At 34.6% G+C, this 70,987-nt stretch overlaps 6 protein-coding genes, 2 long non-coding RNA genes and 2 pseudogenes across 14 annotated transcripts; 4 read left to right on the plus strand and 6 right to left on the minus strand.

Annotated features, from left to right (window-relative positions):
- Positions 1–3,613: 3,613 nt before the first annotated feature.
- LOC125197930 (uncharacterized) lies at positions 3,614–8,135 on the minus strand. Its single transcript, XR_007172296.2, has 4 exons — positions 7,711–8,135; positions 7,057–7,139; positions 4,590–5,717; positions 3,614–4,512 (listed from the first exon to the last, which is right to left on the minus strand). It is a non-coding gene; the product is annotated as an uncharacterized LOC125197930 (long non-coding RNA).
- Positions 8,136–8,534: 399 nt separating this feature from the next.
- Positions 8,535–22,960, plus strand: LOC125198103 (uncharacterized). 5 transcript variants are annotated; one of them, XR_016134441.1, is made up of 29 exons: positions 8,535–8,823; positions 8,899–8,993; positions 9,372–9,471; positions 9,801–9,905; positions 10,044–10,206; positions 10,740–10,860; positions 10,931–10,993; positions 11,079–11,159; positions 11,241–11,335; positions 11,446–11,596; positions 12,047–12,133; positions 12,610–12,729; positions 12,802–12,930; positions 13,007–13,104; positions 13,480–13,603; positions 14,327–14,434; positions 15,363–15,504; positions 16,344–16,454; positions 18,009–18,072; positions 18,165–18,240; positions 18,985–19,170; positions 19,307–19,417; positions 20,303–20,467; positions 20,569–20,727; positions 20,912–21,145; positions 21,571–21,738; positions 21,833–21,917; positions 22,066–22,175; positions 22,314–22,332. XR_016134441.1 is itself a non-coding variant. In XM_089062417.1 (28 exons), the coding sequence occupies exons 1-28, from the start codon at positions 8,655–8,657 to the stop codon at positions 22,849–22,851; spliced, it is 3,873 nt and encodes a 1,290-aa protein (XP_088918543.1). In that variant the 5' UTR covers positions 8,537–8,654; the 3' UTR covers positions 22,852–22,960. The 5 variants fall into 5 exon arrangements, 3 of the variants coding, with proteins under 3 accessions (XP_088918543.1, XP_088918544.1, XP_088918545.1); XR_016134440.1 differs by having other exon boundaries at positions 21,833–22,175; positions 22,314–22,352; XM_089062417.1 differs by lacking the exon at positions 21,833–21,917 and having other exon boundaries at positions 8,537–8,823; positions 22,314–22,960.
- A 559-nt stretch (positions 22,961–23,519) lies between these two features.
- Positions 23,520–24,723, minus strand: LOC125198104 (syntaxin-121 pseudogene; annotated as a pseudogene).
- Positions 24,724–26,357: 1,634 nt separating this feature from the next.
- On the plus strand, positions 26,358–28,589 carry LOC125198758 (protein FAR1-RELATED SEQUENCE 5-like; annotated as a pseudogene).
- A 508-nt stretch (positions 28,590–29,097) lies between these two features.
- LOC125198759 (uncharacterized) lies at positions 29,098–30,639 on the minus strand. Its single transcript, XR_007172468.2, has 3 exons — positions 30,295–30,639; positions 29,673–29,756; positions 29,098–29,315 (listed from the first exon to the last, which is right to left on the minus strand). It is a non-coding gene; the product is annotated as an uncharacterized LOC125198759 (long non-coding RNA).
- A 1,261-nt stretch (positions 30,640–31,900) lies between these two features.
- Positions 31,901–33,839, minus strand: CP33 (chloroplast RNA-binding protein 33). The gene is made up of 4 exons (XM_048119634.2): positions 33,409–33,839; positions 33,141–33,242; positions 32,371–32,679; positions 31,901–32,284 (listed from the first exon to the last, which is right to left on the minus strand). Exons 1-4 carry the CDS (start codon positions 33,799–33,801, stop codon positions 32,165–32,167), a joined length of 924 nt encoding a protein of 307 aa, XP_047975591.1. The 5' UTR covers positions 33,802–33,839; the 3' UTR covers positions 31,901–32,164.
- A 2,952-nt stretch (positions 33,840–36,791) lies between these two features.
- On the minus strand, positions 36,792–39,560 carry LOC125218500 (putative HVA22-like protein g). The gene is made up of 7 exons (XM_048120180.2): positions 39,356–39,560; positions 39,055–39,105; positions 38,849–38,947; positions 38,481–38,537; positions 38,323–38,386; positions 38,047–38,238; positions 36,792–37,969 (listed from the first exon to the last, which is right to left on the minus strand). Exons 2-7 carry the CDS (start codon positions 39,084–39,086, stop codon positions 37,709–37,711), a joined length of 705 nt encoding a protein of 234 aa, XP_047976137.1. The 5' UTR covers positions 39,087–39,105; positions 39,356–39,560; the 3' UTR covers positions 36,792–37,708.
- An 8,014-nt stretch (positions 39,561–47,574) lies between these two features.
- Positions 47,575–50,424, plus strand: LOC125218042 (ADP-ribosylation factor-like protein 2). 3 transcript variants are annotated; one of them, XM_089065891.1, is made up of 6 exons: positions 47,575–47,809; positions 48,221–48,356; positions 48,463–48,573; positions 48,662–48,824; positions 49,367–49,447; positions 49,965–50,091. In XM_089065891.1, the coding sequence occupies exons 2-6, from the start codon at positions 48,292–48,294 to the stop codon at positions 50,007–50,009; spliced, it is 465 nt and encodes a 154-aa protein (XP_088922017.1). In that variant the 5' UTR covers positions 47,575–47,809; positions 48,221–48,291; the 3' UTR covers positions 50,010–50,091. The 3 variants fall into 3 exon arrangements, with proteins under 3 accessions (XP_088922017.1, XP_047975594.1, XP_047975595.1); XM_048119637.2 differs by having other exon boundaries at positions 47,588–47,809; positions 49,984–50,424; XM_048119638.2 differs by lacking the exon at positions 47,575–47,809 and having other exon boundaries at positions 48,225–48,354; positions 49,984–50,424.
- A 1,534-nt stretch (positions 50,425–51,958) lies between these two features.
- LOC125224319 (transcription repressor OFP8-like) lies at positions 51,959–52,664 on the plus strand. Its single transcript, XM_048127703.2, has one exon. The coding sequence runs from the start codon at positions 52,035–52,037 to the stop codon at positions 52,491–52,493; it is 459 nt and encodes a 152-aa protein (XP_047983660.1). The 5' UTR covers positions 51,959–52,034; the 3' UTR covers positions 52,494–52,664.
- Positions 52,665–67,745: 15,081 nt separating this feature from the next.
- LOC125219916 (transcription repressor OFP13-like) lies at positions 67,746–68,749 on the minus strand. The gene has a single exon (XM_048122007.2). It carries the CDS (start codon positions 68,627–68,629, stop codon positions 67,949–67,951), a length of 681 nt encoding a protein of 226 aa, XP_047977964.1. The 5' UTR covers positions 68,630–68,749; the 3' UTR covers positions 67,746–67,948.
- Positions 68,750–70,987: the final 2,238 nt, after the last annotated feature.

Raw genomic sequence — 70,987 nt, forward strand, 5'->3', positions numbered from 1 at the left:
GTTCACCGATTTTGTAGTCATAGAACATTAGCACAAAAATGTATAAATCGTGATACCAATAGTTAATTTTCAAAACTACGTAGATAGATTTGATCGGGTATATTTATGTGCATTGATTACCCATAATAAATTAGATAAAATAAGTAAATAAGCATCACTTAATTTTCTTTTTCGCAACATCTATCATCTATTATAATCTAAAGTATCAGTTGAGTGAAAAGTCCTTGATGCCTTTTTTAAAGGGAAAATAGAAAGATGGAGTGTCTTTTATTTCTCTACTTTATTTTGAGTTTTATTTCTCTACTTTATTTTGAGTCTTCCAAAATACTCTTAGATATGAAAATACTTAATTAATAAATTTTGTCTTCATAAAAATACTATTGTAGTACAAGATAATAGTTTGGAGTTTTCTTAATAATTTTGTTTTAAGAATATTCTCATGTATTGATATTCTTTTGGTTTTAATTTTTTTTAAAAAACATGATAAATTATCTCCTTTTAACAATTTCTAATAATATGTAAATGTTTGATCCCATAAACTATAATATAAAGTTTTATCCTTGGGAGAATCATTGAATAATATTCACATCACGTTCCTTTAAATTTTAGATGTTAATGGAATTGAGAATATTAAGAAAATATTGCAAATGAAAACATAAAAATCTACTTTGATATTTGAATAATAGTAATAATGAATACATTTTATTATGAACTTATATAATTTATTTGTCAACAAATCTTGACAACCTTAACATATTGTAAATTTATGTTTGCATAGTAGTACTATAATTTATCCCTTTCATTATTTTGATTAGTAAAATAATATTTTTACTCTCTTCAGTATTAAATATGTGTGTAGTCTTTAGGCACGCATTAAGTTTTGCTAAGATTTACAAATAGAAAAAGTCAACGATTCTTATATGGTTATTGAGAGGTTCAAATAACATTCATTTAAATACAAATTTCCTTGATGTTTTTTTTTTTTAAATATCACATGCTATATTATACGACTGTGTTGTTTTAATTTCAAATTGGTTTAAATTTTTTGTTTAAATTGTTACTCCCTTCCTTTAAGATAAGCGAAACATTTTGTTAGGCACAATGAATTGATATTTAAAGAATTAAAGTAAAAAGAGTAAAGTATGAGAGAGGAAAAGGTGGAGAAGTAAAGAGAGAAAAAGTAGGAGAAGTAAGGAGAAATGATTTTTTTGCTGACTCACTTATAGTAGGACATCCCGAAAAGGAATATGATTCGCTTATCTTGGGACGGAGGGAGTATATATACTATTTCTTAATTTTATTTTTGTGAAATGATATTATATCTCTTTTCAACTAATTAATTGGCAATGTAAATTTAGTAAAAAAAAATTGTTTGGGTCCCACGAGTGGCCATTAGAATAACTATATTAATATGCATATATAATTACTTTATCAGGGTGTGTTATATTGCCAACTCACCCTTAAATTGCTAACTACAACTAAATGGTAGATATTATATTTTTAAATTAAAGGTGAAGATCAATCAATCCTTAAGTATTAATATCATGCACAACAAATATCAATATGTGTATTAATGTCAATTAACTACAAAATTAGTTATAACTAACTTTTAAAAGAAATCCCAAAACTTTATATTCATAAAACATATATCAAATTAAAGATAATTTTATAAGGATTCCAATGATATCCATAATATGTTCCGACATCAAAATTTGAAAAAAAATTTGAAATTTTTTAATTTTTTCGTACAGTAGAAATGTCAACATACTATATAAAATATGTCAATATAATACATGTAGAATGTCAATATAAGCAATGGGTTAACATTCTTAAAGCATTGTGTTGACATTCTCAAAGCATTGTATTGATATTTTCGAAACACTACATTGACATTTTCATCCAAAACCCTAATTTCGAGTTTTCTTTTTATCTTTTTCGATTTAATTAATAAAAATAAAAATTACACGTGACAAATTGTAGACCACACGTTTTCTAAAATTCTATGGCCTTAAATTAGTTGTAGTTAGCAATTAAATGATGAGCTAGCAATTGATCACTCCCCTACCTTATCATATATAAATAATATATGTGTCTTAATTAAAATTTATTAATGTTGTTTTATCATCATATAATATATTAAAAATAATTTTTTTATAATATTTAAGAATTTAACTTAGGTGGTACCTGGTAATATTTGTTAAAACATGCATATGTATATTGAATTTCCAAAACTCTTCGAACAATGGATTTTGTGAAAGTGTGTTTGTTTTGTTTGAAAAATATATATTTGTTGTTCTAATCCACGTATGTGTATGTATTGCTTTAGTTCTCGAACATATTGAATTTTACATTTGTAATGTTCTTATAAAGATATTATACATTTTTTATTATTTTCATTATTTCTCATTTATGTTGATTTATTGATAATGCGTAACCGGTACGTGAAAATTATTTGCCCCGTGCTATAATATTATACATTTTTTTTTATTATTTTCATTATTTCTCATTTATGTTGATTTATTGATAATGTGTAACCGGCATGTGAAAATTATTTGCCCCGTGCATAGCACGGGGGATAACACTAGTTTTATACTCCCTCCGTTTCATAGTAATAGAGTCATTTTGCCGTTTTGGTACATTCCATAGTAATAGAGTCATTTCTCTTTTTAGTAAAAGTCAACACATTTTTCCACACCTACTTTACTCAGAGTCTATCTGCCTGCAATGAGAGCCCATCTCAAAGCCTATTTCAGAGCTCATCTCATTTCCACATCATCACTATTTTTTATATATTCCACTTTTTATTGTTGGTGTAAATTAAAGACAACGTTACATAAGACAAAAAAAAATCATTAATAACAAAATAAAACATAAATAAAGCATCCTATATTAAAAAAAACAAAAAGAAAAACAAGATAAAAATAGATAAAATGTGAATTGTCATATCACCGTGGAGAGAAGTAAAATTGAAATTGAGATTGAAAATGGATGAATGTGAATTGGTGGGGAATGAGGTATAGATAGTGGAATAAAAATTGAATTAAATTAAAAAAAAGAAAAGGAATATCGGCTTCGGGGCAGAGCCAAATGGGATGGGAGATAGACCCCATCCCCACAATGGAGGCCTATGAGAGCCGAAGGGGGACCAGATCGCTCGGCCTTGCGATCGGCCCCCATTACTAGTGCTCTAATATCAAAAATAGTCTAAAATAAGAGTGTATTAATTAAGGACGGACCAGAATGAAAACTGGTGCAAATGAATGAGGTGACAAGGGAGTATAAAAAATTAAACTCAACAAAATATTATAAAGGAATATTTTTTATATAAAATAATTCATCCTTTGGGATGTAGTATATAAGATTATTTTTATTTTAAAACACATTCTAAAAGAGGAAATAAGAGAAGAGAAAAAAGCATTATATATAAAATGGTCAAATTTATCATCGAGGCTAAAAGAAGTAAAATGGAAAATAAATAGTTTTAATTCTTAAAAGGCAAAATGTACATTAAATCAATTAAAACATTAGACTAGAGACTTCTGATGCAATTTTTTTTCATGAAGTATTGCAACTATGCATCCTTGATATTAAATTTGCAATCCACTCTTATTTTTATTAGGTATAAGTATAACAAAAGCAAACACTATTGGCGACATACCTCTTTTTTGTAGTTCATCTAAATAATAAGGGCTCGTTTGGTAGATCATAAAATCCCATACAGCCAAGCAAAAGGGGGATTTTTCTCAAGCTATCTTCTCTTCTCCACAGTTTGGTAGAGGTCGATTTTATCGGCGGACCCGGAACAACATACCCGGATCTCGGGGAGTTTCATACTAGATTCGCCGATCGTTGCATTTCCTTATCTCACAAATCTTGAGGTATTATATTTTCTCAACTTCTCCGACTTCGATTTGTGCTGCTGCATACCCAATTTGCCCTCCTAATTTTCGTTGTCCACAACACAGCGGCAGTACAGTCGGTAGCAGTTAATTGAGTTCACCGACAATCCCAGGTACGTTGTGCCACTCTACGCTGACTGAATCATTGTTCGAACCCATTAGGAAGAATGCCCCTTTTTTTGGGTTTTGTTACTTCTGTTGTGTAAATTGTTGTCTGGGTATCGTGCATGAGTTTGAAAAGGAGATATGGGTGTTGGTTTGAATTTGGTATTCATAGGCTTTGTTTGGCGGAGTCAAATCGCAATTCATGATTGAGTCTGCATACTATGTTGTTGTAGGATGCTTAACGAGAGGCTGCGTAATAGAAAGGAGACGGAGGCCGTCGTAATAACGGTGGAGGAGGCTGTCCGTAGGCAGCAACATGATTTGTTTGCCTTATTGAACATGGTCCGCGTGATGATTTCTCCAAAAACAGGGGCTGGGGTTGTCGGGAAGCAGTCGGGTACAACCTCAATGACAAAGTCCCTGCCCACTTCTTGCTCCTCACGTCGAGTCCAAGACCGCCGAGTTCGGTCACACTTAGCCTTATCAGCTTGTCCACCACTCCCACAACCTGCGAAAATAAAGTCTTAGATGCAGAGACATTTTACGACCGAGAAAGGAAGATTAATGAAATGGATACATCGATACCACTGGGACTTCCGTCGTAATTGAGCTTACAGTGCCCCTTAGAAGCCATCGGAAAGAATGCAACAGGAGTATGAGTCTCGTCGGCTGTGAGTGATGCGATAATGGGAGGGAGCACGTGCTTATATGGAGGAACTCGTCTGGAGATGGCGCGAACGGCAGAATTTCTGCGCGCCAAGAACCAGAGGAGCAAGGACGGCCGAGGGGTTAAATGTCTTTTAATTTTGTAAAGTAGGGACAAGGATGTCTCCACAATCGTTTATACAAATATTCAGCATAATCTAATATGTGTACCACACATTGTAATAACCAATAATGGAGTTTTACCAAATGCCCTACTAATTGGGATTACTTATGTAAATCTATAGGATTAACATTAATCTAAGAATTTGAGAAAATCCCGTAAACGCTACCAAACGAGCCCTAAAGGGATATTGGTTTATGGTTTAGAAACCATAAACTTGTGCGCGAATTATGATATATCTCAGGAGCTTTGAAAATTGTATTAAAATTCACAAACTTTAAGATTGATGCTCATTTCTCACAGCCGACCGCTCTATCAAACATATCTTAATCTATTTATATAGAATTATTCAACGTCGAATTCAAGAATTATAGTTTTGAATTTAGACTAGGCCACATAATTTTCACACGGCTAGTCACACAAAATAAAAATCTATCTAAAAATTCCTATTTGGATTAGGTTGAAAAAATTGCACACCTTCAAAAATTTATAATTTTCAAAATTATTTTCAAAATTCATATAAAATAATAGTAGAATTGTAACACCCCTTACCTAATTATTTTAATAATCAATAAATATTGTCAATTTTGGTATTAATCTTGAATTGACAGAAAAATCTTTTTTTTTTAATATATAGATACTTTATTTTCCTTTATTTGGCAAGTAGGAAAACTGATATATAATATCTAGAACTAGAGCATAAACCTGTTTCCAAGATTCTGAATATATATTTTTAAAACCTAGATAACGAAGTAAATAAAATGTCCATTCTACATTAGACATTCTATACATGCCACATCTAACATATCAAACATAATTTTTCAAACGCAAAGGCGGGCTAAAGCCTGAGCAGCTGTACAACAAAAGAGCTTGTGTGATCCTCTAATCTGCATGGGGAAATAAGAAAGGAGTGAGCTTCAACAAGCCCTGTAGTATATACAACATTAGAGCAAAATTTCCGGAGTTAAATAAACTTTATGCAACCCACGTATTTATAAAATTTATTACCATGAATTTCTCTCTCCATAATCAACATCCTTATGTCCATATACATATGTTTACTTAAAAAGAAATAATCAACAGTACATCTGACCTTTATATCATCCTCTCTTGATTTTGAGACTTACCGAAATCATAATCATACATCACTTCATTAAAATATCTAGAAATATGCAGTTATAGTATACATGTCATCACTCACACAGTTTCAAAACATATATACTTACCAGATATATACATATTTATTCTTTACCAACACCAACAACCATTTAAATTCCACATTCATATAGTCGCCATTGCTCTCGATGAATTTACCACAAAATCGATATTCACATATCCATTCATAAAATATGTAAGACAGGATACAAAATAAAAATAAGCTAACCACACCAATTATTGAATTAAACCCAAAGAATACATTACGATCTTATTCAAATATCAATGCATATTCGGATGACAGATCACTAATATTTTCACATATCCAAACAAATATAACCCCTTAAGTACTTGGTGACCGACTGGGATACGCGGACCAAAACAGAAACAGAATCCAAAATCAGAAGAATCCAGAATCAGAAGCAGAAGCGGATTTTGTCCTCGAGAGGACTCCACACAGACCACCCATTTAGGGTGCAGACAGATACGAGATAATAAGATACAGAGATCAGATCATATATCATAGATAGAGAGATATCAGATACATAGATAGATATCAGAGACAGAGATCAGAGATATCAGAGACATATACTCATTCTCATCTCAATATTTATTCCAAATAATTTCTAACATAACATTTCAGCAACTTTTTCAGACCATATCGTATCAAATGAACAAATTAGATTCCAACTCTCTCCATACCATCACACATCCAAAATTCACATAATTCATGACATAAACAACATATACAGATCACTCACAGAGTGTATAACTGATTAGCATACAATATTATGTATGCAATCACATAGACTCAATTCAAGAATTAACACCTGCTATAGAATATATTACTTTATAACGTAAACTCATCCCCTTCCTCTTTTCATATTTCATTACAAATCATTCAACAGCTCATCACATTCTAATAATTTACTTCATAATCTCTTATTCCATAATTAATCATAATTCATCGAGTTCACAAGTCACATATTCGCATATAATCACACAAGGACATTCAATTATCACATAAGAGCATAAAAAGAACTAAGCCTTTTTAAGTGCTGAGTATACTACCTCAAAATCCCAGACACCTTTGACATACGAATCACATTATCCATGCTCCTTCTCCATGTCATTTCCTGGCAGACCAGGGCAGTCTACTTGCAAAAATCATTATAAATTCATTTGAACTCGGATGAAGTTGAATTTTGGTCACATGGCAGAAGACACATAAAGCTATGGTCATTTAAAATTTGGTAAGAAAATAAGGTCGTTTACTTGGTTAAACCGGAGCTGGAATACGCTGCCAGAACAAGACATACTAGCTGTCTCCTTATTTTCTTTCACTACAACATGCTTTGTATGTAAAAATCATCAACTTTCACATTTAGGGATAGGCTGTCCTAAATTATCTTCCACCAAAAATAACTTTATCTCACAATCCAAATTTAGATTATGCAAGTAAGTAAATTCCCAAGCTAAATTAAATTAGCAAAGCAAGCTCCCAAGGTCCTATTGAAGAACTCTTTGTTATCCCTACGTTCAAACACCAAGTCCAACAATTTCACAATCACTTCTCAAAGTAGGCTGTGGAAACTATCAAGCCATCAAACTTGGATTTACACCTAGTTTTACTTAAATTCAAATTGGGGAAAAATATGAACTTAAACCCTCGCTTTCAATCGAGGATGAAATTGGACAAATAAAAGGTGAAAGGAGGCTGCTTACTTGAATTATTGGAGAATTCGCGATTGAATTAACGAAAAGATGAGGAATCGAGGTGTAGAAGCAACCATGAAGCTCACGGCTTCTGATTTCTCCATGGAGGCCGAGCTCTCCCTCTCTAAAAATGGACGTTCTACCTTCAATATATAACTATTTTTGGATGTTGGGTGGATGTGGATTTAAAGCACAAGTTCTAAAATTAAGAGGAAGTAATGGAAGTAAGGAGTTGAGGGTAGTAGCGTGTTTTACATGCTTCCCGGAGGAGCCGTCTGGCGCTATCATGGTGTTGGCGCCATGGCTGAACAGAGAGAGAGCATGAGGGGAATGGAGCAGAGAGAGGGACGAAGAGATGGATGAGGGAAAGAGAAGGTTTCCGTTTTGATACCTATTCCAACTTTATCTTTTTCTTTCTTTTTTCATTCTCTAATTCCCCTTTCTTTATTTTTCTTTAATTCCCCAAAAAACACGTTTCACTCCCCCCACCATATCATTATCCTTTTGTTCTTTTTTTTTTTGTTTTATTTCTTTATCTCATTTTCTTCTTTTTAATTTCTTCTTAATTTCTATTGTTCTATTTATGATGTTTCTAAATATAACAAAAAGGATACAACACTCCACTATATCATAAACTCTAAATCTTAACTCTAAATTTTAAATTTCCAAAAGTTAGGGATATTACAAGAATTTTGATCCAAAATTTAGTTTTAAATATCAATATCTTAATAATAAAATATAATTATAATAAGAGTAATTTTTAAGAGCAATATCACAACCATAAAAATTAAAGGAAAACAATCGTTGAAAGCGAAGCCCATTAAATAAAAAAATAATTATGAGCCCAGAGAGTTGCATTCGTACGTAGAGATCTCTCCTTTCACATCTGTGTATGCACAACGAGTCAACTCAGCCAGTGAGCCCGTCCTAGTGTATCTGCCGGGTCGAATCCGATGGGGATGGCGGATCCGGAGAACACGAAGCTCGGTAGGATGCTGTTGGACGAGATCAGCCCGGCTGTGATGGTGCTCCGTACGCCGCTTGTAGAAGAGTCCTGCCGAACAAATGATTTATCCCTCATTCAAATGTTGGCTCCCTTCAGCACTTTCAGTAACATCGACGGTACAATCTGTCGTGCTGGATTATGCATACTTTGGTTGTTCATAGGCGTTTTGGTTTATTCAATTCAATTTTCAGTGCCAGTCAGGACGGCTAGTGATCAACCGTACAGATTGAGGAAATTCAAATTGAGACTCTTTTATAATTCGGATATTCGGCAGCGGAGTACTGAGGTACGTGCAATATGAGTATTTCAGCTCTGCATTTGCTTAGGACGTTTATGAAAAGTGCAACTTGGAAGCTGACCGTCTGAACTGAATCCTGCTTCGTCTCTGTGATTATTTACATGTATACTTGAATGTTCTCATAGCTATATATACAATTCTTAATATGGAATATAGATTAGAACAATTGATGCTAGAAGGTATGTGTAGCAACTAGCAAGGCTTCAGATTTATCAGCAATTGCACTCTGGAAGCCAAGTAGGGAATTTAAGTCTGATTTCACTACTACCTTTGCTTCATAGTCTTACATTATAGCCGAGTTGTTGGGCTAATTTTAATGTTTCATAGTCCTACTTTTTCCTCTAAGTCTCACCTTTCTCAATCCAGGCTGCAAAGGAGAGGTTAAAACAAGTAATCACTAGTGCGGAAGATAAAGAGATATCCGAAATCTGTTCACATCAAGAAGAAGTTGAGTCTGTTATAATGAGTAAGCTGTAAAATCCCTAAATTTTAATGCTGAGGTCCTCTTTGCTTCTGTTGAGAAAAAAAGATATGCAATTGTTTCTAAGCATTGTGAATAACATGGTTTATGCCATAACTATATCCATGGGTTTCATATAATCACTTTGTTTGGTGTAGTTCCCTTTAGTTTTAGTCTATCTTTTGCTTTGATTGATATTCCTCGTCCCTTTGTAGACTTTTCACTTTTCACTTGATAAAATTGTCTTCTTTCTTATTTTACAGAAAACGACTTAGCATTTTGTATGGTAATATTAGCTAGGACTTTTAAGTAGTGACATTAGGTTATTTATGCAGCCTCTCCTCAGGAGTTGGTGCCATCATGGTTTCAGAATTTTAACAAAGAGCTGCTAGATGCTGCTGCCTTCTCAGAACATGAAGCTTTTGATCACCCCGTGGCTTGTAAGTCTGTCTTGTCTTGTACTTGGACTGAGTGTTTCTCAGTTGGCTATTATCTCATCTTTTTCTTCAATATGCTGTAACGAGAGTTGTCCTGGAGGTATTAAGTGATGGTTATGCGTTTCAAATTGATAAAAATAGGCCTTGTTGCTGTCTCTTCAAAGGATAAAGATCCTATAGGAAAATTTGTTGACTTGTTCAACACAAATCAGTTGCCTCATCTTCTCAACGATGGTGCCATGGATCCTAATATTCTGAAGTATTACTTGCTGGTACACGATAATCAAGAAGGCATGCTGGAAAAGTATGTGGTGATCTTCCTACTCTTAAGCTAGACTTATATTTTACATTTTTGGACTAAAATCCTGGTTCTAAATGTGATTTACATATTGCATTATTAATCACGTATTAAAACTAATGAACTTATAGGGATATTGAAAGGGGAAAATTCTACTGCTATTGTAAAATTCTTTTCTTGTAATCTCTACTTATGGGACAATCACTCCAACTGCAATGGGATGAACTTATCTTTGATGGGGCGTTGAAGATGTTTTAGATTCTTCCTTAATAACCTACTTCAAAAATCATATATTCTGCCTTAATCATCTACTGCAAGAACATGCACTGATGGTTGTGTGTAGAATACATGAATTAGTAGATAGAGATTATATAGCACAAATATTTACAGACATAAATGCTGTCTGGTAGAGATGGCGGGTCAAGCGAAAGCAACAAGGAATGGCATTGTTATGGTCTTAACTTTTCTTTGCTTTTAACAGAACCTGGCAAGTTTCAAATGCGGATTTGAGATACTCTATGTTCGTTCTCTTTGTGCAGAGCTACCGGAATTCTGGCAGAAATGAGGAGTACATTTGGTGCAAATGATTGTTGTCTCTTGTGTATAAACTCTTCCATCAATGGCAAAGAAGAACATAAACAGAATCCATGGGCATCTCATGTAAGGCAGAGTTTGATGACTGCGAGTTTACCTGGCCTTCAACTCATGTATTTACATCTCTATGTTTCAGAAAAGTAGTGCTTCAAATGAAAAACAATTTGGTTGCTTCCTCAGCAAGGATGATATAGAAGAGGTATTTATTTGCTGTCATAATAGATCTCTCTACAAGAGGATATTATCTTTAACATGACTGTGATCAATCTTCTTGTATCTCACAGTTGAAAAAGACCATGCATGATTTCTCATCTAAACATATAATCCCTCTTATGGAGCTGAAACTCCGTGTTCTTAACCAGCAGGTATCTCCATCGTTGTCCGCTTCATATGTTGTTGTTAGTATGCCCTAGCTCTACCATAATCTAGTATGTTGTTTAAGTCAGGTTTCAGCGACAAGGAAGGGCTTTAGAAACCAAATAAAAAACTTATGGTGGAGAAAAGGAAAAGACGATGTACCTGAGAATCCCAGTGTGCCTATGTATGTTACAGAGTTGTATCCATATATAATACTGCTGCTAATGGAATACCACCTTTCTCCTTCCCTTTACCATACTTTCTTTAACTTGGCTAGCTTAAGCGTTTTTGTAGGTACACCTTTAACTCGACTGAATCTCAGATAAGAGTGTTGGGTGACTATGCTTTTATGTTGCGAGACTATGAACTTGCAATCTCGAATTATCGACTTATTTCTACAGATTACAAACTTGATAAAGCTTTGAAGCATTATGCTGGTGTTCAGGTATTTCAGTTTTCATTTTGAATTGCTGCACCTTTTTCTTTTGGTTAGTTGCTGCTCTTTGCCTATAGCTAGATTTGGAAAGAATATCACTTGTATCACTTCTTAATTTACAAGTATGACCTTGTTACATTCTGTCTGTGTGTGTGATTACAAGCATTCAGGTGAACTAAGATGTAGTCATTTCTTTCAAACCAACAAGTGTTACTAAGTATGATTGATAAAAAGTGAAGAGAGTTAAGACTGACTTACCAGAGGCACTTGTACTTGTTTTGCTGCCATATTTTTTGTTATCGGTGTGCTCATTTATGGGTTAAATATATTGTTTTATCGTGCCACTATGAGGTGTATGCCTCCTAAAATTTTACAGCCCTAACCTATCTAAATTGCTGCATATTATACTTCAATATTCTCTATTTTTGTTACATTCCATGGAGTGTTTTGATTGGACAGGAGTTGATGGGGCTGGCTTATTTTATGTTGGATCAGTCAAGCCAAGATGCTGAGTACTGCATGGAAAATGCATTTACCACATATGTGGTAATGATAAACTTGCCAAGTTTTTCTCCCCCCACCTTTCCATCCCTTTCTATGGTTAGCGTAGCGCATCTGAAATTTGTAATTACAAGGATTTTCCCAGTAAAGCATTCATTGTATGGAGTCCATGAAAAATGACGTTATATGATCACACCAGAATATGGGATTCCTAGAATCTTATGGTGTAATGTAATAAAAATAATCATTAATAGGACATCAGCTACTGATAGATTAGGGTTTAGGGAAAATGGTTGTTATCTATGGAATTCTCTTTGGAAAATGGTGTAGTTTTGACTTCTTCAACAATCTGAAATTTGAATGAGTGAATGGATTTAGGTGCTCGATCTCTTAATGGAGTTAGGTCCTTGATATATTTCTATTGGACATCAGAGTGCAATATAAAAGATCAGTGCCCCACAGGAATTTCTTTTGTTTGTTCAGCTTTCATTTCTTCATTTAATACGAACCATTAACTTCAGAAAATTGGTTCATCGTGTGGGCGGAATATCACCCGCTGTGGAATTTGGTGGGCTGAGATGTTAAAGGCTAGAGATCAGTACAAAGATGCTGCTAGTGTCTATTTCCGAATCTCTGGTGAGGTAATGCCCATAATTATGCACACTGAACTGATGGAAAATTTCCTATAACTCTCTATAACCTGTCACTCTTAGGAACCCTTGAGATCTGCGGTCATGCTTGAGCAAGCTGCATATTGCTTCTTGATGTCTACACCAGCCATGTTAAAGAAATATTTTTTTCACCTTGTTCTGTCTGGTGACCTATACAAGGAATCTGATCAGGTAATGATTCTTCTCAGTTGACTATCCCTTCTAATGATACTATGATGTTGGAAGTTTTTACCTTGCTTTTTCATAGATAAAACATGCAGTGAGAACATACAGAGGTGCCCTTTTTGTCTTCAAAGGCACAGCATGGAGCCACATCAGGGATCATATCCATTTCCATATTGGAAAGTAAACCCCTGATAGCTCTAATCTATATATATATATATATATATATATATAGGGATGTGATCATATCATAACCCATAATTATGGTGATAACCTAATAACCCTCATTTTATGGACGAAAAATATCATTTTATGGAACAGAATATCATTTTATAGAATAAAAGTACCATTTTATGCATGCTGAAAAAATATCATTTTATCGTGTATAAATATCATTTTTAATAAAAATGATACTTTTGACCCATAAAATGATAGGGTTATTAGGTTATCACATAAATATGAGTTATGATATGATCGCACCCCTATATATATATACATATATATTTGTCTGTCTTTGATCATGTGAATTGTTTGTCAATATATTGAGAAATGTTTCAGGTGGTATGCAATTCTTGGTATGTTTGATGAGGGTATCAAACACATGCTAGAGGTCTTGGCATGTGGTCATCAAGCCAAGCTCACTCAAGAGTTGTTCCTGAGGGAATTTTTTCAAATTATTCAGGTCTGAGGCCAAGGGGCTTTTGTTATTCTCAAACCTTGGAATTCTTTATTTTTTTGTTATTTGTAGCTCCCCCTCATCATTCAAAATAAATAAATAAACGAGATTAAGCTCCCAAATTCAAACAAATAGGGAACAAATCGTCCATCGTAAAAAAACATTGAATAATGGTGTAGTTTACCATTGACTTCTCTGTAAACATATGGCAATCTTACAATTTGCCTTTCTATTATTGGTATTTTCTATATATCTCACTCTTGAGCGAGGGTGAAATTGCTACTCTAGTCTATGAATTTTTCCTTTTTTACATTTATTCTAATAAATTGATAGGTGGAGTTTAATTTGGTTCAATGAAGTTTTTCGTTGTGTCACTCTGTCATATGACAAGTAGGGTTTGTCAACCCTTTTGGTTCCTGCCAAATGTAACATCAATCTGTGTTGCTCTTAAGCTGTCGTATCTTTTTAATTTCTTTCACCAAGATACAACTTAATTAGTTTGAATTCCTATTAGAGTGTAGTAGATATAAATCTAATAGGTTTTAATTCCTCTCAGAGTGTAGATAGAGACTTAGTTAGCTTGGATTCCAATTAAAGTTCTTTTCACCCTCCTATTTAAATGTTATTTTTCTATGACTCTCTAGAGATTTTTACTCACCTTGTTATTATCGTGTTATATTCATATTTACTTAAATGTCTCTAATATCTATGGTTTACTTGATTATGTAGGAAACAGGGAAAACATTTGAGGTGTTGAGGCTCCAGTTGCCTGTGATAAACTATTCTTCAATCAAAGTTGTGTTTGAAGATCATCGCACTTATGAATCTCCCTCAGCTGTGAGTTAGTTATACTTAATACTTTCCCTTAACTCAAAGCCTTCGGTTGGCTCATATTTCTTTAGTAACATTTTGACCATCCATGTGATGATATCACTGGCTGGCACTTGAAGTTTATCTGAAGTAAAGCAAATTGTTTTGTATCAAATCTTGTTTCATCTATTCTCACAACAACATAATGATAGTTTGCGATTTGTGATAGTTTAATTCCACATTTTTTTATTATTATTTTCTCCCTCAAAATTTTTGGATCCATATCTGGTGTTATTTTGCCTGGATATCTGTATTAGCAACATATACCTCTGGAGTTGGTGTAGCAGATTTTTTTTCACTCCTTAGTGGATAAAATTATTACTCATATTCGAAGTTTAGGTTTGTTTTACATAGCTCAGTTGTATTCTTTCTGTACATGTGTATGAACTGCCTTTAAATTTAAAATATGCTTATTTTGTAAAGTTGGGCTTGACTAGTTGCTGGACTTTTGTTCAGAAACTAGAGGTGTGGAGTATATTCTCTGTTCAAAGTTTCCAGGCTTCCAGCTTTGGATTTGGAACACCAGAAGAACGCAGACTGTGATATTTATGTAGCTAACAGACATGGTAGAGCTTGGATTTTGTGTATGCACTCTGGTCTTAGTTCGATCTTTATTGGATCACTAATACCATATGCTTCAATGGTTTGGAGATCAGTGCTTTTATAATGGTGTCAATTGAAATCGTTTTCTTCCATTTGTTTTTTGAAAGTTGGTTGGCTATGTTATCTCTCACTTATGTCAACTAGGATTTGGTAATTTACTTGTCAATGCAGAACTTAAGAGTATATTTTATCCGTCTTGAATTGTACATAATTATCTAATTTTATTTTTGTCCTTCCAATATCCAAAAATAGATGTCTGTTTGCACTTCCATTGATACTTGAAATATTTCAGGCCAATGTTGAGGAAAGCTTGTGGCAGGCGTTGGAGGAGGACATGACACCATCAGTTGCAGGGGTGAAGAGTAACTGGCTCGAGTTACAATCAAAGATTTTACCAAAGAAGTGCAAAGAATCAAATGTCTGCATTACTGGAGGTATGAAGGTGATATTATATTCAAGTGTTAAAAAGTAATCTGATAAATGTGTGGGTATTTTTGCGGGCCATTGCCCCTAAAGTACCAGGGCCATGTGTTGAGAAATTCATATGGTTTACATGATTTACAGATTATTTGTTCTTCTGGTTTCATAGATACATATTAGCAGAAAAACATGATGATTGAACAACTGAGGCTTAAACATTGACCAACACTTCCTCTTTGTACTTGGAAAATGAGATAGTTCCACTTAGAAGCCCTGAAGCTTTAGTTCTTCTGGAAGGATTAAAATAAATATGTTTGGAACTTTGCGATAGGCTTGAATTTGCATGATATGCTCTTGCATGAAGCTTTGTCTCCTAAGATTCCAAGTGTGCAGAGTGTAGACAGTTTCAAGATGATACTTTTTTAAGTGATGTTACCTTTATTTTCTAGCATGATATCTTCTCATTCAATGTTTAGAACATGTTAATTATTAAGAGTCTGTTTGCCATATTTTAAAGGAGTAGGTCCCACTCCCCTCCGAAAGAAAGGGAAATTATTTCTTTATTGAGCCGTTATGTAAAGTGCAATCCATTCCTCTGTTCAGCTATCTTTTCTGAGCATTCTCTTAGGTTCTTGAAGAGAGGTACTTGCTTATTTTGCGTCAAAACTTTCCTCGTCTGCTCCACAGGAAATTATCACACAAAAATGATTCTTCAGTCTCTACTATAGCAACATCCTTTCACTAGAACATGACAAGCAGTTAATTTTTTTTTGTTACTTCTCATAAGCTACCAATTTCAGCCTTTTGTGCTTGCTTAGTGCTTACAAATGTTATGCTCTTCGTGATACTGCAGAGGAAATCAAGGTGGAAGTTAGTTTTAGGAACCCCCTTCAGATCCCTATATCAGTTACAAATGTTTCCCTGATATGCAAGCATTCAGCAGAATGTGATCAAAGTGAATCAGGTATGTTCCTGGCTGGTTTATGCTCATCATTAACCAGAATGTGTCTTTGTCGTAGGAATATCCAGTTGTCTTCGTTGGATAACTTCTTAGAGGGTTATTTACTTTATTCATGCTTGAGATTTAGCAAATTTACATAAAAAAGATGGTAAGATACATTAAACCCTAAAAATCTTTCTTCTTTTTCTGTGTTACTGATATGGAGTAAAGGCGGTTGATCACAAGATATCGAGGTATCGAGAACACGGAGAAAATGGAAAAAAGGAACTGAAATTTAATGCAAAGAAAACAATCCTCCGAGGACGCCTGAGACAATCCTCCAAAGAGGCTTAATAATCCTCTATCAACCTCCAACTATCCTTTTAAAGGAGTTGGCATGAGAATCGCAATTCCACTAAATAAGCTAAGCAAATCAATTTAAATCCTATTGCATAATAAAGATATTGAAGAAAAATAATAAAGTAAAGATACTAATAAACCAAACAAATTTCATATCATGAGATAATCTCCTCATCCCATAATAATCTCTCGGTCTGATCTCCTCATCCACTTGATCCTCTAGCTGACTTTGATGTTCTATCAGTAACCAACGGGGCGCTTTGCAACTAAAAATCTCAAGTTGTTACATTTACACCAAGGGGGTGTTCACTTTGAACTAATTCCATTTCTAAGATTTTGGAAGAAGTAATTATTCCAAGAATTGAGCCATAATTGGCCGCATATAATTATGTTCCCCCTTGTTTAGTATACTAGAATTTGGGCCAAGAATTGATCCAAATATTATATAAAATAAAGACTGACTTATTAGAATTATGGATTGACAAATTTATCTCTCCTAGTGGAAATGTGGAAAGGTGAAAATGTGAAAAAGTGGGGCAAATGTGTAAAACCAAGTCCATTTCTTGGTGCACTTTTCAATGCACAACCAAATCTTACCTATTTTGCAAGATTTCAATTCTTCCTCAATTGGCATGAATAGTGCGGACCTCACCTCAATTGTAAGCCCCCAACAATTAATTAGTGGAAGGTGAACACAAGAATTGGCCCAATTAGACCAAGAATTACCCAATTCTTTCAAAGTGAACACGCCCTAATCTGCTTGATATTTCACATATACATGCATAATAAAATGGCAAGTTACACTAAACACCAACATTTTTTTTTTTTTTTTTTTGTGTTAATAGAACCAATTGAAGGGCTATCTGCAAGCTGCAACTACAAATCTCAAAAGTGTTATATTTACGAAAATCATGCTTTAAATTTAACTTACTCCATTTACATAAAAAAGTGCATAAAAGGTGGCAAGTTACATTAAACCCCACAGGCCACAACTTTCCTTTTCTTGTTTCATTGCTAATAAGCACCAATTCAGAGGCTATTTGCGAATACAAATTTCAAGGTGTTATATTTGGAGGGTATTGGTAATATTGGATGACTGTCATTTAGTATTTAACATAAAAAAAAAATCAACTTTATATTTTAAAATCTTTGCTTGATAGTTTATTTTAAATATACTAATCCAGCATGGAGTTCATTACAATATTTTGCGGATTGCAGGTGAGAATGGATCTATAGATGAAGATAAGAATGACAAGGAGTTGAGAACTGTCTCAGTTACTGGGTATATCCACGATTCTTTCTGGGTTTAGTTCATCTTATGTTTCCTTTCTGGCTTGATCAGTCCTGCAGTGATTCCACACTATCTGAATGCAGGGAGACTAGCGCAGATGCATCATTATTTGATTTATCGGAAGTCAATATTTCAATGCGAGGTGGAGAAACTGTATTGGTGAGCATTAAATCCTTGTATCTAATCAACTGGCTACCAGCGATAGTACCCTGGGGGCACATCATATGATACATGAAGGGGTTGCTTGTCTTGAGGCCCTTAATGTTCAGGAAGCTGACCTGGAGATTGATGCTGTATATCGCACCCCCTCATGTTACTTTGTCTAAGATCTCTCATTGACCAATGGAAATTTGTTTTCCCATGCTGAAGGCTGGAAGCAAATGCATGCAAAATTTTGTAGTACCAAATTGGGAAGAAGGATAACACCCTGGGCGTTGTTGTTCAAAAAGCAATAAATTACATACTTCTAGATACCAGAAACTCCTCTCTTCTTCTTGCCGTCCACTATGTCACATAAAATGTTAAACGTTTTTCTTTTTTATAGTACTTTGTAAGATTTGATTTTGTCTTGGTCACGTTCTCAGTGTTTTTTGCTCAAAATGCCCTGACTTTATTTAGTTTATTTTATGTCTTGAAGCATGCTCATAAATTGTCAATCTAGCAATTTTTTCTACTACCCTACAGTGTCAGTTTGGGATTCTGTGATACAGATCGAAATCGTTTTTACTCCATATCAATCTGTTAGGAGACCTTTCTTTCTTTCTCGAGCAGCTTGTCAGTATCTACTTCCACTGCCTCAACACCTAAAACTATTTGATGATTTACAACCACAAATGTTGTTTGTGATAAACACCTTGCTAGCCTTATCATTTGCTTTCTCTCTTTCTTTTTCTTACTGTTCAGGTTCAGCTAACAGTCACTCCAAAAGTAGAGGGCACTTTAAAATTAGTTGGCGTGAGGTGGAAACTCTCTGCTTCAGTAATTGGAGTCTGTAACTTTCAGTCAGATATTGTCAAAAAGAAAGTTGCTAAAGGGAAAAGAAAGCCAAAAAAGTCAGTGAAAGATAGCCTTGAGTTCTTGGTGATAAAGGTACCCCCCCCCCCACCTTCTTGACTTCGAGTTTGTTGCCTTTCTTGAAGGAATCTAGGTATGATGTACTTCACCAGGATTAGTATTCTGTTTATAAAGATGTAATGCTTCTGCTACAATGTGCTAAATATTTCAGAGTCTGCCAAGGCTTGAGGGTATCATTCACAGCTTACCTCAGACAGTTTATGCTGGAGATCTTCGATGTCTTACCATGGAGTTGAGCAATCCATCAAAAATTCCTGTGAAGGTAAAAGTTTTATCTTATTGTTTTTCAAAGTTATTCTGGACCTTTTTAATTTTTCCCTTTATTATGGTATTATTGGCAATGTGCAGCAAGTAAAATGTGACAATGCTACTTTCTTATGAAAGATGCATACTATGCTTCGTTTTATAATCCTAAAATATGAATAAATTCTTCATATTTGTGAATAGGAGAACCGGAGTCTATCAGTCATTAAATAACTTCTCCTAATGATTGGTTAATTCCCAAGACATGGAACCTCTTTGGATATAAAATGGACATGAGGGTCTTGGTCATTACTCCCTCCGTCCCACTTTAGGAGTCCCTGTTACTTTTGCGCACTCGTTTTATAAAAATGATAATAAATAGTTAAAGTGGAGAAATGGTAAAGTAAGAGAGAATAATGTTGAGAAGAATTATTCTCTCTCTTACTTTACCATTTCTCCACTTCAACTATTTATTATCATTTTTATAAAACGAGTATGCAAAAGTGACCGGGACTCCTAAAGTAGGACGGAGGGAGCATATATTTTGTGATATTTTCTTACAGCGCAATAGGAAGAATTTAATTATATCATTATAGTAGCATCACATATCCAAGATCATACAAGGTTACCTCTTCTGTATTTATCATTTCGCTGTTAGGAAACTTTTTTTTTTCTCTTGATGGTTACATTAAATGATCATCCGACATCTGTTAGATTTGTCAATTCACTCATTGTTTCTTGTCATTTCGGTGAAGCGCCTGCTTCTTGGCCTATTGATACTTATTCGTTGCTTGTAGACATGATCTCTGCAATCATTTTGTTTTTCATAACCAGTAACATAGCTTTTGTTGTGTAGCGGTGTTTCTTCTAACATGGCTATGCCTCACTTCATCTATGCTGGCAGAACTTGAAGATGAAGATCAGTCATCCAAGATTTCTGGACATCACAGCTCAGGAAGTTATGGACTTGGAATTCCCTACTTTTCTTAAAAAACAGGCGATTTCATCACGAAGCTGCACTACCTTGGATGCCTCCAAGACAGCAAAAACTGCATTTGTGTTCCCTGAGGTCAATGTGCTCCACCTATGTGTAGTACTATATTTTACCAGCAGTTTTGGCTGTACGGTGCATAGTGCATTTAACTAATTCCATTTTTTTCCTATTTGCAGAACATAGCAAGCTCTTGGCAAACACCCATTAAGTGGCCCCTTTGGTTTAGGGCTGCTGATCCTGGAAGCATTTCACTGTATATAACAATATATTACGAAACAGAAGATGTGTCATCAATCATAAAATATCGAACTTTACGCATGCATTACAACGTGGAGGTAAATAGATGATGGAGCAAATTATTTTGTTGCTACTTTGACCAATTAAATGAAACAGAAACTAAATAAGACTTATCTATGCAACCTTGAATTTATGATTTGATCATATAGTTTGATATTTATTTTCATTTAAAATGATGATATATGCCAGCATTAAGTCACATCTTTTATTCCCTAAAACTAGGTGCTGCCATCTCTGGAAGTGTCATTTCGAATCAGCCCTTCTCCATCCAGATTGCATGAGTTCCTTGTTCGTATGGATACTACCAACAGGACTAGTTCAGAGAACTTCCAGGTTCAGCAGCTATCATGTGTTGGGGACCAGTGGGAACTTGCACCGCTGCAACCAATAGGGTCTGACTTATCTTTGGGATTTTTAATGGCTGGTCAGTCTCTGTCATGCTTTTTCAGGCTAAAGGTTAGTAGAAAAGTCATGAGTCTTGCTCATCTTATTTGTGGGTGCCACTTCAGTTTTTCCAGAGATAGTTCTCATGTGCTTATTGTTCTGAAAAAGACGTATCACCGTCATCCATGAGACAGACACCTGTTTCTTCCTTCTAGTTATTTTTGTGTCTATCATTCTGAAATGACACTGTACTATCATCCAAAAACAGTTACTTTCTTCTCCTTTTTCCCCCATATTATTGGTAAGGTTATAATGGCAGTTCAGTTTGAGGTTTTTGCTGTTGTCTTGGATATGACTTTTGAGTATTTAAGGAACTACTATGTTATGAATAAGTCTAGAAAGTGTTTATTTCTGTACTTGCCTTCATTATTCCTGTTTTTCCCATTTTATCTTAAGTTGTTTCCTTGTTTACATTCTTAAGTTACTTTGTGCTTCAGAATTGCAAAACTCGAGGAAGTACTGAAGATAACATATCTTCCCTTGCCAAGGGAATAGCCAATGTGAGACTTGTTAATAGTGATTCCAATGGATTGTTTGATACGTCTGTTTCACCTTTTGATCTTTTCCATCATCATGAAAGATTGCATCAAGAAAGGCATGGCCAGGTACAGGGTTGCTTCATTTTGCCTTGTTTTAAACCTCATCTGTTGGACTGTATGGCATTCTTACTGCTATTCTTGATGGTTGCTGTTGCTGTAGATAGAGGTTTTATTAAGGTTCCTTGGATACGAATAGGTTTTTATCCCACGTGTTTTGTATGATCTTCTGTTACTGCTGCTGAGAGGTATAATAAAATGACTTTATTGCTGTTTCCCTGGTTAATGTGTCTATGGTCAATTTAAACTACCAACAATATCGACCATTTAGTTCTGTTTTGGTCTCCTTCATGATCCCATTTTTATAATTAATCGTTTTCTCTTGGAATGTAACAGGGTAATGGGAGTACTGTCGACTTCATCTTGATAGCCGAGTCAGGGGTTGGTACCAATTCCGTGCCACCAAGAACCACAGAATTTCTTTCTCACTACACGTGCCATTGCAGGTAAAAATACCTTTCTTGTTATGTCTTCTGCTGAACCTATCAAGTTTCTGCATACTAGATATTTCACTGATTATTCTCTGTGATTACAGAATTCATATTTTGGTCTTCATTTTGTTTATTTTTTCTGTTTTAACATAGAGTCGGAAGCAGTAGCCCAGTATGGTGGTCAATGGATGGTCCTCGGTTGGTGAGGCATGACTTTTCATCTGGTTTATGTGAGATAAATCTTAGTATGTCTGTGTACAACTCCTTAGAAGACTCTGTATCAGTTCGCATAAACACCCTTGATTCTTTAACTCAGTCAAGCTCAGTCACCTCTTCTGCTTCAGTCTCTGGGAACGAAGTTGGTTGGCACGATATAACTCATTTAACCGATGCTAAAGTTAAATCTGATGCTACTGGGGCTCGGGTTGGGAAGGCTCTAGCTCCTGAGAGTGTTTCACCATTCATCTGGTCCGGATCATGTTCAACTCGATTCAATCTTGAGCCGTCGTCTTCTGCTAAAATTCCTCTCCAGATTTCAGTATTTTGCCAGGGTACGTTCGATTTGTCGAACTACTCGTTGCAGTGGAATTTGCTGCCAGGAGACACAGGAGACGACGAAAATGAATCAAGAGTGCGATCGGGTTCATGTCATGGCCAGCCTTACCATATTACGGTGCTGCAAAAAGAATGAAGTTGTACCGTGAATTATTTTCCTTGTATAAGGTAATGGGAAATTGTTTGTAGTAGTATTACATATACGATCTGTAAATGACAGTGATTGAATGTATTATTGTTGCATAGAGTGTTCTTCGATTTAAATTTAAACATCAATTTCTTAAATCTTGGGAAAGAAAAAACCTCAACTAACTTGGGGACATATGAGCATCTAGTTCAAAAAAAAAATGCATTTTCTAATTTAAAAAACTATTTTTTCTCTCTAATGAAGTGGATCCATTCTCCATTAACACTACTTTAATTATTTTTCTCTCTATCTTTATCTTATTTTATTAATTTTATATTAAGTTTAAAATCAATACCAGACTCAAAACAAAGTGCATTTTTTATTGGGATGGAGGAATATCTATGTATACGAGGACAAATTGAGCACATTTGGATTATTATAGTATCCGTGTATACCAACTTGACATGATAATAACATCCTCACATTTATTTGAATGCATTGAGTCTTTTATGACCCACCAAACTATGTATTAATAGGAAAATGACCCAAAAACTACCTAATGGCTTAAGAACTAAAATGAGACAATTAATGCTTTTACATACATTATAACTTAACTATAATTTTTCCATGAGTAAGTTGAGTTTGGTATATATAGTTGAATAATGAAAAATGATCCATATCAACAAAAGAAATAGTGTAATATAGTATATCCAATACAATGCGATGAACAAACAAAAATGAAGAATCATATTGCACAAAAGATAAAACACAATCAACAAAATAAAAAGAATGATGACGATCACTTCTGCCATGGCCGTAAGGAAAGAACGATGATCAAAATAATAATAAGCAGCAAAATAATCCCAAAACACGCCCATTTCCTAGTATTCTTCTGGTGCTTCCTGGCAACCTGAAGCTGCTCCGTCCCGCCCCTCACGAACGAGCTAGCCCGATTGACCTGACTCTCGATGTCATCGAGCTGCTCCCCCTGGCTCTGCACCAGCACCGCCATATCCAGAAACACCTGATGCAGCTCCATCAGATTCCTCTCCATCTCCTTCACCGCGTCGTGCCGCTCCTGGATCTCCATGATCGTGTCCATCACCTGCCCCCTCCCCTGCTGCTGGATCGCCTTCTGCAAAAACGTCTCACTCTCCCCCGTCTCAATCAGCCGATCCAGCACCTTCTCCTCCGGATTCTCCCCCGTCACGGTGTAGTACCGCCGCTGCACCGTCTCGCGGTACTCTCCCCCCATCCTCTGCCGGAGATCGTTGAATCGATTCATCGCGTCGCTGAGCTTCTTCCGGAGGCCGTTCACGACGGACGTGCGCGTCCGATCGGAGGAGCTGCCCGGCCCGCAGCCGGGGAGGCTGCGGTTGGCGGCGTTGGAGCGGTCGAGCGCCTCGAGGCGGACCTTGACGAGCTTGGCCTTCTTCAGGGCGGCGGAGACGTCGGCGTCCATGCGCGATCGGAGGTCCTTGATCGCCTTGGCGTTGTGTAGGGTTTTGCTCTGGTCGTGGGAGGTCTGGAGCTGGCTGTGGAGCGATTCTAGGTCGCGGAGCTCGTCCTTCACCGCCTCCACGTCCTCGAAGAAGCGATCCAGATTGACGCCGGTGAGCTCGATGTTGTGAGTGGGCGGCGGGGACTGATCGCCGCCGCCGCGGAAGGATCCGGAGAATAGATCGTTCATTGTTTTGCTAAAATGAAATTGTGATTTGAGTGATTGGATTTGGGATTGGGAATTTACAAAATTGTAGAGATATATGGAGAAATGGTGGGTTGAATGAGTAAGAGAAGAGACTAGTCAAATTAGTCTCCCGTCGTGCCCCTGCGCTTCCTCTTACTTGTTACTTGTTACTTGTTACTGTAGACAGAGAATAGTCAACTGATGCTCATATTTGACGAACACGAGCGTTTTCTTTTGATTTTTATGATAACGGCTAACATAAGAAACGCGCTTTCTGTGGATGGGAAATTTCCCGGGAAGAACAAGTATGATTAAAGATTAATTAATAACTATTGTTTAATAATTATTTTAATTATGGAGTTTGGTGGTTTGTTGCATTCATTTTGAAATTAGAATATTAATTATGAATTTTTAATTTTTTTCTAGTCTTATCCATAAATAAATATCATCTTTTTACAATATTCAAAACACATGTTTTAATAATCTTTTATATTATCATTTCTCTTTTTACGTTATTGAAATATTATCGTTACTAGCATCATAAAAGATGTGGGGTTCATGATTTATAATTTCAATTTCAAAGTTCATGTAATAGGTAAGAATATGACTAAACTTCGTGATTTAAATGGCTAGTATCCCTTATTTATAGTACGGAGTAGTATTTCTCTTTGGTCAACTCTTTCTTCCTGATGGTATATTTATAATATCCAATTTATTATTTCCTACTTGCATTTAGAATCTTTTATTTTCTTGACAAAAGATACTAATACACGATTGTTATTGGGCAAGAATTTGATGCGACTCAAACTTGTGCGTAACTATAAATAATGCGATTTACAACTGCAAATATGTGAAAACAGAATGCTTGAAATAAGAGGACGGATTATGAAATAAACGGAAAGTCTATATAAAATAAAACGAGTTTTAACTTAAGTCATTCTATAATGTAGCCAGCCATAATTGAAGTCCTTTGGCATTAAACATGCAAGTTTATGGTATAATTAACAACCATAATATAATAATAATAATATCATTAGCTAAGCTCCTCGCGGTAAAATTGGGGACTGAGTAAGACTAACTATATAACATTTCAACCAATCTAAATTAATCCAACAACCTATGTAACCAGCGACGGAGGTATGCTGAGATCGTGCCCACGCCAATTTTTAACGAACACCACTAATTTCGTGATTTTATATTAATTTTTAATAAATTACAATTATTCTACATAGTACTACTATCTCGAGAACCGTTCTGCTGCCCAAGAGCGTAGTGTGAGCGACACTATTCCACGTAGGAGAGAGTCCAAAAATTTAGTTCTTTCTGGTTTGGATTCTATTCTATCCCTACGCATTATAATATATCTAAATTGATTCAATATTTTAGGCTTAGATTTGTTTTCCTTTTTTATTTCTTTTTGTACTTATACAAATCTATTCGACCTATTTTATGAAAAATTATACCCTTCACATGTTTCCTCTATCAGAATTTTTGAAGTATCCTCTCTTCCTCTCTGGACTCTCTATCGAGTTGCATCAAATTTGGTCAGGTAATATTTTAGTCTATTTGCCTTATGTTTATTCAATGTAGGGAAATTATAGATTTTGTAGTTAAAAAGTTTGGTCTCTGGAGAAATTTAGTAAAACAACTACTGTGTTGCATAAGTTTTTAGTTCAGAAACTAATTAAACGACATACGTGATGTTGCAAATACTAAATCAACCATTAATCTTTAGTTTTATTTAGGTTCTAGTATTGTCTGCTACTTATTTTTTTTTATATATATTAATGTTTTTGTAAATTTATTTTTTAGTCTAAGGAGTGAAAATATGAATGATGAACTGCATATTCCTCAAACTGCGAATGATCGAAAGCCAGAAATTGGAATGAAATTTGCATCAATAGATGATGCGTTTGAATTCTACAACCAATATGCACGTGAAGCTGGTTTTAGTGCAAGAATAAGCAATAGCAAAAAGAATAAGATGACAAATGAAGTTGTTTGGAAACAATTTGTATGCTTTAAAGCTGGCCAAACTGATGAAGCCCGCTCAAAAAATCGAGCATCGTCGAGTGGTGGCCCGATCAAGAAAAGAGCTCGTGGTGAAGTTAGAACTGATTGTAAGGCAAAGATCTCCATTGTCAAACAACAAACTGGACCCTATTGGAGTATTAGCTTATTCACTGAAGGTCATAATCATGACCTTTCTACTCCTTCAAAGGTGCATTTACTCCGTTCACACCGTAGTGTCTCTGCTGCGAAGAGAGTGTTGACACAACAATTTTCAGAAGCTAATATACCGACTTGTCAGCAAATGCAACTAATGGAGATAGAGCATGGGGGGCCTGAAAGTGTAGGTTGCACTGAAAGAGATATCAGGAATCTCGAGAGAGATATGAGGGATGAACAGAAGGGGATCGATGCCGAAACTTTGGTAGAATTCTTCACATCTGAAAAGGAGAAAAATTCATCATTTTTCTTTGACTATGAGATAGATTCAGATAATAGGTTCAAAAGATGTTTTTGGGCAGATCATAAATCAAGAAGTGCTTATAGTATATTCGGTGATGTTGTTGTTTTTGATTCTACCTATAATACTAATAAGTACGGAATGATTTTTACACCGTTCGTAGGAGTAAATCATCATCATCAAACAATTGTTTTTGGCTGTGGATTTCTAAGTGACGAGAAGACAGAATCATATTTGTGGCTGCTTAATAAGTTCATGGAAGCTATGCCAACAGGTGCACCGTTATTGTTTGTGGCACATATTGAATAAATTTCCGGACAAGATTTCAGCAGTGACTTTCCGAAAGCATTATCAGAGCATAAAAGTGTTATAAAAAATTCTACTTCTCCTGAGGAATTCGAGCATGGTTGGGAAGATGTTATTAGATCTGCTAACTTAGAGCAAAATAGTTGGATCTTGTTGATGTATGAATTGCGGCATAAGTGGGTTCCGACATACTTTAGTCATGTATTTTTTGCTGGGATGTCAAGTAGTCAGAGATCTGAGAGTTCACATTCATTTTTCAAAAAGTATGTCTCTCACAAGAACTCATTGATGGATTTTGTCACTCGATTCAACCGAGCACTAAGACACCAAAGACATAATGAGTTAGTTGCTGATCATATTGACATGAATGAGCATCCCAAAATCAAAACAAATTGGCCGATGGAAACGCAAATGGTTAAAGTGTACACGAAGAAAAAATGGACGGAGTTTCAAGATGAAATGAGTCAAAGTCATGGTTACTTTGTGGAGCATACCACTACAAGAGATGATATCATGATTTAAAATGTGGTAAGTTTTCAAAGTTCCTCCTCAAAACCAAGGCAACTCATGCATGATAGACAAAGAGATCATATATCTTGTAGTTGTGGAAAATTCGAGTTTGATGGCATTCCGTGCAGACACATGCTAGCTTTCTTCCGCATTAGCCAAATATTTGAACTACCTGAGAAGTATATACTCAAAAGATGGACACAAGAAGCAAAGATTGGTGTTGTTTATGCACTAGATGATGAAAATACCAATGATGATCCAACAAGACTTTTGATGACACGACGCTCCAAATTATCCTATAAGGCTTCAATATTGATTGATTATGCATCTTTGAGTGATGAGGGGACAAAGTTTTTGAATGAACAACTTGATTCCTTACATGGCAAAATCAAAGAGATGGGTGCTAGTTCAACCACTGTGCCCAGTAGTCAAACAAGGAAGAACTCAGATAAACCCAGAAATATTGGCGATCCTTCTAATATAAGAACAAAGGGATGTGGTAAAAGAATGTTATCGTCAAAAGAGAAGTCAACTTCAAAGGCTAGAGCTTGTCATGGATGTGGACTAAGTGGAGTATCACATGACAAACGTAATTGTCCAAAATTGCATGACTGGTACGTGAATATATCGTTGTTGAATTTTATCATTTATATTTTATGGTTGTTTTGGTAATCAATCAATTTAACTTTACTATTTTCACTCTTGTCTTCAAATTTCAGATTAGTCGTACACAATGGTTACGGCGGCAATGGTTTTGCAAACGAAAAAGACTAATCTCCATAGTTTTATTGAAATTATTTTTTATGTTGTCTCTGTGTTGCTGCTAAGAGAATACTATGAGAACACGTCTAGTTTTTTTATGAGATTAATCATTTATTTTCATCCCCTCTATGCATTAAATTTGGTTTCATGAGATTGGTCATTTATTTTGTGAATTTTTATGGACAAAATATGTCTCCACAATAATTGAACTGAAATACTCGTAGGTAATTTTGTACAAAACAAACATAAAGAATAGACAATTGAAATAATTAGCAGAGGAACTTCAAAGCTAATGAATGGAGTAGTGCTAAATTTAGATGCTACTTTATTTGATCAGAAACTTATTACAAGAATGAGATTTCTGTAATGGTGATCAGCAATAATTCAGTTATTAAGAGTCACTTATATCATGAGTGATGAAGAAACCAATATAAGTAGTCTGCTTTTGGAAGCTGAACATCCATTTCATGCCCAATCTTCAATATCAATTAATAGTTTTGCAGATTTGGAAGAAAGCATAAAATCAAAACATCAAACACTAAAACATGAGCCAGTGACATATAAACGTATAACAAAACCGAAGGAGTATCTCAATATTCAAGAGTTACAGTAATTTGATAAGTGCATATTTCTTGTTTTTTGCTACACTCATGCAACAAATTTTAGACTATACATTGCTTTCCATCCTCTCCTTGATCAAGCAAAGACACTTCCTTTACAGCAAAAAAGAATCCGCCACTGCATCATAGAAAATTACGAAATTACTTCTTCCCGAAATTACATACTGAACTGACAAAGATTATTGAGAGAATTGACTGACATGTTATAAGTAACCACTACTGGCAACTACTCCTTTGCTAACAAAAGACTAAAGTTCACCACTAGTTTTATGTTTTATTTTTACTTATTTAGGTTTCTCTTTGAGTAAATTCAGAGTAACAGCATGATCCTCCCAAAACTATGACCACAACTAATTCCAGTCTACCATCAGCAACAGCACACTTCACCTGCTCGGATTACATACACATGACGATACACTCTAAATCCTAGAAATTCAATAATGCAAGCAACAAATACTCAAAATAAAGTACTTACTCCGCAATTCCTTCATACACATATCCAAATGTTCCACGCTCCAAAAGCTCGCCCTTCTGCCTGTCATGAATAACGCGCCCATATCTATCATTAGATGAAATGCACAAAGACTCAGTCATGGAACTTGAGGAATCATCCTCATTTGAAGAGAAAGAGCAAGACTTTGATAATGCACGGTTCTCTTCTATTGTCAACCCCCCTATCCTCGCACCCTTCTCTTGCTCAGTCCTATCCCGGCCAACCCCCTCAGTCTCTCCATTATTCGAAAAGAATCTGCTTTGGAACTTTGGAATACAAGGATCACTCTCCCGCAAAAAGCCTGTTGTTGTATCCCAATCGGGCACCAATATAGTTCGCCGCGCCCCCTTAATTCCATTCATTCGAGATGCTTTTGATCTCACTCTTAACTTGTCACTATAATTTACACCATCATCTAACCTCTTTAACACCCCCGTTTCCCCCAATTTCTTACCGTAACTATTATCTAAATTTCCGACACACAAACCCTCCATTCTGCGATGAATCACATCAATAGCCCCAATTTAACCATCACCATAAGAATATTGAACAGCATCATCACAATCAACTTCAATTTCTCTATACAAAGGCTCCAATTTCTTACCGTAAGAAGAAGACCCCACCTTCATCGCCTCATATTCCTCCGGGAAATAGCGAAATCGTCTATTCCAGAAAAACCAACGGCTTCGCAGATAACCTCAAATTCGCCCTCGGTCCCATCCACGCGGAAGCTCGCCGTCTTCGCGGCGTACGAATCCAAGGAGCTCGCACGCTGGGACTCCTTGGGCGCGCCCGAGCACTGCCGAATTGATGTCTGATCCCGCCGTGACCAGGTTCTGCGGCGAATTTCCGACAAACTCTCGGCAGCGATGCAGAAAAAAATCGAAAGAGAAGAAATATATCCAAAATTCTGAAATCTAAAAGGAGAGAGATAAAAGTATGAAGAGAAAGAGAAAAAAAATAAAATAAAATCAGGTCTCCCCCTCTCTCCTACGTGGAATAGTGTCGCTCACACTACGCTCACACAAGGTGGGCAGCAGAACAGTTCTCCTACTATCTCTATCTATGTAAAATAGTCTTACTTTTTTATTTTGCTTCTGTTTAACAAAATTAGTCTCTATATTTTTTACAAGTTTCTCCTTAAATGAGATGGTCTAGTTATCTTCCAACAATACTTTAATCATAACATAAAATAAAGCGAGCTGGTAAACTAATATGGGCCTAGAGATAATTTAATTCATACATCAAGTAGTATATTTTATCATAGCGAAATATAGCTATCATACAGACCCCTGTTTTACATTAAATTTGAGTTGTCCACAATTAAGACTTTTTTTTTTGGACGGAAATAATAATATCGTGCTTGCCGATATCCAACATGTAAATTTTTATTATTCTTTCTTAACTCTCACGTTACACAACAAAACATATCACCACAATTTTTCATTTTTTCATACAGAGCATAGTCACACGCGCCAACACTTTCTTCTTTTTTCTACCAAGCATGGCATTATTGGCATCACTTAGCCTTTTTCACATGTTGCATTTTCTAAGGCAAAAAAATGATTTTCTAGTAATCATTCTGGTTGATATATATGTACTGAACACTAGTATGACCTAATGGATCTATTTTTATTTAAAAAATTGTTTCCAATTATTTTATTCATTCTCCATATATAATAGGCTTAAAGTTTGAAGATTGATTATAATTGTATACTTTTATCATGTATAGGTAAATGAATTGTTTTTAAGAAACTTTCTTGTAGTGTCTTTGCTTTATTATACACAGTTAGAGGTGCCCATGGTTGAGGAATCGGCGGTTACGATTCGGAACAGTCGGTTCCCGTTTTGAAAATTGTTGAACAGAAACAGAACCGCGAGAGTATTTCCCGGTTACGGTTTTGGTTTCGGTTCCGAACCGGCGTTTTTTTACGATTTTTCACGGTTCGGAACCGCCGATTTTTTGCGATTCCAGCTTGATTTCACGTTTTTCCGGCGTTTTTTGCGGTTCCGGTTTGGAACCGCTCGGAACCAACAGTTCCGGCACGGTTTTGGTTCGAAATTTTTTGAACCAAAACCGAACCACGGTTTAAAAATCGACGGTTTCTGTTAGGGTAAATTCTCACAGTTTCGGTTCGGAACCGTAACCGGCGGTTACAGTTTCAGTTTTAACCACCGGTTCGGTAAACCTTGGGCAGGTATATACACAGTTAAGAAATTCACACTTCTTCAACTTGAGTAAACAATGTAATAATAGGTTCAAGTTTCCTCTGCGTTTCAGGAGTGTTGCAGCTTCAAAAGGAAGCAAAGCTCCAGTACTAAAGGTGCATTTTATGCCTCATCTATTGTATCCAAAACTTACACTGTAGATCCGAATATATATCTCCTACTTACATCCGCAGCCATTATTATACTATCACTTAAAACAATGCCACAGCAAGAATGTCTCAAGGAATTATGCTTCAAATTCCCAGTCAAGGACTGGCACTTGAAACCAGCTCACTATTTTCCGATGTGTTCTCAACCTCCGGGGGAGATGCAGCAGCAGCTCTTTGCTCTGCCAGATTTAACCTCAATGGCCGGCCTTCCAGTTCCTACTCGCGTCAATTCAAGAGGCAACGAGTCAAACAAGGATGATCGGAAAAAGGTTTTCAATCGAATATAGTTATGAATTTCTTACCACTCCATTCATAGCACTCAATGCAGATTCCACTTCTTCTGCAGAGGAGAAAGTAATGAATCCAAAGCCTCGTGACCTTCCAGAGTCCCTATCATATATGATCTTGGCGCTCAGGTATCCAGGCTGATGAGAAAATGCGTCTCGTAGGGCTTGAGACGTGAGGCTCCAGCTCAGGTTGCCTGCATATATTTTGAAAGGGCTGTCAACATACCCTTGATAGCTGCTTCGTATCTTTGGACTCATTACTTCCCTTTCACCACCTCGTGGCACCTCAGGAAAGTTCACCTTCGAAGTACGACCTCCAATTTGCTGAAAATCAGCGAAAGCAGGAAACTTGGCAGTGAGCTTAGTCACCCTAATACAATACCAACTCATGCAGACAGACAATAAGAATGAGGTGAATGCACCACTTCAGCTTTCTATATTCTTTTGTCTAGTTTTCCAAAATTCAATATGTTTGAACACCGTTACAAATTCTACAAGTCATGTTTTTAATATGCAGAACAGGTAAGAAAACTGCCCCAATTTGTGATATAAATTGCCAGCAGATTTAGAATGTACTAGAACTAGTATATGCTTATTTGCCAAGTCAGAGAAAGTGCAAAAGTATACAGAATTAGAACTGTAGCCTAAATCTCACATTCACTTAGCAATTTAATTGGTAGTTAAACACACAATTTAATTCAGTAAAAGCAGATTTCCCTAGGAGTAGAACTTTACAAGAGAAATTGGATTGACCAAAAGCAGAAATTGAATGAGCATATACTTACAGCTCCATCAAACAATCTGATTGCCTCCTTGGCTTCTTCAACACTCCCCATAGTAACAAATGCAAATCCCCTGCTCCTATCCGTGACTCTATCATACACAATCTACAAAACCAAATACAGTATTATTAACACTAATTAACCTAAACCAATCATGTCACATTCCTAAATCGACAATTGAAAATAATCACAATCATGAACACTCAATTCCACCAATTCTTCAAAATTCAGCCCAATCATAAGCGATTCTCTGAAAAGATGAAATCCACACCTCGGCGGAAACAACACTGCCAGCTTCAGCGAAAATCTCAGTCAATTGCGCAGACGTCATCGAAAATGGCAAATTTCCAACATAGAGCCTCCCAGCGTCTGCAATTTGTAGGGCGCCATTATCGTCCTCGGCTTCGGATACTGACCCCAGAGCACCATTCGATAGCCCATCTTCATCTGGATTGAACTCGAGGCCGTCGAATGCAGTAGAAGCGCAGTGTATAGAAGAAGATGATGATGAAAGATTAGAGATGGAGAGGGGTTTGAGCTTTGTGGAGGTTCTGATGGAGAAGAGGTTAGAGGGGAAGCAGAAATGATCGAGGGGATTTGAAGAGAAAGAATGCGAACAAGTGGGAAGGGCTGCAACTGCCACCGAGAGAGAAGATCCACCCATTTCTGCTGCTGTGAAGTCTCAACTACTGGGAGAGATAAGATTTAAGAACTCAATCAATCATTTTTTTTATTTATTTACTTTGTTTTGCTTACGTGTTGCCGTAAACATATTTTAGGCATTTTTTACCTCTAAAACTATTGTTTCCTCCATTTCAGGTTATACGTGTATTATAGCGTCATGAACTAGAGATTGTGATTTATTAATCAAAATGAATATTAAAATATTCCTCACATTTCCAATACATTTTTAGGTTACGCACTATGTATATCTAAATATCTCTTACAACAACACGAGATGATTTAAGGTAAGCACAATGTACCGAGTCTATACATTTCTCACCTTAGGATTTTGGGGATAGTGTTGTAACTCGCCAAAAGAAGGGTATTTGGAGGGATAATTACACTATTCATATAAAATGCTTCACCATTGTTTCAAATTAGTATAAAGAGTTTTAAGTTATCATATTTCATACAAAAAGTTTAATTAGTGTTTCAAATTAGTACATTCCGTTAAAAATCACTAACACCGTTATCTTATCTTATTTTTTTTTATCCTATTCACTCCAAAATTATGCCAGCTAAAAACATGATTAGAATAGATAAATATCTTGAGGAGTTTGCAGAATAAAATTGGAGGGGAAGAAGACCATTTTGGTGCTGCAAGTCATCCGAAAACAAGCTACTATATAGTTGCAACAACATATTCATTTTTCTTTTTTCTTTTTTTGGGAGAAAGAGATGAATCTGTGTATGTTTGTGTGTGAAAAGAAAGCTAAAAAACAATTAAGAATAGGATGAAGTAGATTGAAAAAATTATGGGGTCAGCTAGAAGGAGATGAATCATAAACTTATCAAAGATAAGGTGGACTTGTTTGTGAGGATGAAAAATTGGTTGAAAATGATTTATATAGATTAGCTGAAATTATATGCATATCTACTGCACGATATAAGATGCTTATATGACAATATATGGGTTATTATTTGAAGAAATAATATCATGAGAATAAGATGAGAAATAAGAAATAATTTTGGAGAGAATGGGATAAAAAAAATAAGATAAAAGTAACGGTGTTAGTGGTGTTAGTGATTTTTAATGGAATGTACTAATTTGAAACACTAATCAAACTTTTTGTATAATGTAGGCTAACTTAAAACATTTTATACTACTAATTTTAAACAATGATGAAACATTCTGTATGTATTTGCAATTATCCCATATTCGGATGAGAACTATAAGTTGGGATGTTAATTTCAAAGAAAATATTTTTCAATGTCTCAAGTCCTTCGATGCCGTGTCCACTTCTAGTGAGGTGGAGCTCCCAAAGGCCTTATATGAGGTGGAACTGGCCAACACTAGAAGTGTGGTGGAGTTTCCTTATGAGAACTTAAGTAGGTAATTTATAAGGGAAAAAAGCCTCATATACTAATGGAGTTGGAATAACACATGTATATACTTACAATTTTTACTCATTCTTCAATATGAGATATGATTTGCTCCCCCATAATCAGTGGCGGATTCAGGTGGGGGTAGGTGGGGGCAGTTGCCCCACCATGCGACTAATTTTCCCTTATCCCAGATGTATATTTTCCATATCCGCCCCCTCCGTTGCCTCCGACGTCGCCCCGTTGACCGAAAAAAATAACCATTATCGCCCCAAGCTCAATTGAAATAACATCCACATACTTGCTAAGTTGTATGACATGCCTCGATCCAAAAAATGATTTCACTGCTTTTAATATTGATAAGTTTGTTCACTTTGCTACTCTTTACCCAAAGGACTTCACATCGACTCAACATACTGAATTGTTTAAACAACTTGAAACTTTTGTTGATGTTGTGAGAAGAGATGCACGATTGAATGGTATTGAAGATTTGGCTAGCCTATCTCGGAAGTTTTTTCGTTGGTTTATCGTCTAATTGAGTTGGTATTGATCTTACCCGTAGCGACTGCATCTGTTGAAAGAGTATTTTCAGCAATGAAATTTGTCAAGACTGACTTGCGGAATAGGATGGGAGATGAGTGGTTGAATGACAGTTTGGTACTGTAGTATAAAATGAAAAATCCATCTTTGCAAGTGTTTCTAATGAAAGAATCTTGAAACGTTTTCAAGATATGGATACCCGTAGAAATCAGTTGACTCGGTTAACGGATGCTAGAGCTACTTGAATTGTAATAGACTTTCATTTTGCTAAAAAAAACATATTGAAGTATTATATTTAATATTTTATTATTTTATTCCGCCCCCTCCATTTTTTAATCCTGGATCCGCCACTGCCCACAATGTCCATTAATCAAAACTAGCGTTAGTTCCTTTCTTGAAAAGTTTTTTGGTTTTATGTTTGTAGCATTTTTTTATCCTTATGTGAGATACACTTTTGTTTTGTGTAGATGATTCTTCTCATTGTTTTACAGCGGTAGAATTCATATTTATATCAATACAATACAGTTTATCTTGTAAAGTATAACGTTATTCTTGCTAATGGATTATATCTATACTAGTATTGAAGCTAAAAATTGAGGTGATGTGTTTAATATGCTATTTATAATTGTTAAAAGTTGTTTTTATAGTAGTAAGCTTAGTGAATTAGGAGTATATAATAGTGACAAAGATGATGACAAATGCCTTGTAACGTTTTTGTGTTAGACTTTCTTTTGTTCATACATACTTTGGAATTAATTTTATTAATTAGTGAGCATCAATGTGAATGCGTCACTTCCCATATAGTTTACAAGTTTATCTTATCTTATTGTTCGCAACTTCCAGAATCTTCTATTTTCTCCCGTTGGTATAGTAGTATAAAATTATAGATTAGCTTAAGTTTAGCCTTTGCGCATACAATCTTTACAATTAAAAATAAAAGCTCGATTATGAGAGAAATCAGACAATTTGGGGATATTCGATGGGATCATTTATTAGAATGCCAAAGTTGATCGGTTTGACTATATGTATTTACACATAAAAAATTGAGTAATATGGAATGGTATGGTATGGTCGAAGATTCATCTAAACATAATTAGTGATTATCGTATTGAAATTGAATTGATTTATAACAAACCTTTAAAAAAAAGGGGGGAAAAAAAACAAAAATAGAAATAGTTTCCCACACCACCGTCGCCACACACACAACAGAATGAATCCAGCAGCGACAACGCCGCCGTTTAATTCGCGAAATAGCCGTCATCTGCAGCGGCGGAATACGATGTCAAGCTCCGGCCCGACGATCTGGAGTTGGTGCCGTTGAAAGCAGGCGGGTCCCACTCCCACACTTACAGCTCTCTGAGAGATCTGCTGAATTCCCCCAGGGTCAAAACAGGATCCGATATCTGCATCCGAAACCGCCTTGTCAAGCAGGCCGCGCGGGCCTACCTCAGCCCCATGTCCGACTATCCCTCCTCCGCCGGGGGTAACTTCTTCCACCGTCTCTGGACTCGCGTCGCCGCCTTCATTCACTCTTTCTGCACCAAGCTTGTCCGTATCCTCGCTGTCCGAATCCAGAATGTGCTTGCTCATACTTTAAACTCATCTTAATCGCTTTGCAATTATATCATTTTCTGTTTGGGATTTGTATTCAATAATGTAATTCCTTCTAAATCCTTGCAAATTGTATATACGCTAACACTATTTTTATGTCTTTTTAATTTTTACTTTCAATTAAGCACTAAAGATCCATCCATTTGAGGAAAATCAGGCATCAAAGGTATTCAACTCTCACCTAACAATCACAACCTAAAATTAGAGTACATTGAAAATTGGGTACTTGATTCGTAACTAGGCAATAGGTACATTAGGAATTGGGTACTGACTCGCATGACTGAATTCTACTAACTGGTCTGGCAATGCAATCTCGAATATTTACAATATCTAAATCTTAAAAAGAATGAACAAATTTTTAAAACATCATTTGACTAGTTGCCATCTATGAAGCGCCTAAGTCTGTGCTTAGCCGTCGAAACATCTTTCTCCAAACCCAATTTCTCGTTGGAGTTAAATGCACCAACACAGTTTGAATCACAAACAATCACATCCTCAGGCCTAACCAAATGTGTCCCATTCTCCGACCTTGGCGCTTGGCTAAAATGGGATGGCGGCTGACTATTCATGAAACCCACACGTGGCGCGCTGGGCTCGGGAGTTGTGTTGACCCGTTGTTGTTGGTTCCCGGGATTCTGCAATTAAGTTTAGCAAATGTTAACTAGGTAAATGCATTTGATCTATAAAATTTGCACATTTTATATGTGCATACCTGAGTACTCCGTGAAGACACAAATTGAAGGAATTGGAGGATCTTGGTGGAGCCAAGTTCTGTGCAGTTGTGCCAATAGTATATTGCTAAGTTCCATGCTCTCTCTCTAAATTCGATTAAACTTCTATCGATATCTGTTTCGTGCCTTGACACATATGGTCGTAGCAATCTATCATATATGTATCCTGATCCCTGCGATAACATCAACAACAATTCAATTTCACACAAATAATGAAACAATCAAATTAAGACTTATAAGTTATGGATGGTTCTTACATTAGTTTTGGGATACCAGAGGTATATGAAGAGCGCCAATTTCATCTCTCCATACATTGGCAACCTATACAGAAACAATTTTGTTACTACTTGATTTTGTGTCATTTTCTGCTAACCTACTAATCAAGTCAAAAGAGTAGATGTTGTCGAGCTCATACCATGAAATAAATACATCCCCAATCCTCTCAAGAATTGTGATAATCGCAACAAGTATCCTGAAAACATAAATTATTGGACATTAAGCAGGCAATTACTAAATATCTTTGTTTGGTTGAAAATTTCGAGTCAACTGTTGCTCCAATATGAAGAGCAAGTCATTATCTTGAAAGGGAAATGGTGATTAAAGTACTTCAACCCTAACAACTGGTAAATTTTTAATAGTAATAAGTTGACCAATATAGTTAATCACAAGCATGTGACTAGTTCAAACTTCAAAGCATCCAATTACATTGTTTAATTCGTAGGAGGAGTATGTAAGAAAATTAAAGAATAGGACTGGTGATGAAAATTGAAATAAAATGTTTACCAATATTGACACCAAAAGCGCAGTTCCGGAATCTCAACTCTGTTTTTCTCTACAGTCTTGAAACATTGAAAAGCAGGATATGCATATCCTAGTACCAATCTGCAAAATCCACAAGTAATTTCCAATCATTCATCAAATTCAAAAGAATTTCACGACGAATTTGCAGGGGCAACACATTCATATTAAAGAGAATATAAACATCTTACATTAAGCAACTGGTGACGAATTCCCCAATCATCTTCAAATCACTGATAGTTCTGAAAATAGGCAGAGAAAGCAAAAAACATTACATCCCTCAAATCTGTGAAGATCAGAAGATACACAGTTCCTCCAATCGAGACGCAACTCAAACCCAATTTCGAAAGCAATTAGTAATATTTAGTTATGACGTGAAAGAAAAGAATCGTGATCGGCCAAACAACTAAAGTATTGAGAAAACTTTGCAATTTTAAGGGTAGAAAAGGGGTAAATTCATAAGGATCGTCAAAATACCAAATTTTCAGTTACCTATCGGGAAAACAAGGATTGAACCGTGACAGGCTTCAAATTAGTATATGGAGTATGAAGAACTGGGGGGAGAAGAGGTGGAAGTTAGTTATGAACGTGCGCGAGTGCGTAAGGATGATGGTGCAAATGAATGTATGTCTACGCCGCGTTTATATATAGAGAGAGAATGAGAGAGGTGGTGTTTATGAGTTGGGATGATACATGTGAAGAAACTTGGAAGTTATAAGAGAGAGAAAAATGAGGGGATTTCTTGTGATCAATGCCTTCTTATTTAACACGTTATTATGCTGCCTAAGATTTGATCAACTCCAATCTCTTCTCTTCTTCAAACCTTACTATTATTTAGTAAAAAAGCAGTTTTAAAATTAAAATTTTATTTTAGAAATATTAGCCTCTAAAATCATTAATATTAGCCAAATTATGATATTTTGCACAAACTTTAAAATTGTCTAAAATATGACAAAATTTACATTCTGCTTGTAATTTCGCACTGCGGATCAACTTGGGTTACAAACTTTAAAATTGTCTCAAATTTGACAAATCTCTATATCCAACTAATGTACACAAAATTCTATTTGGCACTACTAAATCAACTTGGGTTTCTAGTCTTCTACGTGCTATCTTATCCTTGCCAAAAATTAAAAATTGGTCTAAAATATCATAACAGTTTCACGGTTACTCAAAAAAAATAAGTTTTAATTAAAAAAATCTTATTTGGATCGGGTTGTGAAATAACAAACATAATGTAAATGTTATGATATTTTAGATTAATTTTAAAATTCGTAGGAAATATCAGAATATGCCCTATGGTCATAGTTTTAAGACCACTATCCCCTTATGTTAATGAAACATATTATTTTAAACATTATAAAAAACAATAATTTGTATATAGATGGTAAAAATTGAAACTTCATGATTTAATATTTTAATTCTAAAAGTCAAATTTAATCAAATTTTATAATTTAAATAACTATTAACCTTTTATTTCATAATCCATTTGTAATATTTAGTTAAATTCATTGCACAATGAATTAACACTCCCTTTTTTTTCTAGTCATCATAAAATTAATGTGGCGTTCTTCATTGGAGACAGAGTTGCCAAACGGCTTTGGCATAATCTCAGGATCTTCAATTTGCGTATGAGTATAACAGTTCAATTAGTATTTTTAATAAAATCATCTTATTGTTGACCATAATGCCATCACTAGTTTCGAATATTACGGGTAATGAAAATTTTGTAATTTTACTAGTCTGACATTTTATTAAACTATACTCCATATAATAAGACTTCTCGACATAAATTGACTATATGCGAGTATATATAATTTAAATAAAAGAGTAATTTTTCCTTTGGGTATGAAAACTTATTGTAGGGGAATGAGTCAAAAAACGCAGGAAGTGGAAATGTTCGAGAATTAAGATAATGACTTGACCCCAGAATTGGTCAAAACTTCGGAAATATTAAGGAATCGACAGATCAAAGATGCGACGGTGGTGGATTGTAGTTGGAAGATGGATAAATTGATGAATGGGAGTGGCGAACCTTCCATGGCGGCTACCAGTTTCATGGCGAAGCTTCCATTGTAAACATATATGGAAGCAAGAAATATAGTAAAAGAATAAAAAAGAACATACAACGGTAAGTTTATTGCTCTGTCATTTGATTGCAAGATAATCTAAATAGCAGCAATTTCAAAATATTTAAAGACAAAATGAATCCTAAGAGCACTCATAGTGGTAGGGCTATCTCAAGGGCATGTCTTTTTTCCTATTTTTGCGTCAATTATTTTATCCATATGGCTTATCTCCTTGCAATAGACTCACGGCATATCTTACTTCCTATTTCATTTCCATAAAATCACTATTATGTTTTAATTTTTTTGCACTTTAATATTTAATATGTTATCAAATAAATTAAATTTAAATGCAAAAATAATACAATACGTAAATCTTCGTTGTATTATAGTATTGAAAAATGGAATACAACGAGATGCAAATTTAAATAAATTTACAATAGGTTGGGGCATTTTATAGGAGAAAATATGGTATAAAGAAATTAAAAAAAGGAAAGTACCGATGATCGGCACTATCCCCACAATGGAGGGCCGATCATCGGCCAATCGAGTCGGGCAAGGCCATGATATCGGGCAAATGGGGGGAGGTGGGAGGGGCCATTCATCAGCCCTTCTCCTACAATGGTGAGCCGATGAGGGCCGATCTCAAGGCCTAGAGATTGACCCTTCCATTATGAGTGCTGTGTCTAATTAAATTTAATATCCTAAACAACATACCACTAAATTAGGGAAATGGAATTACTAATCAAATGTAACAAACTTGGACTACTTAAGCTTACAAGTAAATTTCAGTTCTACCAAGTGCCTTCGAAAATATGTCAGTAACTTGATCTTCAGTTCTTATATTTTGCAAATCGATCTCTTGATTCAAAACCTTTTCTCGAACAAAAAATGGTGATTTATTTCAATGTATTTTGTTCGAGTATGAAACACTCGATTTTCAGCAAACTTATGAATCAAAACTAAATACTTCAAGTAAAAAAAAAAAATTCTTGGACGATCCTCTTAAGCCAAATATACTCTTGAATAGCCATAGAAGTGTTGGGAAATAAACACAGACAATCACGAATATAAAAGGAGAATGAACACAAAAAATTGTTTACCCAGTTCGATACAAAGTGTATCTATGTCTGGGGGCGATGCCAAGCCAGGGATTTCACTATATAATTTTAGGATGATTTTACAATGAGGGGACACCTCTATTTATAAGCAAAATAGAGAGCCCTAATTCTAGTCAAACTAGGAAACATATTCCATAAGGAAATATCTTCTATGGAATAAATCTATCACAAGGAAATATACTTCTAGGAAACAAATCCTACATATGGTAGGAGATTAGGCTCTATAATTAACAATCTCCCACTTGGAGACTAACAACTCCTACGCCACCATATCCTCGTGATCTTGTCCCTGCATCCGCTTAGCATCTTCTAACCTTCTCTTCAAGTTCCAAGGCCAATTGAAGCTATGCATAGCTTCAATTTCTCTAAGGTCACCACCTTAGTAAACATGTCTGCTGGATTCTCACTTCCAAGTATCTTCTCAAGTTGCAGGATTTTCATCTCCAATAAGTATCGAATGTAATGATACTTCAACTCCACATGCTTTGTCCTAGAATGAAACGCTGGATTCTTTGCCAAGAAAATAGCACTCTGACTATCACTGTAGAGTCTGCTACTCTTGTTCTCCTTCTCAAGTTCATCTAAGAAACTCTGCAACCACACCATCTCCTTGCTTGCCTCCGTCGAGGCTACATATTCAGCCTCCGTAGTAGACAAAGCAACAGTCTTCTGCAACTTAGAAGTCCATGAAATAGCAGTACCACCATAAGTAAATACATACCCGGTTGTGCTTCTTCTCCCATCAAGATCATTGGACGCCAAGTCTGCATCCACATAACCTGCTAGCTCGACATTCTTGCCATTGAAACATAAGACTCTTTCTGTAGCACCTCTCAGGTATCGAAGGATCCATTTAACTGCTTCCCAATGTTGCTTGCCCGGATCACCCATGAACCGACTCACTACTCCCACTGCTTGTGCAATATCAGGCATCGTACACACCATTGCATACATAATACTGCCAATTGCTGAAGCATAAGGAACTTTCTTCATTTTAGCACGTTCTTCCTTTGTACTCGGCGAGTCCTTCTTCGACAGCTTGAAGTGACTGCCCAAAGGCACACGTATTGGCTTCGAATTATCCATGTTGAATCTTTCCAAAACCTTACCAATGTAAGCAGCTTGCGAAAGATACAATTTTCTTGCCACCTTGTCACGCTCGATTCTCATGCCCAAAATTTGATTAGCCTCTCCAAGATCTTTCATGGAGAATCGTTCAGACAATTGCCTTTTCAACTTATCCATCTCCTTTGGATCACCTCCTGCGATCAACATATCATCAACATATAATAACAGAATAAGATAGCTCTTGTCAAACCTCTTGTAGTAACATCAATGGTCAGCGTAGCATCTTTTATAGCCAATCTCCATCATGAATCTATCAAACTTCTTGTACCACTGCTTTAGAGCTTGCTTTAAACTAGGGGTGGCAAAATGAGTAGCGGGTAATGGGTAATTCCCATCTCGACCCACTACCCGGCGGGTATCGGGTACCCGATAGCCGACGATAACGCGAATTGGGGCGGGATCGGGTAGTGTGTTTTAGAGTTTTGCGGGTAGCGGGTATACCCGCTACCCGTACGGGTATACCCGTTAATCCTGTTAATACCCGTTAATATTTGTGTTAGAGCCATATATCATTTTTAATACTCCCTCCATTCCATATTAATAGAGGCGTTTCAAATAGTTAAATTAGAGAAAAATAAATAAATAGTTAAATAATAATAGCCATATACACATCCATTTTGAAAAATTAAAAATAAATAGTTAGAATGGAGAAAAAATAAAGTAAGAGAGATAATAATGTAGAGAAGAGTATTTATATTATTATTTTTCCAAAATGAGTAAAGAAAATGAAATGTTTATAAGAGTTCTTTTGAAACATTTTTATATTCCGACGAACATACAATTGAAAACTCATCGGAACTAGCTATAGAATCCCCTCACTTTTATTCTTAATCTATTCAAAGTTTACCATCAATATTAATTAAGTAAATTAGGGAACATTGACGATTATTATGGTTTTCAAATTTTTTATTCGAATTTCGGGTCGGGTACGGGTACCCGCAATGCCGGGTACGGGATACCCGACACGGGTATCGGGTAATCCCGGTATATCACGGGGCGGGTATTGGGACAACCAATTTAGCTAAAATTGGGTACGGGTACCCGACTTGTCGGGTGCGGGTACCCGCGGGTAACCCGTTTCGCCACCCCTACTTTAAACCATACAAGCTCTTCTTCAACTTGCACACAAGATTTTCCTTTCCTTTTACTACGAATCCCTCGGGCTGTATCATGTACAACTCATCCTCCAAATCACCATGAATGAATGTCGTCTTTACATCCATCTAATGTAACAATAGATTTTCTGCAACTACCATACTCAATACTAAACGAATAGAAGTCAGTTTCACAACAGGAGTGGAGACATCTGTATAATCAATACCGTATCGTTGCTCAAATCCCTTGACAACCAGCCTAGCCTTGTAGTGCTTGCTACCATTAGCTTCACCTTTGATTCGATAGACCCACTTGCAATGCAATGCCTTTTTCCCTTTTGGAAGTTCCACAAGCTCCCATGTGCCATTCAAGAGAAGAGAGACAAACTCGTCATTCATGACAATTTTCCACCTTCGTTTATCAGGGCCTTCTCCTATCTCTGCATAACACTCAGGTTCACCACCATCAGTAAGTAACATTAGAGGGCGAGTACCTATCAGGTGCACGTCGCTCTCTAATCTGTTTAGGCAGCGGAATAATCGGTGGTGGAGTGCTTGGTTCTTCTTCAAGCACCTCTTCAGCATTCTGACTCTCCTTGCTCCCACTCGAGTTTGAGATGTCTAGCTCGACTACTTGGGGCTCAGAACTGCTGGAACTCGACGCCTCCAATCTATCCTTGTATAATGCTTGTTCATTGAAAACGACATCTCTACTGTGAATAACCTTACGGTTCTGCTCATCTCAGAGTCTATAACCGAACTCATCGCCTCCATAACCAATGAACGTACACTTAATAGATTTGGCATCCAACTTACTTCTCTCAACAGAACTAACATGAGCATAAGCAACACAACCAAAGATACGTAGGTAAGATAGATTCACCTCTTTTCCTGTCCAAACCTCCTCGGGTATCCGAAACTCCAACGGAACTGATGGACCTCTGTTGATTAGGAACGTTGCTGTGTTGACTGCATCTGCCCAAAAATTCATCGGCAATCCACTTTTCAACCTCATGCATCTTGCTCGCTCATTCAACGTTCTGTTCATGCGCTCTGCGATTCCATTCTGCTGTGGAGTTCCTTTCACAGTCTTCTCCATGCGAATTCTATTCTCTGCGCAAAACTCCTTAAACTCTGCAAGTTCATATTCTCCTCCATTATCGGATCTTAGACACTTCACCTTCATCCCGGTTTCAGTTTCAACAAGGGCTTTCCACTTCCTGAAAGTATCAAACGCATCAGATTTACTCTTCAGAAAATAAACCCATACCTTTCGAGTTGAGTCGTCGATGAATGTCATATAATATTCAGAGCCTCCTAGGGACTTCACAGGTGCTGGTCCCCATAGATCGCTATGGACCAACTCCAACTTCTGTATTTTCAATTTTCTGCCTCCTCTTGAGAAACTCACCATTTTCTATTTTCCAAACACGCAATCCTCGCATAGGCCAACTTCAACTGTTTTCAGGCCCGACAGTAAAACTTTTGAGCACATTATCTTCATCCCTTTCTCGCTCATGTGGCCAAGACGACAATGCCACAAATCTGCATTATTTGTTTCACTTGCAAGATCAATGCATTCTTTGGAGTTAGTTGTGGTATACAACGTACCCTCCTTCTTACCTCGAGCTACTATCATAACTCCCTTGGTAATCTTCCAATTGCTGCAGCCAAGTGTTACTGTGTACCCTTCTGCATCAAGCTGCCCAATCGAAATCAAGTTTCTCTGTAATCCAGGAATGTGTCTGACTCCATTCAGTTTTATTACGGATCCATTGGATGTCACTACCTTCACGTTTCCCTTTCCCACGATATCTAAGGGCTCGTCATCAGCCAGATATACTTTCCCTAAATCGCCAGAAACGTAGTTTTCCATTACCTCCACATTGCTGCATGAATGGAACAACGCTCCAGAATCCAATACCCACGATTCCATCGGACTACTCACACTTAGGACCAACGCCTCGCCATCGTCATCTGACATGGTAGCGTTTGTTGTATTCTTCTCTTTCTGATCCTTATTCTTATATTTCTTCGGTACTTCACACTGATTTCTAAAGTGCCCAAACTCATCACAATTCCAGCATTTAACTCGATCCAAATCCTTCTTGGATTGGCTCCTTCCTCTGGATTTTGATCTTCCATGATTTTGCCTTCCCTTCGATCCGCCTCTCTGTTCTGTACTCCATACTGAACCAGAAGTAGAAGATCCTGATTCTTTCCGGCGAACTTCCTCACCAATCATTAGATCTCTTACTCTGTCAACTGTCAGGTTTGTCTCTGCAGCAGTAACTACTGTCACTGTGCCAGCCCAACTCTCAGGCAGGGACGATAGCAAAATTAGGGCACGAATTTCATCAGCGAATTTAATATCAACAAAGTTCAGTTGCGAAGTGATCATGTTGAACTCGTTGAGATGTTGTTGCACCTCCTTTCCCTCTTGCATTCTAAAATTAAACAATCGTCTAATCAGATGTACCTTGTTTGCCTTTGATAGTTTCTGATACATATCCTCCAAGATCTTCATCATCTCCTTCGTCGACTTTGCTGCAGTCATGTGATAAGCCACCTCCTTGGACAACGATAGCCTAATCGCGCTCATCGCTTTTCTGTCCAGCAGCTCCCACTCCTCCAGTTCCATCTTTTCGGGTTTGGCTTTTAATGGTTTTCATAGATCTTTACCGTACAAGTAATCCTCAATCTACATCTTCCAAAATCCGAAATCAGATCCGTCGAACTTCTCTACAGCAATCTTCCCGTCGATCCCCATCGTGTTTTCTGCCTCTTAAACCCTAGGTTCTAGATACAGTTGTTGGGAAATAAACACAGGCAATCACGAATATAAAAGGAGAATGAACACAAAAAATTGTTTACCCAGTTCGATACAAAGTGTATCTACGTTTGGGGGCGATGCCAAGCCAGGGATTTCACTATATAATTTTAGGATGATTTTACAATGAGGGGACACCTCTATTTATAAGCAAAATAGAAAGCCCTAATTGTATTCAAACTAGGAAACATATTCCATAAGGAAATATCTTCTATAGAATAAATCTATCAAAGGAAATATACTTCTAGGAAACAAATCCTACGTAGCAGGAGATTAGGCTCCAAGACGTTTCCACATATTTGAATTAATATATTGTGGACAATATATGTATGAAAGCAATAAATTACTACTTGGCGATGTGCACTTGAGTTTTAAAATAAAAATATCGAAATAGATGACAAATTAAAATGCGCCTATCTGCACCGTGTCTGGGCCCACTGATGGCCCGATCTGCATTGGATTTTCGGCCCAATAGTTGCAATACATTTTTATCGCCAATTCTGTCTGTGTGAGGCACCACCGGCACCGAATCACCGACGGCCAATCCATTCTCGTTGCTCCCACTCCCGGCCACCAATATGCTGAATGTGGTGGTCAAGTTATTTCAAGAGGGTTTATTAAACTAATTGTGCTTTTCATCATCACCCAGCTCCCTTTTATTGCGCTTAAAACAATTGGGCTTTTCATCATCATCTTCCCTCCTTCAGGTATTTTGACGGATCCTTGATTGGATTTGAGTTCAAAGCTTTTCTGCAGAGCATATTTTGGAAATTTTGCTTGCTTTGTTTTGGCACTGCTCTTTTGTGATGATACAGTTTCGGTTAACTGAAGTCTTACCGATTGCTGTTTTTCATTTATCCAATTATACGTTGCAAATCGATTAATTTCATATTGCAGTGTTTGATGATCTTATATCCTCTTTCTGGATTCATTTCATTCATGCCAAGCTCAGTGATTCTTTATTTCCTTAACTTGTACTACCTCACTCTCACTTGCTGGTTGACTCCATTTTTATGTTAGATGCACATTTTATCTCAATTGCTATCACCCCAATTGTTATCAATTCTTAATCTCTCCTCCTTATGATTAACCTGTGATTCCTTGGGCTCGTATCTCAGGCAGCTGGTGAAGTGAAGGAATCCCGCATTGTCTCCTGCCCCTTCCCTCGAGGCTCTGATAGGAAGCAAGAATGGGTCTTCTCAGCATAATCCGGAAAATTAAGCGCAAGGAAAAGGAGATGCGCATTCTCATGGTGTAATAACCCCTATTCCATGCATTTCTCTGTTTTTATCGTCAAGAAAGTATAGACTTGAACCTAACAATGTAGTGATTCACTTACTATTCTTAATTTCTACTCAAGTGGTCTTGATAATTCTGGAAAGACTACAATAGTGATGAAGATTAATGGCGAAGATACTAGTGTAATCAGCCCCACACTTGGCTTCAACATCAAAACCATGGCTTACCAAAAGTATGCTTTCATCCCTTGTGCTCTATCTTCTTGTTGTGCTTCATATCAAGATGCGTGTGATTAGGAATGGATGTGATTTTCTTCTTAGGTACACTTTGAACATATGGGATGTGGGAGGGCAGAGAACCATAAGGTCTTATTGGAGAAACTATTTCGAGCAAACTGATGGGTTGGTCTGGGTGGTGGATAGTTCAGATCTGAGGAGGCTGGATGATTGCAAATACGAGTTGGATAATCTTCTCAAAGAAGAGGTTTGTATTCTCTTTTATTGCCCAATCATTTCTGTTGTAAATATCATGTTCCTCCAGTATCTCTTTGTCAACTTGCTCCTCCATTGAGCTTTGTGCATTTTATAGCGCTAGCCTTTCTATACTCAGTGGTTTGTCCACTTATCATATTCGCCTTGAATCTAGAATGTATTATAAAGAACAAGTTGCTTCTTAAGTCCATGGATGCTGTTTGTACAATAAGGTACTTGTTCTAGCACTATGGCATCTCTATGTAACATGACAGTTCGTATCTGCCAGTACTGTATTAAACCTTACACAGTCATCATGTTATCCATGTTATGTAATCTCATCTTCTTCTTCCATTGGATATTGCTAAATACTCAACTCAGAACATGCATTTCGTAGACATGCCTTTCGTCATGTTTTATGCCCTTAACAAAATGAATCTAGAACCATGTTTATCTTATTATATTTTGTTTCGGCAAATGAAGTTCTGCACCCTATTCTGATGTTTTCCTGGTTGGTTACTTTTAATTGGTTTTTTCTGTACCATATTTCTACAGCGATTATCAGGAGCGTCGTTGTTGATATTTGCAAATAAGCAGGATATACAAGGTTCGCTGTCACCTGATGAGATAGCTAAAGTAAGGAATTTGCATCTGTTTGAATTTCAATCCATTTGTCTTAAGTTTGATGCTTTTGCAACCGAGTATGTCTGCTTTTGGCACGAAAGGGGGCTTGGATCTGGTAATATTTGAGGAAGAATTCTTCTTCTTACTTCTACTCCTTTAAGCAGTAAGTTTAAATCGCTGGAAAATTTAGGAGTGTGTTATTTTCTTCAACACAGATATTCACATTAGATGTGATTATTTTTTGCAGGGGTGACTTTTTTTATTCAGTGCTTTTCCTGTTAAATGGTCTATGCATAGTCGTTTTAGTCTAGTTCAAGTAGTAGGCGATTGTCCCTAAGATCTACACATGACTAACTTTTAGTATATTATTTTTTCATATTGAATAATAATGAGCATCTGTTGATATGTTTTAGTGCTATTTCTCTTGACAGAGGACAACAAACGGCTTGAGTTTTACTAGAAATGACTATATTTCTTCTTTTTTTTTTGGCCCTCGATTTTTTTTGTTCTTGTTTCTGATTTGACTTAGATTTCATTGCTTCATTCAGGTTCTGAACTTAAACGCCATGGATAAAAGCCGGCACTGGAAAATCGTGGGATGTAGTGCATTTACCGGGGAAGGGCTGCTCGAAGGGTTTGATTGGATGGTTCAAGACATAGCCTCGAGAATTTACATGCTTGATTAAAGGCAATTGCATCTACCCCTGTCCTCTTTGTTACTCGTGTGGAGTGCTACTCGAACCCACAGGCAGCGGCCTCAGATTCCTCAATATGAAAAAAATTAAGTTTCTGACGAGATTGGAAATATGTATTGAAAGTGGATAGAAGCTGTCTTCTTGTTGTTTGCTGTAATACAAATACGGAAGAATGTAGCAAAGCTCCATTTGTTTGTAGTCTTGAAGAGTTTGGCATCGTTTTTTGAGTTTGAAACTTTAAAAGTGTTTTATCTGATTTTGGAGAAATGGAGGTTTTCTATGTGATTTACTCAATGCTACTTTGAAATTTTGCACTTTGTAACTCTTCATGATCATATATTCATAGTACACTCTCTCAGTTTAGATATCTTTGTCATAGAATTTTGGAGTTTTAAGATACATTGGACGTCAACTACTAAGGTTATTTTTTTCTTATTCTCAGTAGTACTCCATTTCACTCCACTCTTATCTTACTCCTAATTCTTAAAACGACCAGAGTTCTCTTTTTAGAATAATGTAATTTTTTACTGAAAACAAAGCTCAAATAACAGTGTGTGAAATTTCGAAGCCGCGCCAGGTTGTAAATTAAAACAAAAAGAAGAAATTAAAAGATCTGCACATATGATTAAGAATTCTTATTATATAAGCTGTCTATAGAATAATAACATATTCACAATTTCGTTGGTGATATTTAGTTTATAATTATTCCAAGTGGTCACATGTTCCGAAAAAAATAATCTTGAGATCTCCCTTGATAAATTTTGGCTTAGTGCGGTAACGTTTGTATTTGTCGTAATTGATGAATAAGATTGTAAAAAATGAAGCTACCTAATGCACAATAAAAAGTAATAAATGACATCATATAGTTGTATTTCTTTAGTATTGTTAAAGAATTTTTAGGCACCAAAACTAAGAAATACTTCTATATATTTAATAAGTTAAGTGAAGTGAGAATGAAGCAGTGAGGGAATAACTAGGAGAATTGGGAAGGAGTAAAGTAAATAAAAAATTAATAAGTTAAATGAAGTGAGAATGAAGCAGTGAGGGAATAAGTAGGAGAAAGTAAATACAAAATAAAGTAAATGAAAGCTAATTAAGAGAGAAAATAAAATACTAAGAGACATTAAGTGTGTTATATTTTGTTAAAAATGGAATTGACCCTATTGTAATGGGATAGCCCAACAGGTAATACTCTCTTCGCCCAACTATAAATACTTCAGTATTTTTTTTGGGACATTTTATAGGATGTGAGTCAATTCCTTTTTTGGCAAAAAATATAGCAAAATTACTTTTTCTTACTTTATTTTTTTCACTCTATTTTATTATATCTCTTACCTTATTTTATTTCCCCTTAACTCTAAATATATTTTCTTAACTCCCGTATTTAAAAGAAAAATGTCTTATTTATAGTGAGACGGGGATGGAGGGAGTAGTTTTTCCGCGTTTATAAAATGGAAGAATCAATTCAGAGTGTGTATTAATTCCCAAAAACCTCATTACAATTAGAACTTGAAAATGTGTGTTTATAAATGAACTTTAATAAACATAATCTAAATATCTATTTGTGTTGTATTAGTGGAATAGTGGGATTGGTGACAGAGGCAGATGAGAAAGAGAAGCTTCCTAATCAGTGAAATTAGATCCATAATATTTATAATGAATGAATTAATCCAGATCATCATACCTTAACATTATTTTAAAACAAGTATGTGACAATAAGTGGGCCTTAATCCCAAGTTGCCAAAAGAGAGACACCGCGTTTGAACGCATAAGGCGACACCAATATCCCCACATGTGCTCTATTTATACCGGATGGATCCTCCCATATTTATTTATTAAGATCCCTTCTTCTCCTTCTCCATAAATCTTAAAACACACTTAGGTCAATCCAATCCGGCGCCGCCATGTCCACAGGCAGCAGGAAAGGGTACACGCTGAGGTCCATCCGGGTGAGCCTCGGGTGCAGCAGCTGCCGCCGCGCCAAGGTGTTCCAGCCGAAGCCGCGGCGCTACTCCTCGTCCAGCTCGTGGGACAACCACACCAACACGACTAACACTACATTTTCGTCCTCGGACACAGAGTCGGAGACAAAGAGCCTGGGAGCGGTGCAGGGGTTCGGGCGGATCGGGGGGACCAGCGTGGCCGTGGAGAAGGACTCGGACGATCCGTATCTGGATTTCCGTCAGTCGATGCTGCAGATGATTCTGGAGAAGGAGATTTACTCCAAAGATGAGCTCAAGCATCTCCTCAACTGCTTCCTGCAGCTCAATTCCCCTTACTATCACCGGATTATCGTCCGCGCCTTCACCGACATCTGGAACGGCCTCTATTCCCTCTCCGCCTCGCCCTCGCCATTAGCCTAGCTACTCTTTCTTATGCATAAACACATTCGGTTTTCACAGCCTTTTTGACATCACATATGCTCATCAAATTGTAAATTAATGTTGCTGCCTTGTCAAAAATTCTGTGAAAATTGCTTAATGTTATTTCACTAACTATCACTACTGTAATGGACTTGCTTCTTCTTTCTTTAATTCTACTACTATTTATCTTCTTCAAATCATGCTTCGATTCTAATTCTGTATATATTCAATAATTGGAGTAAAAATTGAAATGGGATAATTTGAGACGGATTTAAATGAATAATAGTGTTTATACGTTAAGATTTGATTAAACGGTACATTAACTAATTACTACTAGTAAAATTTTATCAAAAAAAAAACGAAAATATGATGATTTGATTGATGATCATTTTTTACATAACAGGTTTAAGTAAAAATTGGCCGTCGCCTGGCCTGCGTGGAATGGCTACTGTCTTCACCAATTTTTTTATACACTTCTTTCTACACAATCATTTCAAAACTTCGTTATATGTAACTTGGTGCTTAGAGCTTTTGACATAGTAGTAGAGTACTACTTCTACTATTTTATTTTTTCTTTACATATTTTTGGTTAAAAATTTACTTATGGGCCATTTTTTAAAAGACCACCTGTGATTTGTTCGATTTTCACAACCCATCCTCGAATAACTGATGTTGTAGCAATTCTTTTCTTGGTCTCTGAATGCACACATATCTAGTAATGCAATGCAAAAGAATTGTATGCCAATAATTTCTGTGGATTTGTCCATAACTTGGAAGCATTTAGGAAATAGTAGTAGTAGTAGTAGTAGATAATTTTGGTATTGATAAGGCAAATAATTAAATTTGGCGGTTTTATGCGTAGGAAATTATTTATTTATCCTGGGTTTGTGCCCTATATCAATTTGTTTATGACTTTGTAGTACCGACTTGAGTGGGAAAAGATAGACATTGGGATTTGGAATTTGATTGATTGAAAAGTAAAATAAATGTACTCCAGACTAGCATCAATAGTCTATATGTGTAATTTGTCCAATTTTTTTATACACATGCAATTGGGATTCCCTCAATCCATATTTCGGCATTTCTCATTAAGTGCTTACAAAAAATAAATATTCCATCTGAGAAAATAAAATAATAAATAATAAGTCATCTTAGTTGAGATAAACTAAATGAGAAATTGAATTATCTTCAATCGGACGAATGAATGTAGTACTACAATACAGTTATTAGAAATTGAGATACTGATTCCACTTCTTGGATGTAAGAATTGAATGTTCTTTCTCATTCTAATTAATTAGTTAATTTTATGGTTATCAACTGAATATTTGGAGTGGTTGACAATTTTTATCATTTAAAGATAAGAGCAAATCAAATTAGTTGAAATATGATGTATATTTCTTTGTGAAAGAATAAATTTAAAGGCAAAGGTGGGTAGAACACAAGTTGAAAATATAAATTTGTAACAGAAATCCATATATGAGTATCATAGCACATTCACTCCCATTCTCCACTAATTATTATTGTAGAAGATTATACTCCTTCTATTCTATGTTCACATGTGATACATTTCTTTTGAGCATATGTTTTTAGATAGTGATATTTAATAATCTAATAAAAATAAATAAAGTATGAATGAGAAAAAAATAAAAAGCAAAATATAGAAAATGAGATAAAGTAAAAGAGAGATAGAGTATTACCTTTTCATCATAAAAGAAAATATCTTATCATTTGTAACAGGACAGTCCAAAAAGAAATGCGTCTTCCTCACTTGGAACTTAGGAATTACGCCCTCTGTCCGTGAATAGGAGTCTCATTTTTTTCATTTTAGTCTGTGCGCGAATAGGAGTCACGATTCATTTTTACCATAAATGGTAATATGGTCCCACATTCCACTCACATTTCATTTAAAACTAATATATATAAGTGTGATCAATATTCCACAAATTATTTTTTACCTATTTTTCTTAACATTTCTTAAAATACGTGACGCTAAAGAATGAGACTCCTAATGGCGAACTGAGGGAATATATACGAAAATTTATGTGCGTTCATCATAAAAAAAAAATAACAATAAGTCTATGCAACCAAATTTTGTACAACCAAAAATTGGTTTATTTGAGAAAAAAAGTAATTTATTTATATATTTAATTAAAAAATATAGACATACATATAGTATAGGGAACGTGAATAATATTATGATATTTGTGTATAATTTTTAAATTTTTTTTGAACCATAAAATATAATTAATTATACTTTAATTCAAATTTAAAAAGTAATAGAGAAATAATTCAAATATAAAAATAAAAAATTGAAAACGAGACCAACGAGACCAGCATTGAAAACTAATAAATTGTTTTTAATTTGTTAACTAACTATATTTATTATTTTAATATTTAATTAATATATCAAAATAGCTAATATAATTTTATTTTGGTCGTACAAATTTAATTATTTATCATTACTTAAAAAATAATTATAAATCAAAACAGTGGAAATCTCTTTGCATCAGAGTCATATGATGACTGATATTGAATGCTTAATTCAGATGATGTGATGTATGAAATGGATGTGATGTACAACTAATTTAGAATTAAAGATTAGAAATCAAGACGTACTGTAGAGTAAATTTTTATTGGTATTGTTCTAGTAAATATACTCAACTGTTCCTCGTAAAATTAATCCATTCCACTCGAGTATTTTCTACTCCAACAATTACTGCACTCTCCAATAGTCCTTTCCCCCTTTTTAATAGGAGAATGGAGTACTCTATAAAATTAAAGGTCTTTTCATAATAAATTTAACGATCTCATAAAAATATAAATATTTAAAATGGTATGAGGTTTAATACAACACTAGTATATTAAGACGGAAAGAGAATGATAATTAAATTAATATTAGTTGATAATGAAATTCACATTATTATACTCTCTTTGTCTCATATTTATAGTACTCCCTCCGTCTGTGAATAGAAGTCTCGTTTTTCCATTTTAGTCCGTCCGCGAATAAGAGTCTCGGTTAACTATTACCATAAATGGTAATAGGGTCCCACCTTCCACTAACTCATTTCACTCACATTTCATTTAAAACTAATATATATAAGTGGGACCCCTGTTCCACTAACTTTTTCCCACTCGCTTTTCTTAACATTTCTTAAAACCCGTGCCGCCCATGAATGAGACTCCTAATGGCGTACGGAGGGAGTAACATTTAGTTATGGCACGAGTTTTAAGGAATTGGTGGAGTGAGATGATGGAGTGTGTAATAAATAAAGTGAGATGATGAAGTGAGTTAGTGGGTCCCTTTGTGACTTTTTGGTTTGTTATTTTTGTTTTGATTTATTTTAATGTAGATAATGACATTTGGGTGTAATTTAGGGAATAATGGGGTAAAATTTTATGTGCAAATATGGTAAATTCTAAATGTTACTCCAAATGTGGGACGGACTTTTATGACAAAATGTTACTACAAATCTGGGACAGGGGGAGTAAATGTTTAAAGTGAGAATGAATCTTGATATTAGGATTAATGCAACATTAGTAAATTAAGAGGGAAAGAGAATGATAATTAAATTAATATTAGTAGCTAATGAAACCCACATTACGAGGGAATGGATCCCATGACGTGGCAAAATCACAGCAGGGGATGTTATGGAACGAAACACAAACTCTTGAACATTAAACGCAGGTAAACTTCTTCTCCCTTCTTCTTTCATTTTCTATTAAGTGTTTATTATTTTTTATATTTGCTAATATTCAAAACTAAAAGTATAAAAAGATAAAATCAAAATGTTGAAAAATATAGACAAAGTCATAATAAAAAGCAAAAGAATGTAAATGGGTTTCTAATAATCAAAATATAATAAACGCAAAGAATATAGTGCTTAACAGAAAATGATAATGACTATACTTAATGTTTAAGAGACTGCATTTTGTTCCACAGCATCTCCTGCTGTAGAGAAATCACAGCACAGGCTGCTGTGTTAAAAACGACAGCGTTCCACACACTCCAATACAGTGCCGTTCCGACAATTCTTAATTCAATTCAAGACGTTTTAATATTCAGCCGCAATTTCTATCTTTTTCGACATAATTAATTCAATTATAAAAGTTGTTGTTGTTATGTTTTAATTACTGCAATTTTTCTCTTTTTCCATATACTCTCTCTTTTATTTTACTTGGACATGAAAACTTAGTCATTTTTTAAAAAGTAAAAAACCTGATATTACGTCAGATCTGATATAAACTAAACATATGAATAACATTTGTGGAGGAGTTATATCATTTGTAGCATTTGATTAATTTGTAAGGTCTGTAGGTATGCTTGTGCTTAAGACATCCAATTAAAGGTCTCTTTGAGTTAAGTGTCTGAGGTAGTGTGCATGCCAATTAAATTTAAATCTCTTCCTCCATCTTCTCTACTCATCAAATTAAAAGGCGATTTTTTATTGAGTCCAATATCATCTGCCAAATCAATCTCATATGCTTGAACATCTGTAATACAATATTGAAATATCTTCCTCCAGTTTGTCTACTCATAAAATTAAAAAACGATTTTTGATTGAGTCCAATACCATCTGTCAAATCAATCTCATGTGCTTGAACATATGTAATGTAACATTGAAAAGATAACATATGTACTGTCTCAGGGAGATGAAGGGGATGACTACGTTCTTTGATAAACTCGTTTATTATATACATACCAATATTCACATAAGTTAACCCCAATCTTACTTTACATAAAAAAAGAGTCTCAAGTCAGGATTTTTACTCAATGAATCTCTTTTGTCTTGTTTTACGCACTCCTTCCTTACAACAAACATATTTATATGATGTTGTTCGATCAGTTTTTTTGCATTTGTTAAAATAATGTTTCCTAACTCCGAATCCAACTTTGCTTCCGTATTGAACCCAAAACATCCAAGCATTATCTAAGCTATCAAATTCCATACCAATTCTAGGCTTAAAATCAGTATCTAAACTCAAATTCATCAATGAAAAATTATTGCAAGAGTCTTTAAAAGCCAAAAAGAAAAGAAGAAAATATATAAGGTAACCATGAAATCATAATATGTATGCAATTTTATGTTCCTCTCTTTCAGTATTTGGATACTAAGTACCAAGCTCCATAACAATCAAAACCAATGAGAAGATAATTTGGAGAAAATAGATTATTTCACTACAGAAATCTCTATCTCTACAAAGTATTAATAATACGCAAATATATAGATGATTTTGTATTTAATGAATTGAATACTTGTGGCTTATCATAAGCTTTGAAAAAAAGAAAAAGAAAATTGCATAGAGAAAAAGGAGACCAGAAGTCGAGCCTTTTTTATGTGGAAGAAAAAGATGAAAAACTTAAATGATTCAATTTTTTTATTCATGTACAGAAAACAGACAGAGAGATAGGAAAGTAGGCGTATTTAGGAAAAGATAGAAATTGCGGCTGAATATTAAAACATCTTGAATTGAACGAAAAATTGTCGCAAACGACACCGTATTGGAGTGGGTGGAATGCTGTCGTTTTTAACACAGTAGCCCCTGCTGTGATTTCTCCACAGCAGGGGATCTGTTCCCGTGGTCCTAGTTATATATATTGTAAATAAATTGTGTATGAATCCATAAATAAAAATGTTCATATTTTTATGGGACGAACGAAAAAGAAAAAAAAATACTCATATTTTTATAGGATGAAGGGAGTAGTTTTGTACCAAATCAAACAAACTTCTTTTTTTTCTGTTACTGCATTACCATATAACCATTGTTGCTTATTTATCAATTTTATTTCTTTTAATACTGCATTACCGTATTACCATTATTGCTTTTTATCAATTTTATTTTATATTAATATATCAAGTACAAATACTCAAGGACAAGAAGCACAACTGCGCAAGTCCAAGTACTTGAATACATTTCACTAAATTATGACATATATATCCCACAAATATTGTGTAGTGGTTAGCTAGTTACTTCCTCTGCTCCCTATAATTTTGTCATTTTTTTCCCTCTATTTATTGTCTACTTTTATATTTTTTATATAAAAATAGTAAGCAGATTTCATATTCCAATTACTCATTTTACTCACATTTTATTATACAACTAATATATAAAAAATTATTTCACTAAAAATTTAATTTTTTTTATATTTTTAAAAACTTGTATCTAACACAGAATGGTCTAAAAAGGGATGACGGAGGGAGTAGTTATTATTCTCCTTAATATACATATACCATGTACATCACCTTTCTTGTATGCTATTGTATCTCTATGTGACAAAACAAAAAAGAAACAAACAAAAATTACAAATTAATAAAATGAAAATTTTCAAACCACCATATTTGATCAAATTTTGGTTTATCCCTCACTTTTCAAAATTTATATGACAAATCAAGAAGTTTTAAAAAAACTCTAATATAAAAAAATGGTGTTTTGACACTAAAAAAATTTGTGATGTCAATTAAGAAATTAAAAAATATACAAAATAAAACAAATTTTTTTTAGTCAACCGGAACAAATTGAAATTTTTTGAAACTTCAATTAATGCTTTATGGAATTTTCTTATTCATAATGGGAAATATAATGGCTGGAGCCTGGAGGATCAAGTGATTTGGTCCTTGGAATCCATAGTAGTATGTAATAGGGGTAGCTTTTTTTATCCACTATGGACTTATTCAATTTATATGTGATGTAGATAAGTTGAAGCCAAGATATCTATGTCACACATGTTAAAACTTAAAAAGTGAAACTTTGTGAAACATGAATGTTAAGTAATAGTACTACATAACAAAGTTTATATTGTAAAAGGTTTGAAATAACTCAAACAAGGAAAAAGTAAATTACTCAATTTATATGATGTTACACTTAAGTTGTCACTCCACTATGTATTGCTGTTCATGGACATTCAATCTATAAATCATAATATATATTAACCTATTTTAAAATTATTTAAATGATTTTTTTAGGTACTTAGTTTTATCAAGAACAACATGATTCTCACATGATCAAAATAAAGTTTTAAAATCTACACAATATCTTAACTTATACTAATCCACCATAAAGTTAATTGAACAAACCCTAATTATAAATGATTCTCAATTATAAAAAAAATAAATAAAAATTGATGATTGGGTTGAATAGGACATAGACGTTGAAAATCCCCTTGTACAAGCGATGGCCTAGATATAAAATAAGGTTCTAGCATTATTAATTTTCAAGTACATAAACACACCATACATAGTAATGCAAAAGCCACTTTTCAACTGACTTGTCACTTTACCACCAATCAAATAAATCCCAGTTTGCTCACTTCTCCCCCAACATTTTGGCCTAAACATTATTCATTTACTATTATTTGTTGCAAAATAAAAAAAAGAGAGGGGCTATAAAAAGGCAAAAAGTTGACAAATGTGCTAAATCTACTTTACTGAAATGATAGTTCACTTCTTATCACATCTCTGTTCTAGCGTATTAGATTAGTTGAGAACTCATCTTGTTGGCTAAAAACTAGACAAAATAAAAGAAATCTTCTTATCTTAATCAAATCAAAGGAGATATAGATTGGTTAAAGAGATTATACTAATATGGGACCATATATATAAGGTTGCTTTCCTCTTATTTTTGTGAAGTGAGATGTTGTGACTTACAACAACATATCATGGGTGTGAATTTTCAAAAAAGTTGTAACAATTTATTCATGAAATCAAATCTTGTTATGTATACTTTAAAAAAAGAAGAAGAGTAACTGACAAGAAAGATCATCCAAAATAGTGGAGTAACATTTAATATTGGGGAACAAGTAAACCCAAGTCTTTGTCTTCAATAATTAATGGTATTCAAACTTACTAACATAGTGGAGTATTCAAGTTTGGGCCATATTGGAGTACTATTTAATTTATGAGTTTTTATTTTTTATTTTTATTTTCTATAATATAGGATGGCAAGTAAACATAAGTACATGATGGTGTTGTCAATTCAAATTACAATTTACAAGTTGTAATAAATGTTTATTGGAGAGAAATAATAAATGTGTCTGCAGCATATGGGCGCACTATGTGTGGTCAGTTTTATCATTTCAATCCTTCACTGATGAGGCAAACTTGGAAGTTAGAGTACAGTGATGCAATCGAAAATATTGAAAGCTAAATAGATTTCTTGATTATTATCTGCAGAATAATATAGTGATGTTTATATCGTTTTCACTTGCCAAATGAAGAGTATATTTGTTGCTTCGTAAAAACCATCAAACATGTCAAATATTTGTGATTTTCATGTTTCAATCTGTGCCAGTCCACACAGTAATATACTAATATATGTACATATTTTTATTATTAATAATATGTGAAGAACAATAGTAATAATTGTTTTAAATGAAAGAAACAAAATTTGAAAACGGTATACTAAAGTCAAGGTCTACTCTAATTCTTGCAGAATGTGTCATCGTAAAATCGTGAAACACATAAATAACATGAAGTGGGCCTATTCTTTTTTTTATTATTATTATTATTATTATTATTATTATTATTATTATTATTATTATTATTATTATTATTATTATTATTATTATTATTATTATTATTATTATTATTATTATTATTATTATTACTCCATCCATCCTACAACAGGAATCACATTTGGTGAGAACACTGGTTTTAGGAAATGTAAATAATAGTGAGTTAAAAAGTTAGTAAAATTTAATGTCCATTTTTTTTATATTAGTTTTATAATAAAATATGAGTAAATTGAGTTGGGTAGAATGTGAAATCTACTTAGTATATGTTTAGTAGAGTGAAATGCGACTCTCACGTGGGAGGACAAAAAAGATAAAATGTCACTTTTATTATAAGCAAGATGGAATATTTATTAATAGTCACTCTTTCTAAACAAACATCAATTGCTGTGTTGAGTTTTTATTGAGCCATGAAAATCTATTAAATAAACTTAAATTGTTTTCACGCAATTCATGTAGCACGCAACACTTTATTTTGGTAGGACTTCAGTGCATTTTTTGCTTTGAGGTCACTCATCTCACGTGGAGATTCAATAAATGAACAGTATTATTAATTGCGTATAACTATGAATACTTTTAAAATTCATAAATTCAGATCTTTTGCTTGATCACTAAAGAAAAAAATATTTTAAAATCATTATTTAAAGGACATTCGCATTAATATTGGGCACTGGTTTTATTATAGTCCCCAGTCCCAGTTTGAATGGGAAATTGATTGATGAATGCAGCATTGAATAATTTTATTTTAAAAATTAATAGCGTAGTGGGCCTCGGCCCATTTTTAGCTTGCATTAATTGCTCTGATAAAATTTATAGTAATGGCAAAATTACTGCTCTTTCACATAATAGTATGGGTCCAGTCATTAATATTTAAATTAAGAAATTAATAACTTTCTACATTTATAGTTATACCACTATGAATGACAATTGATTAAATCCATTGTTATTTTACGGCATTATATAAATGTACGCTACTGCTCTCTTATTATACATACACACATGACACATGACATGAAATTAAATGCATATACTATACCTGAGGCCGTGAGCCATGACTAACTTTCTTAAGTTGCTAACTTTGTTAACTCATCAATGCAGTGTATTAAAAATGTCAATACGATGATATTGTAAAGTGCTAGACATATTAATGCGTCACCTTCTGTGATGACATGTTACTGATCAGTCTACCAAGAAGAAAAATTAGACTTATTTATTTCTTTACATTTAAATATAGTAAAATATTTTTTTCATTAATTAGAAAAATAAATGAAATTCTTTTACAAAATACAAATGCTCGAAACATGCTTTATATTAATATAAAATTGAAATAGTTAGTGGATAGAGATAATAAGAATATTGTCTGTGGATAGTGAGATCATCTTTATTATTAATATCTTTATTATTAGTGTTGAATGGTAAGTCCTAATGATATAAGTTGTAAGTAAATTGATAAATAAACTTTTCATAATGAGATATTTTTACGGAATGAATGAAAAAGAAAAATGTCATTATTTTTAAGAACAATGAAGTATTTTTTAGTTCGTTGATGTAAGTGTAATTGATGGCTACATTGCCATATTTCCATAAAAGGATAAAAAGGACATTCGAATTGATTTTACTCTGAGAATAGGATAATTGCTCTGGCGTTATCAAACAAACGTTACATGACATAGTTCTCTCATACAAAGTTCTAAAACACTGTTTATCATCATTGAAATAACACTGTAAAAATAAAAAAATGAAAATTTGTTTCTGGGAAATGAAAATTTCATTAAAGAGTCATTACTGAAAATGACCCAAGCAAATACTCAATATTCGTGAGAAATAATAAATATTTACTGTTTTCATCATTGAAATGACATCTTAGGGCTTGCGCATTCAAGTTTCATATATAGGGATTGTCAGATCTCAACTTGAAATTTTCAATGTGCTTTGGTCGTTTATTTTTAAATTGAAAAATTATCTGTGGAGTTCATAGGAGTATAATTAGGGTTGGGGAATTATACCGAAATACCAGAATACCGGACTTACCGTACCGAAAAAATACCAAAAATATCATTTTTTCGGTATACCGTAGCTTTCGGTACGGTATGATACCTTACCGATAGAGATCGGTACGGTAACGGTATAAGATTTCCCATACCGCGGTATATACCGGTATACCGAAGATTCGGTATATACCGATGCTTCGGTATACCGTGATATACCAGTATACCGATTGATATATATAACATATAAATATATATTTATATATGTTATATTTAAACTAAATTTTAAAAAATAAGAATTTTTATTATACAAAAAATAAAAGAATCAAAATTGGGAACCCTATTTTTTGAAGTAGTTGAAAACTAGATTTTTTTAAAAATATTTTGGATATAATAGATTTTTTCACGGTATAATGGTATAACGGTATAACGGTATATCGGAATGCCATATCGCAGTTCGGTATACTGCAAAAGTACGGTATACCGAAATGCGGTACGGTATACCGATAACTCGGTATGGTAACGGTATGAAAAACTGCCATACCGAATTTCCGGTATACCGAACTTCGGTATATCGAAACTTACGGTACGGTATCGGTATGGTTTTTTTCATACCGTAACTTTCGGTACGGTATACGGTATGACACTCCCGGTACGGTATACCGTACCGAACCACCCCTAAGTATAATATACTGAGAGACGAAAGTTAGATGGAAATTTAATAATTTATGAACTGTTATCTATTGAATGTAAATTAACTAAGAGAAAAATTCAAAGAAAAGTGATTAAGTATAACTCCTTTTTTTTTTGTAATAATTACAACTTTTTTTTAAAATCTTCAGGATAATTACTTTATTAATAAGTTTGGTTAGCCAATTGAACAATTTTATCAAGCACCTAATAATCAATTCATATTTAATGCTCGACCCGGAGAGGTGCTTTTATCCACTGAAATTAATTAAACAATTTCAATAAATTTTCTTCTACAGAACCACACGCATTAACATTTTACATTAAAATTGTAGATTGGGCGATACATTTATAATGAACTATTCAAATCGTGACAATAATTGTCAATAGAACAAAAATATATACTAGTACAATATTCTTTTACATTGTACATTAATTGGTAGACTTATGATTATTGAAGATATTTCAATCGATACTTTATAAAAGTAAGTTCTTTATATTTTTATCTTAACCATGTAAATTTCAAATTTAAACATGCTTAGGTCTTAGTTTCGAACTACTATGAGTTTGTAACAAGTTTAATAAAATTGTAGATTGGGCGATACATATATATATTGTGTGTTGGTTGCACCAATATATCTCAAAACAAGGTGAAATTTATACTTCTATATACTACTACAGTACTACTATACCACAACTATATGGAATATTGATTAATTATTCACTTTACTCGTATTTGGATAATTACAATCGTGTTAATTTTAAATCTTTCTCAAAATTCATCCCAAGGCTCTCTAGAAAAAAAATACTTTCATTAATATTACTACGAATAATAAAGAAAAATAAAAGACGGAGTATATAATATCGTAGTAATACACATCTCACACGATCAACTTTAATGTATGTGGTAATGAATTTCTTAAACTTTTTTCTTAATCGCAATACTGTGTAGAAATTGATAAATATCATTATACAAAAATGTAGACCAATGAAGTGAGAATTTCCTACTGAAACTATGTATACATGGGTGCTCTGTAACGTATATACGCCAAAAAAAACCCAACTAAATATTTATTTTATTAAATGAGTTGCAGAAGCGCAAGGGTTTAGAAGGTTCGGCTCTCAGACAAGAATCTTTAAGCTCTGAGATTGATGCCTTGTTTCCAAATATGCCAAAAAAGAATTTGAAAATTGATAATTATAAATATAGTACTCCTGTTTACTAGTAATAAAATAAAAAAATATGTTGGATTTTTTTAAGTGTTCTGATCCCTCGATTTTAGGAAAAACAGCACAAAAAGTGGAGCATTTTGTGCTGGTATGTTTCCATGAAAATTCAGCTCTAATTTTGCCTCAACTTGTAATACTATACTACTATTACTATGCAATCCTATCATAAGTTGGCATATTTTAATTCAATTTAGTTCGTAGTTTTGGAATCATCCTAAAAATGCTATCTTCGAGCTTCTCTCCTGACAATTTTTTTTTTTTTTTTTTTTTTTTTATCATTTTATCTATGATTCATTTAATCTATTTATATTGATTTTGTTTTGTGTTGAGTGAAATTTAAAGTTCACTTCTCCATATATAATAAGAAGATAAAAATTTGTCGTATTTAGATCATATTCTTCCAAAGCTCGACCACTGCAAGGAAAAAGACAAATACCTAAACTATATTTTAATGATTTATTATTTTGAAATGCGTATTGTAGTTATTTGATATGCATTATTTGGAAATACAAATTACTATAGTATTTTATTTTGATATGAAGCCTTAAAATTGCATATTGCTGTAAACCATAGTGCAACATAAGACCGGTAACTCATGATCATTTTAGCAGGGCTTACTATTTTAGAATGTAATACCAAATTATGTATATAAAATATGATGGGTCATATTCTAATGCTTATAACACCCTAATTCAAAATCAAGACCAAATCTCCGTCCTTAGATTTTAATATGAGTGGGATAGGATTAAATCTTATGAATCTCAATAAATAGAAGACAGAATATCAACAAAAGGGTAATATCGTCATTATGTTATCATATGATAATTTTCGTGATTGTTTTTTTATATCAACATAGTGTATTACAAATATCAACAATATGACATAAGAATATCAACACTAATACAAGAAAATATCAACACATATTTATTGAGATTTTTACATGGTTTTATTGAGATTTTTTTGATGTATTTGTTGATAAAAATCTGGTTATCAATATTTACGAAAACTAAAATAAAAATACTATCAAATTTCATCATCCGAACGTCGTCGGAACATATGCAATTGAGATCTCGTTTGAATCCTTATAAAATCATCTTTAATTTGATATATTTTTTGCAAAAAAATAATTTAAATCGAGAGAGTTACGTAAATTTAAAGTTTTAAGATGATTTTAATAAAAAGAAATTGACATTAATACCCTCTAATTTTATTTATTAATTTTCTTAATTAAAAATATAATCCACGTGACATTATTTCAATCACTAGATCTCCTCATCTAAGGACTAAGATTTAGTCTTAGTTTGAGATTGTTAATTAGTTAACCCTTGATGACTCTCAAAATATATTCACATACATATAATTCAAAAACAAGGTACCAACAAAAATATTTATAGCATTTGCAGTAGAGATCTGATCTCAGTTGAGTATCAAAATTTGAATTTGTTTTTGTCATTTTTATTTAAGTGGTGCAATATAAATAAGGACCACCGAAACTCGACGGCAACATTCCCTCCCAATCCATCAAAATCCCAATTTTTCTTTTGGAAATTGTTTAACAAAATAAAAACTAATGCAATCATACGAGTTCCGAACTAACCGGAAAAGGGAAACAAAACGTAATGCAAATAAATATTGTCATCTTCTTAAGAAATTAGCTAAGAAAAAAAAAAAACAAGTTTGTATGAAGGACGTCAGCTGGTCTCTTTGTTGGTTTCCATTTTATGGTATGACCTCATTTCTGGGTTCCTTAGTTTACAGATAGAAACATACAACTGAATCTATTTTTTTCCAATAATAATTTTGGATATTTGGCATCTCAATTGCTGGTTGACAATAGGTAGTAATGGCGCAGAGATACAATCTCAATTTTAAGAGAGGACCACTTCAATTTCTAATGGGCAAATTGTCAAATAAAATCATGAAAGATGGTTAAATTCTTGTTTTTCCCACACTTTTCAAAATACTATTAAAAATAAGTCACAATAGATGTTTTTTTATTAATCATCTCATCTTCTCTTTTACGAAAAATTGCACGTTGATGTGGCAATTGGTATAAAACAAGCGGAGAAAATGTCATTTCGAACTTAATTACACGCTATTATTTTACCTAGCACCGTTTTACCACTTGTTTGGCATTGACTTCCGCTCATCAATCACATAATTCACCAGAAAGGGAAAGGAGGTGTCACTAAAAAAAAAAAGATAAAAACACTTTTTTAATACTATTAACGACTCTAATTTGTGTGTCTAATTATACCATAAACGCTTCAATTTAGAGACATTTTCTTTTGCGTCCTAAAAATTATAGTTATTTTTATAATATTTCCAAACGCTAGTAATTGCGTCTCAATTTTTGTGTCCCTAAAAAATACTTCATCCGTCTCAATAAAAATGAAATGTTTTCCTTTTAGTTTGTCCTATTAAAAATAAAACGTTTACTAAAATGGAAATATCTCTTTCTCTATTTTTTCATTTCTCTTATTTTTACTCTCTTTTCATTAACTCACAAAACAACACTATATAAAAATCTGTGTCAATTTCTAAATGTTGCATATTCAATGGGAATGAGGGAGTAAATTTTTGTAGTGTGTGATAATTGATTTTTTTTTTATTTTCATGATTTATTCTTAAAATGTGTGCAACTGAAATCAGAATTTAACCATGTTCCGTGATTTATTTAGCAATCCCATTTCCAATGATACTTGCCAATTTTGAATCTCATGAGATTTTACTACGTTCAATCTCCCTATGTCTCACAATTTATATATTAGAGTTTCCATGATGTTTTGTAAACGCCAAGCAATCTTGTGTGATTGATTGGTTAATTATTTCGCCATATTTCAAAACGATAAATTTCCGTTCATTGAAATTGGATTTCAAATCATCCAATGCAAATTGCAAAACAAAATACCCCTAATTACAAAATTGCAGAAGATCTTAATCTCAATTTCAGAAATTAATTAATACTAATATTACATTAAACACAGTCGTGTAATCTTGAGGGTTTGCAATCTCTCCCTCTCTCTAAACTAAAACTAAAGCTAACTTGACGCGACTATATTCTGATCGGAAAAACATTCCGATGAGGCGTCGGGGGCGGAGACTTCGTCGTCGTTTTCCAGCGCAGGACTGATCGACGAATACGTGGCGGTGGAGGAAGAGAAGGAGAGAGGCGACGTGAAGGAGTAATGCGCGGAGCATTGGTCGTCGGTTTCCGAGGCCTCCCGGAGAGAGAGGTGAATCAGCAAATCGACGAATGCTCCGACGATGTAGCCGTGATTGGCTTTCTCGTTGACTCTGAGGTAACACGTCAGCAGCTCCTCGAGGCATCCCCAGCTCTTGAGGCCGTGCGCCTCCACCATCTCCGCCATCGAAGATCTGAAATCCAGGAACGGATCGTTCGAATCCATCGCCATCACTCTCACGCGCTCGCCGTAGGGGAACGCCTCCGCCAGGATCGAGCTCGTCTCGCCTGGATCGAAGAAGAGGCGATCGGATCGGAGGCCTCCGATCACGGCGGATTCGTCGCGGCGGATGCTGAAGAAGGAGTCCGGGAAGGCGTTGCCGTCGAGATAGGCGGAGTTGATGGTTTTGTAGAGGTTTGTATCGGCGTTGGCGCGGAAGGAGAGAGTCTTGGGGCTGTTGGCGCATGGCCACGGCGAGGCCACGGCGGAGGCGGTGGTGCCTTTGAACAGAAACGGAAATTTGTTTTTCTTTACCATATTAGAGACAGAGAGGGAGGGAGGGAGGAGGAATAAGTTTAAGTTGAATCAATGGAAGGTTTTAAGTTGTGAGGACTGGTGAGAGAAGCTTAAGTGGGGTCTGTATTTTTTGAATATTTTTTTGTTTGTCATCTTCATGTATGGATACACACAATATTAATATCAGAGAGATTGTGAATACAGAGTGATTTCTAAAATTTGTGGATTAAATTTCATGAGATATTGAATTTTCTTTAAAAATGTGTATCATATATTGATATTATTGGATATATGTTACAATATGCATATGTATACCACACTTTATTTGATTGAAAAGGAGTATATATAGTTTTCTGTATTTCCATAAATTTCCAACAATTTTAAATTTTTGTAAGTCCACTAAGATGACTTTGAGGTCAATTTGGGATGTAGGGAGTATTAAAATATGGAGTACTAGTACTAACTTACTAAGATTTTAGATTTGGACAGCAGTCGTTCATATTATATACTATGTGATTTGTCACCATATTGTACACATTAATTTCATGAAATACGAAAAATGATAAAAGTGGCGGCAACATTACAATTTAATTAATTATGACCATTTACAGGATTGATATATAGTAATTGCATGTGTAATTCCAGAATTGCTAGTAGGTGTTCATGTAATTAAATATAGTAAATACTACTAGTAGAGATTAGTAGTATTTGGCGAAATTGAATCTATTGATGTCAATCATAAAATAAATTATTGTCGATTTGATGATGTAATAATGTATTATTGCTTGGGTCGGGTTTCTCCATTATTAAGAGAAAGAGGTCCAGATGTCTAATACTCCCTCCCCTCCGTCCCTCAAATATTGTTCCACTTTGACTTGACATGAGTTTTAAGAAATATAATGAAAAATGAGTTGAAAAAATTAGTGGAATGTATGTCATACTTTTATATATTAGCTTTATAATAAAATGTGAGTATGAATGAGTTAGTGGAATGTGAGTTCCACTACAAAAAATGGTAAAAAGTGAAATGAGACAAATTTTATGGGACGAACGAAAATAAAAAAATGGGACAAACTTTCAGGGATCGAGGGAGTATGTGAAATTACTGAATTTTTCAGGTAGATTATGAATAAACACATAATATGGAGTATTAAATCGGACAAAAAATCCTCAGACTAAGGAGAGTTCTTTACCTCATGGACTGAATTGCTACTTATATACTCCTTCCGTTTCACTATTGTTGAGTCATTTTTCTATTTCGGAAAATTTCTTTATAGTTGAGTCATTTTCATACATGGTAACTTTTTTCTCTTTCTTACTTTATTCTCTCTTACATTATTTTTCTCTACTTTATTCACTCTCTTACTTTATTTTCTCTACTATATTCACTTTATACCTCATTCTCTCTACCTTTTTCTCTCTCTTACTTTTAAATCTATTTATTTAACATATCCAACATTTCTTTTTCAACTCTGTGCCCAAAAGTTTCGCCTCAACTATAATGAAACGGAGGGAACAGTATTTAAACGGTGAAGATTTGTAGGTATGTTAATTTTGGTGAGTACATCTAAATTTGTGTATATAAATAAAGGAGATGAAGAGCTGTAGCAACTAAATAGTGAAAGCTTTGGTGAATCTTAATAATAAAAGTTAGTGCATGCATTAAATTGATTGCCCAAAATTAAGCAAAGTTTGAGGAAATGAAGAGTACTCCCTCCGTCTCAGATAATTCGTCCCAGATTTTCATTTCGGTTCGTCCCAAATAATTTGTCCCATTTCACTTTTACCATTTTTGATAGTGGACCCCATATTCCATTAACTCATTCTTACTCACATTTTATTATAAAACTAATATATAAAGGTAGGACCCACATTCAACTAACTTTTTCAACCCACTTTTCATTACAATTCTTAAAACCCGTGTCCGGTCAAAGTGACCTGAATTATCCGGGACGGAGGGAGTAATTGTTATTACTGCTTTAAGTTTGAATGACAGCACCACTCAAGAATGAGCAGACTAATAAATAAAGGGCAGTTGAGATCTCTTTAATTTCATCGTACTCTCTCTCTTTCTCTCTCATCCGGTATTTAATGAAAATTTGGGAGGCATTCAATTGTCATCAGTCCATTTATTGCCGTTGCCGCCAATCTCCAACGTTCAAAATCCGACCAAAATCAGAGTTGGATTTAAATCTACAAGATATCACTATTCCAACGTCAATGCAAATATGGTAACTCAAAGTAAAACACCAATTCAATTCAACGTCAACATTTTTTGTTTACCACTGCAAGAAAACACAAGTTTGAGCAATTCCCAACTCTTTTAAATTTTAAAATGGAAAGAAAATAGAGGAGATTGTATGGTAGAAAGGCAAGATA

The sequence above is a fragment of the Salvia hispanica genome, chromosome 1, assembly GCF_029641045.1.
Source record: "Salvia hispanica isolate PSC_SH4W2 chromosome 1, Shi_PSC_v1, whole genome shotgun sequence".
NCBI lineage: Eukaryota > Viridiplantae > Streptophyta > Magnoliopsida > Lamiales > Lamiaceae > Salvia > Salvia hispanica.

What these genes read in the sequence shown, in the direction of transcription:
- LOC125224319 (XM_048127703.2), top strand. Translation starts at nt 52,035, where the DNA reads ATGTCCACAGGCAGCAGGAAAGGGTACACGCTGAGGTCCATCCGGGTG.
- LOC125219916 (XM_048122007.2), bottom strand. Translation starts at nt 68,629, where the DNA reads ATGGTAAAGAAAAACAAATTTCCGTTTCTGTTCAAAGGCACCACCGCC.
- LOC125198103 (XM_089062417.1), top strand. Translation starts at nt 8,655, where the DNA reads ATGGGGATGGCGGATCCGGAGAACACGAAGCTCGGTAGGATGCTGTTG. An exon ending in CATGCTTTTTCAGGCTAAAG is followed by an intron (nt 21,146 to 21,570) that starts GTTAGTAGAAAA and finishes TTTGTGCTTCAG; the next exon opens with AATTGCAAAACTCGAGGAAG. An exon ending in CACTACACGTGCCATTGCAG is followed by an intron (nt 22,176 to 22,313) that starts GTAAAAATACCT and finishes GTTTTAACATAG; the next exon opens with AGTCGGAAGCAGTAGCCCAG.
- LOC125218042 (XM_048119637.2), top strand. Translation starts at nt 48,292, where the DNA reads ATGGGTCTTCTCAGCATAATCCGGAAAATTAAGCGCAAGGAAAAGGAG. An exon ending in AAAACCATGGCTTACCAAAA is followed by an intron (nt 48,574 to 48,661) that starts GTATGCTTTCAT and finishes TTTTCTTCTTAG; the next exon opens with GTACACTTTGAACATATGGG. An exon ending in CACCTGATGAGATAGCTAAA is followed by an intron (nt 49,448 to 49,983) that starts GTAAGGAATTTG and finishes TGCTTCATTCAG; the next exon opens with GTTCTGAACTTAAACGCCAT.
- LOC125218500 (XM_048120180.2), bottom strand. Translation starts at nt 39,086, where the DNA reads ATGATTGGGGAATTCGTCACCAGTTGCTTAAT. An exon ending in TTCGTCACCAGTTGCTTAAT is followed by an intron (nt 38,948 to 39,054) that starts GTAAGATGTTTA and finishes TGGATTTTGCAG; the next exon opens with ATTGGTACTAGGATATGCAT. An exon ending in GGGGATGTATTTATTTCATG is followed by an intron (nt 38,387 to 38,480) that starts GTATGAGCTCGA and finishes GTTTCTGTATAG; the next exon opens with GTTGCCAATGTATGGAGAGA.
- CP33 (XM_048119634.2), bottom strand. Translation starts at nt 33,801, where the DNA reads ATGGGTGGATCTTCTCTCTCGGTGGCAGTTGCAGCCCTTCCCACTTGT. An exon ending in TCAGATTGTTTGATGGAGCT is followed by an intron (nt 32,680 to 33,140) that starts GTAAGTATATGC and finishes GCTGATTTTCAG; the next exon opens with CAAATTGGAGGTCGTACTTC. An exon ending in TGAGTGCTATGAATGGAGTG is followed by an intron (nt 32,285 to 32,370) that starts GTAAGAAATTCA and finishes TGACGCGAGTAG; the next exon opens with GAACTGGAAGGCCGGCCATT.